Source organism: Camellia sinensis, chromosome 5 (assembly GCF_055761805.1).
Source record: "Camellia sinensis isolate YWXY chromosome 5, ASM5576180v1, whole genome shotgun sequence".
Lineage (NCBI taxonomy): Eukaryota > Viridiplantae > Streptophyta > Magnoliopsida > Ericales > Theaceae > Camellia > Camellia sinensis.
Window position 1 is genome coordinate 101,471,313 of NC_138965.1, and position 72,089 is coordinate 101,543,401.

Sequence of the window (72,089 nt, forward strand, 5' to 3'; positions counted from 1 at the left end):
CATGTATATATATCAAGTGAACCCATTTCAGACCCTAAACTTTTTTAAAATGAAAATATCCAAATTCAAAAGTGTTGGCACCCAATATCTAATATCCAGATTATTGGGTTTAAGGGTTGGCACCCAGCTTACTTAAATCTTATTTCAAAATATAGAGTGTATAAACTGAGTTTATATATCAGAATCAAAAGGGTTAGAAGTTGAAGAACTTGGAAACCTTATTGGCAGGTGATTTCAAAAAACCTTAATGATTACAGATACAAAATTAAAGAAAAATCCAGCAAGAACTGTATTGGGATGGTTACGGAATTCAACTGATTACAGATACAAAATATTCAGATTCAAAACTCATTTCAAAATCAACCCAACCAAACACCCCCATATCAAAAATATCCAGATTCAACTTTACAAACCCACAAAAAATTCAGATTTAAGCAAAAGAATATTATGAATTGCAACTTTACAACCAAACCCACAAAAAATGTCATAAATTCAAGTTGGAAGTTCTAGTTTACCTTGCAAGGGGAGAGAGACGAAAGAGGACGGTGAGAGGAGAGGAGGTGGTCGGTGGCGTCGTCGAGCGAGGATGGCATATAGAGGAGAGGTGGTCGGTGGTCGTCGGCGTCGTGATGGTCGGTGGTCGAGATGGGCTCCGATGCAGGTAGAGAGAGAGAGAGAGTTCAAAAATTGAAATGAGAGAGAGAAAGGAGATGAGTACCTGTGATGGAGAGGAGAGAGAGAGAGATTTTCTGACCATCACATCTTGATGCCGTTGATGCTCAAAGAGGGAAATAAAGCCTCTTCCTCATCAACCATTGATGGAGAGAGAGGGAAATAAAGACATCTCAACCGAGATGAGACAATTTAAGACATTTTCAAAAAATCTCTTGCCTTATAAAATATATATATATATATATATCTTGTTGAAGGAGTGCTTGTTGTCCTCTTCTTGCCATAACTGTCGGTCCTCCTCGTGCCGTAACGCTGTGAAAATTTGGCATCCAAAGGTCTGCTCCTGCAGTTGCAAATCCTGGTACGTACACCTGTGATTTCGTATATTTGTAATGTGATTGCTACTATTGAAAACTGTGTGACTATTTTGTATATCTGTCGGTCTTCTTCCTGGTACGCACACCATGTGTTTTTTAATATGTCTCGATAATTGAGGAATTCGGCTGCTGAATGTTCTGAATAAAAAAGAAGACCCATCCAATTTTCTAGGTTGAAAATTCCAATCCAATCAAGAGAAATGTTTGATATATGACTTGGAAATATAAAAGAAGTAAAGAAAGGGTGAAGAAGATGCCATTAAAAACCCAAAACGTGTAAGGTTTCTTTGGGTAAATGGATTAATTTTTTTGGGGATTCTAAAACCAGCTTCCGGAAGTAAATTAGATTTCATCTAAGACCAAATCGTGTAGAAGATGAATTAATCTGATCTAGAAGATGTAGATCCTAAAACCAAAACGTGTAGTAGATCCTCTTCGAAGATGAACTTGACCCTCTTGATAGCAATAATATTAATATATCAATCAGGAACAACAAGATTAATTTGATTTATTCTCAAATACAAAATAAGTTTTCTAATTTCTGTTGATTTTAGAGTTGATTTTGTGCTAAAATTCTGTGTTGTCAAATGTGTATTCCCAAATATTATTGGGAATTCAGAATCAATTTGTGCTAATTCTGTATGTGGATTTTTCATGGAAATTATGTTCATATATAGCTCCTTTTATTTTTGTCAAAGAGGATGTGATTTGGATGTAAAAATGGCAATAGGTTAACTTCTTTCTTTTGACGTTGGGCCCTTTGTCCTTGTTGATTCTGTGTCTTGACATGAGCTGTGTGTGTTCAGATTGACAAAATCATGAGACTTTGGATTTCCTTATGCTGTGTTTGGTTAGGTGATTTGAGGAGAGATTTGGAAAAGAAAATGGAAAAGATAGGTGAAATGTGAATAAAACATGGCTATATTTCACCTAGTTTCACACACCTTTTCCATTTCCCTTTCCAAATCCCTCCCCGAATCCCTCAACCAAACACAGCGTTACTGTCTTAGAAAACCATTATTAGGTACATGTTATTCTCAGATTAACTTATGTAGTTCTTCAGGTTACTCGGCCTCCATTATTGGGCTCATTATCAGATCTGAGTAGAAGATCTGTTGTACAAGAAAGAATATTTACTTCACATGTTAAATTATTTGTTATATATCTTCAATTCCTTTTAATTGTTAGTTGGTAACACTTGGGGATTGAATTGGAACAAGACATCTGTTGTTTGTTGTAGTATGAGATTCCATCAGAGAAAACCTAAAGAATGGACTCGCATTTACCCTGCAAGTCACTGGTATGCATGCTCTATATCCAGGTTTCTTTCTTTTTTTTTCTTCTAAATATTTCTATATCAAGTGTTGGTTTGTTAAAGATTTATTATTGAAGCAATAAAAGAGTTGGTCTTTCTTGGATTTTTACTTTGAGTGAAGTGATATGAAGTGTTGAATGTACAAGCATAGCAATTGCTTTGTTCAATTGTTTCACTTCCTGGGTGAAATGCAACAGTCTAGGGTTTTTTTTGTCCCCTTCAATTTTTTCTTTTTAAGTGTTGCTCTGTTAAAGATTTAATGTTAAAGTGATTATTCTTCATATCAAATTTTTGAAAACCATTGAAAAGAATTATTGGTTTTTATTGGATTTTTGCTTTTAGTGAAGTGATATGAAGTATTGAATATGAGCAATGGAGGTTGGGGAAGTGGTGCAGAGTACAAGCATAAACACACAGAAGATATCAAGAATCAACAATTTTCCCCAAGATTTCTGTAGCGCAAGTATGCAAGAGTGTAGGATTTCAGAGCTTCCAGCAGTCAGCCTTCAATACTCTTTCAGATGTGGCGGTTCAGTATATTCGTGAATTAGGAAAGAATGCAATTTTCTATACGAATTTGGCTGGCGGGACAGAGAGTAACGTGTTTGATATAGTCCAGGAGTTGGAAGATTTGGGATCATCGCATGTGTTTTTGGGTGCTTCGGATATTAATGGTAGTCTCTCTGGTTCAGGTGTAGTTCAGGAGATTGCTCAGTACATTTGTGAAGCTAAGGAAATTCTATTTGTGTATTTAATTCTTGGTTTTCTGGTCATTAAGGACCGAAAGCCAACACAGAGTTTTGCACAAGTTGGTAAATCACGGCCCAGTGAACATATTCCTGTTTGGTTGCCTGCATTTCCTGATCCCCAAACTTATTCACACTCGCCTTCTTGGAATGAGAGAGAAGTAGATACTTAAATGGATAAAATTGAGACTGGCAAAGAGGAAAGGATGGTGGGATGGTCCTTTTTTAAATTTTCAGCAGCAGTTTGCTTGCAATGGGTCTGAAGTACAGATGGTAGTTGACCCTGGAGATGCTGTTAAGGCTAAGCAAGCAACTGACAATAACCCATTTCTTGTGGCCCCTCTGACATTTTGAGAGAAGGAAGTGTAAAAAGAGCAAGGATCCTCGGCCGCCGTTTTCGGAAGCCGTTCCATCAGCCCCCCAAAACGACGTCGTTTTGGGGGTTTTTTGATTTTTTTTCTTTTTTTCTTCCTCGTCGAGCTCGACAGAACCAGAGGGGAGGGGAGGGGAGGGGAAGGAGAGAGAAGGGGAGGGGAGGGGAAGAAGAGCCGCTGGTGGGCCAGACTGGAGGGGGCCATAACCAGTGGGGGAGGAGGAGGAGGAGGAGGAGGAGGAGGCGGAGGCGGAGGCGGAGGAGACGGCGGTGCTGCGACGGCCGGCGGCGAGGCGACGAGCTGCGACGGCGACGATCGGACGTCCCCCTCCCTCCTCCCTCTTCTCCCCCTCCCCTCCCCTCTGGTTTTGGATCATCGAAGAGAGAGAGAGAGAGAGAAAACAAGTACGAAGAAGAAGAAAGAAAAAATAAAATAAAAAAAAACCCCCCAAAACGACGTCGTTTTGGGGGGCTGCCGGGTAGGGCGGCCGATGATCCAAATTCGTGTAAAAAAAGTGCGGTTGTGGAAAATCATGTTTCAATGTTGGCAATGTTCACTCCAGCTATCAAAGCAATGGAAAGCACAAGAAGTAATTCCAAATAGGGTACATAAAAGGTTCTTTTGAACACAAGGCCCGCTGTGCAGTTTAAGTTTGGGATTGGCAAGAAGTCCTCAGGTACGTCAGTGAGCCTCTGGAATGAGGGTATTGACAAAATCACTTTTCGGTTCAAGGATAATAATGAAAAGGATGACAAGAAAAGCAGGGCCTGAGCAAATTTTGAAAGAATCTATGGAAAACCCATAAGAATTGGTTCAGTTGTAAATTAGGTTGGTTTGTTTAGAATTTGTATACTTGTTTAGGAAACTGGTAGGAGTAGCTGGTTCCAGGGTAGTCAAAGTCAAGGGGCATAGAGTTCTCTGTATATGCATATTACTGACTGCTAGAGTTTAAAAAGTTTGGAGGTATGTCTTTGATAGTGGCTGTAATAGAACCAGATAATTCATGGTTGTTTCAGGCGTGTGTTCTTTCCTTCTTTTGATTTATTTATTTATTTTTGTATCTTGAACTTGAGGCATTGTTGAATGGAGGATATTGTTGCACCATGTCAAGGATGTGAAGGTTACAAATGTAGCATAGCAGCAATCCCCCTTTTTAAGTCGCTTTTCAAATTCACAAACCAAATATAATTTTTAAAATATTTATATGGATATTGCAACGCGACGCGTGGGGCCTATTAGTATATATATATTTGTTTTAAAAATGGTGAGTGTACTCATAAGAGAAAAAATGTGAAAAAGTAGTAAAAAGGGGAAAATTTGTGCTTTTAAATTTATATATACTAACATATCACCCGGGTTATGTATGCGTTGTATTTTACCACTTTGTCTTTTTTTTTTTTAAATGTCTTATTTTTTTATTTTTATTTTTTATATTATATTAAATTTTAGTATTTTGATAATAATCATGTGTTGGACTTTTCGAGAAATTCATATGTGTTGGACTTTTGAATGAATTTTTTTTATGCTTGTTCTTAATGCATTAAAGTGTTATTATGAGAGTAAGGCTTGAGAGTCGGAAGAAGTTAATAAATGCTAAGATTTTTTTTTTTTTAAATGTTGATCAGGAGATTTTGACCAAATCAATAAATGCTGGCATGTGGAAAGATATGTGGATTAAAAAAAAGTTAATAAATGCTGATGATTTTGACCAAATCAATAAATGTTGAGTTTTTTTTTTTTTTAAATAAGAAATTTAGAAAATTCAGATTGGGATATTGAAACTCCCACAGGCCTTGGGGTTAAAAACCTCCTCTTACATATAGTATAGATATATAGATATATAGATTCTTTCTTCCTTTTTTTTTTTCCCTTATGATTGATGATACTAATTCCAATTAAGTTTTTGAGAACTTATTTTTTATATCTTAAAAAAATAAAAAATGCTTCGGGGCTCGAATGCTTTGGCTTGAATGGCTTGAAAACGTGAGCTCATGCACAGAATAACTCTATCTCGCTCTCTCGCATCTTTTTTCTCAGTGTTAGAGCATCCACAATTGACGTGTTAGTGGCGGTGTTAGTGTCAGTGGCCAAATTTTAGCTACCTACAGTAATGTTTTGATGTCACAATGGAAGTGTTAAGTAGTGCGTTAGTAAATTTTGTTAGTGTCAGTTGTTAAGTTCTTTGTTAACTGTGACTAGCGTTTTAGTTAGCAAAGGGAGCGTTTGTTTGTGTTACCGGTTGACCGGCCGGACGTCCGGCCGGTTGACCGATCAACGGTAATTTTTTTTATTATTTATTTTTACATGTTGGATTTTTTTTTTGGACTTGAAATTTAATTTTGGAGTTGAAATTTTTTATTAAACTAAATTATTTATTATTTTATTTATTATATACACATATATATATTTAACACACATCTTAACACATCAATCGCATCACCGTTCATTCTTTAAAATTAACAAACTTTTAACACATCTTAACAAACATTTTTTAAGCCTCACTTTTATTATTTTTTTGTCAAATAACACACACCTTACTACACTTTTTTAAACAATTCCATTGTGGATGCCCATTGGTTCGCTCGTGCCCAAGGTTCTGAAAAGCGGTTGCGGTTGCCGTAACGGTGGCGGTGACGCGGTTGCGGTTGCGGGGTGTAAAGGTCGTAGCGTAACGGTTGCGGTAACCGGAACCGTGAATTTTTTTATTTTTCGCACAATTTGAAAAAAACTTACCGATACGCACATTTTTTTTCCATGATCATATTTATTGGGTTTTAAAATAAATATTGATCAATTTTTATAAATTTTTAAGTTTGATCCAATATATTTCATATTTTTAAATCACTATAAACTGAGTTTTTTACATTTTATTTTAATAATTAATGACTTTATATTATACAAAAAATCAATCACTAACTATTATATATAAGATAAACAATGACAAATGTAAGAGAATAAATGAAAGCCTATATATATATATTAATCAAGCTAAATAGATAATGACCACACATATTATTATTATTATTATTATTATTATTATTATTATTATTATTATTATTATTATTATTATTATTATTATTATTATTATCATTTTCAAACAATATATAGATAGACACACACAAACAAAATGGTTGAGTGATAACAGCTGAATAGAATAGCATAGGTCTTACAATTTCAACAAATCAATAACATGTTCTTCATCTTCCCTATTCTCTCTCTCTATCTCTTGTTTCTCCATCTTCCCTCTTCTCTCTCTATCTCTCTTCCCCCATTTTCAAATTTTTTTTTTTTGTGTCTTTTCGAAAGAAGCAATTTAAAACCGTTACGTAACGGTGCGTAACATGCCGTTACGGCACCATTACGACTGCTATAGCAGCCGCTACGGCTGATACACCTGTGAATCTCAATCACACTGCAAAAGCGGCCGTAACGGGTGGCGGTAACTACCACAACTGTTACGTAACGGCGTTACGTAACGGTTGCGGCCGCTTTTTAAAACCTTGAGTGTGATTGAGATTTACAGGTGTATCAGCCGTAGCGGCTGCTATAGCAGTCGTAATGGTGCCGTAACGGCATGTTACGCACCGTTACGTAACGGTTTTAAATTGCTTCTTTCAAAAAAACACAAAAAAAAAAGGTTGAAAATGGGGGAAGAGAGATAGAGAGAGAAGAGGGAAGATGGAGAAACAAGAGATAGAGAGAGAGAATAGGGAAGATGAAGAACATGTTATTGATTTGTTGAAATTGTAAGACCTATGCTATTCTATTCAGCTGTTATCACTCAATCATTTTGTTTGTGTGTGTCTATCTATATATTGTTTGAAAATAATAATAATAATAATAATAATAATAATAATAATAATAATAATATGTGTGGTCATTATCTATTTGGCTTGATTAATATATATATATATATATAGGCTTTTATTTATTCTCTTACATTTGTCATTGTTTATCTTATATATAATAGTTAGTGATTGATTTTTTGTATAATATAAAGTCATTAATTATTAAAATAAAATGTAAAAAACTCAGTTTATAGTGATTTAAAAATATGAAATATATTGGATCAAACTTAAAAATTTATAAAAATTGATCAATATTTATTTTAAAACCCAATAAATATGATCATGGAAAAAAAATGTACGTATCGGTAAGTTTTTTTCAAATTGTGTGAAAAATAAAAAAATTCACGGTTCCGGTTACCGCAACCGTTACGCTACGACTTTTACACCCCGCAACCGCAACCGCGTCACCGCCACCGTTACAGCAACCGCAACCGCTTTTCATAACCTTGCCAACTCCATCTGTTAAACATCTCCATCTGAGTTTGATATGTTGCCTTCTCTTGATGCTGAAGTATAGCAAAGTAACAGCAATGAGTAATGACAAGAAGCCAAAGCTCAATCTTGCAAAAAAAAATTGAATTAATCCATAATCTTTCTTGTTTTTTTGTTTGACTATTGTTTCCCTGAAAATGGAACACTGTTTTTGGTTTCATTAGGTTGATCTCTTTCTATTTTTTTGTTTCATTAGTTTGATCTCCAGAACACGTGACTTTCACGTGAATCAAATTTTGGAGGGAAACCACTTTTGAGCCATTCGGGCCAACGCCCATTCGGGCTCTGTAGCAGATCTGTAAAAAAATGCACACTAAAAATCATATTTTAAAAATCATTTTTTAATCTATACTATATATTAAGTAAAAGGGGGTTTTAATCCCAAGCCTTATGGGAACTCCAATCTCCTAATCTAAATTTTTTAATTTTTTTTAAAAAAACCTTAGTATTTATTAACTTCTCCCAACCCCTAAGTCTTACTTTCATAATAACATTTTAATGCATTAAGAACAAGTATAAAAAAAATTATTTGAAATCCAACACATATGAAGTCCTTGAAAAGCCCAATATATATGATTATTATCCCTCATAATAACACTTTAATGTATTATGAATAAGCATAAAAAAAATTTCTTGAAAAGTCAAACACATATAATTATTATCAAAATATTAAACTTTAATATAATATAATTAAAAAAAAGGCATTTAATTTATTGAAAAGTTTAACACATATGATTATTATCAAAATATTAAATTTTAATATAATATAAAAAAAGAAAAAAAAGAAGGCATTTAAAAAAAAAAAAAGACATTTAAAAATTGTAATTCAAATATATAGATAATTATAAATACAATCCGTACATAGCATTGGCGATATACGAGTATTATATAAGGAAAAGGTGGTTTTTAAGCAACAAGCCTTATGGGAGCTTCAATATCCCAATCTTAATTTTCTAATTTTTTGATTTAAAAATAATAATAATCTCAGCATTTATTGATTTCTCTTAATCCACAAGCCTTTTTGACTTCTCTCACAGTTATTGTAACACCTTTTTCAACTTCTCCTATACACTATAGTTAGTGATATGATTATTAAATTATTTTTATAAAAAATCTAAAAATAATAATTTGTATATTAAAAAAATATCTAAAATAAATATAAATATCTATATTTATCTATTTATACTATATATTAAGCAAAATGGGGTTTTTAACCCCAAGCCTTGTGAGAGCTCTAATCTTCCAATCTAATTTTTTTGATCTTTTGATTTAAAAAAAAAAAACTTAGCATTTATTAACTTCTCCTAACTCCCAAGTCCTACCCTCATAATAACACTTTAATGTATTAAAAACAAACATAAAAAAAATTCTTTGAAATCCAACATATGAATTGCTTGAAAAGTCTCAACACATATGATTATTATCGCTCATTATAACACTTTAATGCATTAAGAACAAGCATAAAAAAAAATTCTTGAAAAGTCCAACACATATGATTATTATTAAAATATTAAACTTTAATATAATATAATTAAAAAAAGATATTTAATTCCTTGAAAAGTCTAACACACATTATTATTATCAAAATATTAAACTTTAATATAATATAAAAAAGAAAAAAAGAAGGCATTTAAAAAAAAAACATTTAAAAATCGCAATTCACATATATAGATAATTGTAAATACAATCCGTGCATAGCACGGGTGATATGTTAGTACTATATATTAAGCAAAATGGGGTTTTTAAACCCCAAGGCCTGTGAGAGCTTCAATATCCCAATCTGAATCTGAATTTTTTAAAGTTTTTATTTAAAAAAAAAACTCAGCATTTATTAATTTGGTCAAAATTCCTTGATCAGCATTTATTAACTTTTTTCAATCCACATGTCTTTCCACATGCCTATATTTATTGATTTGGTCAAAAACTCCTGATCAGTATTTAAAATCACCTCATACAAATAATTATAGATACAATCCGTGTAAAATTACTGCAGTACCCTTTTCAACTTCTCCCATACACTATGGTTAGTGATAAGATTGTTAAATTATTTTTATAAAAAGTCTTTAAAAACATAATTTATATATTAAAAAAAATCTAAAACAAATGCAAACATCTAAAATTATCCCGTGCAAAGCACGGGTGATAGGCTAGTCTATACTATATATTAAGCAAAAGGGGGTTTTTAATCCTAAGTCTTGTGGGAGCTCCAATCTCCCAATCTAAATTTCTTGATTTTTTGATTAAAAAAAAACACCTTAGCATTTATTAACTTTTCCCAACCCCCAAGTCTTACCCTTATAATAACACTTTAATACATTAAGAACTAGTATAAAAAAAATTCTTTAAAATCCAACACATATGATTATTATCCCTCATAATAACACTTTAATGCATTAAAAACAAGTATAAAAAAAATTTCTTGAAAAGTTCAACACATGATTATTATCAAAATATTAAATTTTAATATAATATAATAAAAAAAAACATTTAATTCATTGAAAAGTCAACACATATGATTATTATCAACATATTAACCTTTAATATAATATAAAAAAGGAAAAAAAAAAGACATTTAAAAAAAAATAAAAAAAAGGCATTTAAAAATCGTAATTCACATATATAGATAATTGTAAATATATTAAAAAAAATGAGGTTTCTAAACCTCAAGCCTTGTGGGAGTTCCAATATTTCAATCTTAATTTTCTAAATTTTTGATTTTAAAAAAAAAGCTCAGCATTTATTGATTTGGTCAAAATCCCCAGATAAGCATTTATTAACTTTTTCCAATCTCCATGCCTGCATTTATTGATTTGGTCAAAGGGAAATGATTTGGACCCTAAAAAAGCCCCCCCTAATCCCCCTAATTCCCAAAACAACGTTGTTTTGGGGAATTTTTTTTTTTTTTTTTGCCTTGGTCTCAATTTTCGTGGGATTAGGGCTCCCCAAATTAGGGGATGTAGCACGGCCCTTTGGTCAAAATTTCTGATTAGCATTTAAAATCTACTCATACAAATAATTATAGATACAGCTCGTGCAAAGTTATTGCAGTAGCCTTTTTAATTTCTCATGTACACTCTGGTTAGTAATAAGATTGTTAAATTATTTTTATAAAAAATCTTAAAAAACATAATTTATATATTAAAAAAAATTAAAATAAATATAAATATCTATAATTATTCCGTGCATAGCACGGGTGATAAGCTAGTAAAAAATTATATAAAAATGATGAGTATTTAATTATTATTTATTTATTTTTACCAATTTAAATTAAAAAATCAAAATAAATTCTGAAAATTGAAAAAAAAAAAACAAACAAAAAAACCAGAGAAAATGTCATGTCTTTCCTTCTTGTCTCACATTTGATTGTATAACTTGAATTTGGAGGGAAAAAGAGAGAGCGAGAGAGAGAGAGAGAAGATGCCAGTGGCACGACCTGAATCATCTGGTGCAAGGGTCATCGCTCACCTCGACATGGACTGTTTCTACGTTCAAGGTTTCCTCTCTCTGTGTGTGTGTGTGTTTTAATTAATTGTTAGGGTTTTTAGGGCACTTTTATTCTGGACAATGAAGTGTTCTGTTTCAATGAATTCAACGGCGAAACCCAACATTTTCCCTTTGATTTTCTACATTTATTGGGTTACAAACATACTGCTTCAATTTTGTTTTCTGTTTATTTATTGAAATTATTAAGTACCTGATCACTGTTATTCATAATCAAACTCTTTTTCATATTATAACCCAATTAAGCAATTTTACAAGCATGTAACATGCAAAACCATAAGAACCCAATTCTGCAATTTTATAAAGATGTGATACATGACCATTGTCTTTAATTCTTGACCCTATTATGCTCTATTGGTTCACTGGAAAGTGAGATGGAAATTGGAATATAATAGAATGATCGTTATTTGTAATGTAATTTTTAATTTTGTTTAAGTCAACCAAACATGAAAATGGATATTTTGATGGAATGATCATTCCATTTCAGAAAACCAAACATTTTGTGGAACTAAAGCATGTATGCTTCGGAGCAGGCTGTGCAGTTCATGATGCTATTTTTTGTTCATTTCTCCAATTATTATTTAACTGATCACCGTTATTCATTATCAAACCTTGCATTATAATCCAATTAAGCAATTTCACAAGCATGTAACATTTGAAACCATAAGAACCCAATTTTGCATCATGATTTTAATTGTAAATAATACACGTGGGTTAAAAATGCATATCAAATAGAAATTGACTTCGGTTTTGTTACATCATATATGGAATAAAGTTTAGTTTAGATGAAGAGACAATCTTTTTGTCATTAACTGAAATCAAATATGATTTTGCAAACCCTTGCCAATTATCGTGTGTTTTCCCTATTTTTGTTTGCATGTCACACTGCAGTTGAGTGCAAGAACATCATTCTGGCATAGCTCCCATATTTCATTGTTTTCAGTTTTCCTTAAACAATGATGGGCGAAGGCTCACCAAAAGAGAGAATAACATAATTTTCGTTGTGGACTTTCTTACGTTGTGATATGGGATCCTTGATTTGGTCAGGCTAATTGGTATTTGTTTTGCCTATGTAGTGGAGCAACGTAAACAGCCCCATTTAAGGGGTCAGCCCACTGCTGTGGTACAGTACAACTCCTGGAAAGGTGGGGGTTTGATTGCTGTCAGCTATGAGGCCCGTAAATATGGGGTGAAGCGGTAAGTATTCGTTACTTATATTTTCTGAGTACTTCATGTATGATTGGATCTTCTTTAACTGGTGAAATCTATTATGTGGGTTTTTTAAGTTCAATGCGAGGTGATGAAGCGAAGCAAGTTTGCCCACAAATCCAACTTGTCCAAGTCCCAGTTGCTCGTGGTAAAGCTGACTTGAGCATATACCGAAATGCGGGTTCAGAGGTTTAAAGAATTCATAGGCGATCTTGACAGTTTTAAGATTGTTATATGTAGAAATTCACTTTGAAAAGGAACTCATGGTTGAGTAAGGTTCAACTTGCAGGTGGTTTCTATTCTTGCAAGGAAGGGTAGATGTGAGCGTGCTTCAATTGATGAAGTGTATCTTGACCTCACTGATGCTGCCGAAGCAATGTTAGCAGAAACTCCTCCAGAGAGCTTGGAAAAAATTGATGAAGAAGCTCTAAAATCTCATATCTTGAGTCTTAATGAGGTAATTAATGGTGCTTCCTTGACAAACAGCACTGCTCAGAACATGAATGTTCAGAGTTTGAGAAGATTTGAAACTGTTGATGTTAAAGATATTAATCATTATATCATGTTTAAGTAATGTATTTTAGGGCAGGTCAGCAGAAATGCAAGATAGGATGTTTGATAAAGAAATTCTTCTAAATTGTCTGCAATTTGCTCCCTTTGGCCCACCAAATCGCAAAGATATTAATATCATTTGAATATTCTACTATTTTTGAGGTTTTTGTTTGTTTTAATGCATAAAAACTCAATAGTTCTGGAATGACTTAGAAAACACAAAAGTGAAATTTAAATAATTTGACAAATTTTGGTTTTTCACTTCTTCATTTTTTTTATTTTTTATAGTCAAGGAGCACACATACAACAAAATTTTTTTGGTAGGCTTTCTTTGGGACATTTAAGTTGGAGTATGACATGGAATTGTCAATTGATGTCGAATGAGTACTATATTTGCGGGTTGGAAGTTCAAGAAGGTTCAATCTTTTAAGTTTTAAGCATATGATAGGCTTTATCTGGCAGTTAAAGTTCTTTTGGCGTTCTAGGTTGGTGATTTTCATGACATTTAGTACGTTACAAATCCGAGAATTTTATTTTATATATATTTTTTGTAATATTAATTAGATAATCAAAGAAACAATGCATTGGTTTATAAAGTATATGCAATGTTATTAGATTTCAGTATTGGCTATTGCTATACATACGTTAGAATTGTTCTTTGTTGAGGAATGTATACCAAATGGTCGATGACACATTGAACCTTTCATTTGAAAAATTGAGATAACAGATAATCAATATTTTCAGATAATTAATTTATAGCATGTAATCACATTGGATTAGATGCTATTGTATCAAAATATTTTTAGATAATTAATGTAAATCTCTCTACCAAGAAACTAATTGGTGAGGGAATAATTGAAGTTCTTTTAATTCCATGCCTGTTCATTTTGCATTTCCAACAGCTGCTATTCTAATATTGGTGTTGGATCTAGGATGGAAGTGATCACAAAGACAATGTGAGGGAGTGGCTCCACAGGAGTGATGCCGATCACAATGATAAGTTGTTAGCTTGTGGGGCCCTTATTGTTGCAGACCTTAGGATGCAAGTTTTGAAGGAAACTGAGTTCACATGTTCTGCCGGAATTGCTCATAACAAGGTGGGATCCAGTGTGCAATTTCGTTGTTTGTCTTTTATATTGCATCATCTTATGGAAGGGCAACTATCTTCATTTGCAGATGCTGGCCAAACTAGTAAGTGGTATGAATAAACCTGCACAACAAACTGTTGTGCCCTTCACATCTGTTAAAGGATTGCTTGAACCTTTACCTATAAAGAAAATGTAAGATTTTGCTTCAGATAGTCATATTACTTGTTATTTCAATTCTTAAACTTCAATTTTCTGTTGAAATGCTATGTATTGTTGTCATATTACTTATTTCTTTTTATTTGTTAAAGAAATAATTACATTTTCTCTTTGTTTTAGCAGTATTTTTAACATTTCTTTTTACAGTGGATGAAGTGGCGAGCTAGTACGTTCTCCTAAAAAGCAATGCAGCACTGAATATGCTTTGACACAAAATTTACTTGCAGGAAGCAGCTTGGGGGAAAGCTTGGGAGTTCCTTACAAATTGACCTTGGTGTGAATACCGTTGGGGAGCTATTGCAGTTCTCAGAAGAGAAGCTACAAGAACGTTATGGCGTAAATACCGGGTCCTTATCTATCTCTAAGCACTATGTTAGAATGTTTGTGGTTCCCAGATTGTTAGCAAAATTCATTTGAACAAATCTAACTGGATTTTTTTAAAAAAAATCACTATTATCTTGCCCTTTAAATAATTTTAAATTAGTCCAATTCCACATTAACTGACATGATTTCTTTCGTAGTTTGATTCTCCTTTTTAACTTCTTTCAAATCTTGGCCAAATTTTGGCCAGTTCACGTCACCTCTCTTCCCAAAATTTTCATTGGATTTATCAAATTTTCCTGAGTTTCATTTTTCTAAGTGCGATTATTCCTAGACTTAAAAATGATATCGGTAACTATACATTTTTTCTTTTAATTTTTGGCCCAATGATCATGACAGGATTTGACCACACAATTTTATGCGACCTTTCTTTAAAGTGGTCAAAACTCTTATAGGATTATTGTTTAGCATATAAGGTTTATTTGAACTCTAAAGGAGGATGCTTTTGAGCTAGATGCTTATTTGGATGTTACTTCTGATTCCATCTTTTTCTTGCAATTCAGAACTTGGTTATGGAACATTGCCAGGGGAATTAGCGGGGAAGAGGTAGAGGGTCGCCTTCTTCCCAAAAGTCATGGTTCTGGGAAGACATTTCCTGGCCCTCGCGCTTTGAAAAAGATTGCTTCAGTATGTATTTGTTGCCTATTAGTCTTTCTACAGAATCATGCTGCTTCTGTTCTTCTTATTCATTTTAATATTTATTATATTTATCTAAATGTATTAGTGAATCTACATAATCAATTGTGTAGTTGAAGTTTCTTCATTAATTCCTTTTCCTTTCTCTGCATTAATTCGCATAGCACTGCAGTTTCTTGATGATATTGTGGTTCTCTTATGTTGACTTGATGTGGTCAGTGTAGACTGGGATTGTTGCTAGATGTGGCTTTTTAACCATTTTGTTTATCAAAGTTAAAATGATGCCAACAAGGAGAGGACTGAGAAAAAAGAAATTTAAACAGAGAGAAATTTGGAAGGAAAAAAAGGGGGCTTAGTTTCAAGGTGAGATCCACTAGGGACATAGATATCTTTGCAGATCTCTGATTTTTGTTTGTTTGTGATAACTTCTCTTTTCATGGTCCTATAACAGTTACAATTTCAGCCACCTAACTCTACTCAATGAAGCCCAAGTTGTTCCAAACCTTTTCCCCTACCCTTTAACCTTTGATTTAACCCCAAAAACCAATAAAATTATTGCTCTCTAGAGACTTTCATCACCTATTTGCTGAAAATCCTGTGACCTGCACCATTGAAAAGCAAACCAATTATGATTATCACCCATTTCTAGCTAGAAAACCTAGACGTTGTCTTCTACTCTCTAAAACCTCAACTTTCTTGCCCTAAAGCCTCCACAACATTAATTGTAGGAGCATTATTACAAGTTTTCTTAAGGTATCCTACATCAGTATCACCTTCAAAGTCTGGCCACTTCCTAGCCCTTCCCTTCTCCATCCATCACTCTTAGCACATTTACTATGCCTTTTAGATCCCTAACCTACTAGCTATTCATGATATGAGGCCACTAAGTAATCAATTTTAGGTTGTTCTTTTCTTAGGTTGCAAGTGCCACCAAACATTCAAAAAGCTAGTTTTTATTTGGTAAGTAAAATACTCTATCAGAACTCTACATTAGCCTATTAAGATGTATCATGTTTATTTTTCGTAGTTTTTTATACGGGCTGCACCCCCTTGATGCCTTTTTTTATATAATTATCTTTATTATCTTTATTTGTAAAAAATGTTTATTTTTCATAGTTTTATTATTCAAAATAACTGTGGCATCTGCATGTCCAAAATTATGCCTTGGCGATCACCTTTTATTGGGATTTGATTTGTTTATATCGAAGTGCCAGTAATGCCATGTCTTCATTCATAAAAAATTCTTTGGAGATATCTTATGATGATGGTTTGGTCATTCTTTGTCTGTTACTCTGTTTCAGGTTGAACACTGGCTTAATGAACTTTGTGAAGAACTGAGCGAACGTCTTCATTCTGACCTGGAGCAGAATAAGCGAATTGCACATACACTCACTTTGCATGCTAGAGCTTTCAAGGTAGTTACTTTTTCTTCTGATTCTCTCTTTCACATCTTAGATAAGCTTTCCGTCTCTGGGCAATCCAAATGTTTGCAAATATTTTGAATACCTCAACTCTAACACCTAGTTCTGTTGATTATGCCATCCTGCAGTCCAGTGACTCTGAGTCGCAGAAAAATTTTCCTTCCAAGTCATGTCCATTGAGGTATGGCTCTGCCAAGATCAAAGAAGATGCCCTGAACCTATTTCAAGCAGGGTTACGTGAATACCTTGGCTCACACAGAATCAAGGCTCAGGGAAGTCACTACAATGGATGGGGAATAACTTCTCTTTCTGTTACGGCCAGCAAAATAGTTGCTATACCATCTGTAAGTTCAAATTTTTTTGTTGTCTCATATTTTATTATCATGCAATGTCCATTTTTGAACAACATATTTATACTTGTCTGGATATGTAATTTTTAGTAGTAGGAGTTTGCCTTGCCATTAACATGTTATGATGTCATTAAGCCCAAACCTAACAACTCTGCAAGGATCATACTAATTAACCTGGGTTAAAGAAGCTTCAGAGACCTTGATAAAACTATTGACACCTTCTTACTGTTGCATCACATTTGCTCTGTACTTTTGTGGATGTCCAATGAGCGTTGCTGAAGTGAGTTTTTACTGACAGGAATTGAAGTTGGGTTGGTGACAAGAGGAGCTAAGTTTGGTATGACATAGGCTATGCAACTTTGAACATTTTAACTTAAGAATTGGACCAAGCAGACTTAAATTGGTTAGTTTGGTTTCATTCCTTATGGGACATAGTTTAGTCGGCTCAATAATTTAAAAATTGGGGATGATCAGTTTGGTTTTGATTGATGGATGGGGTAAATATTTTGTCCTTATATACTAATGCTTTCTCACCTTTTAGATTTCACCATTTAGTTCTTGGGTTTTTAATATATTTCCTGGTTTGATATTGGCCTTTATTGTATATTTCTAATAATGATAGCCTATGTTGCGGCATTAAACTCTCTGAAATAACCTTGCAATCTTTACATATTAAGCAACATGCTCTTCTTACAAGAAAATAATCTATTTGACTCTTATTTGACCTACTTTTAAAAGTTATTAAGTGTTCTTCTCCAGCCTCATTTCGGTCTCCAAAAACTATATCCACCATGTATTCTCTCATACCCTTAGTCATCTTTTTCTACATTACCGTTGAAATCTCCAACTATAATTATCTTCTCTCCAACAGATATTTCTTGCATTAGTTCATCCAATTGATTCCAAAATTGTCCTTTAAGACATTCCTCCAAACATATTTGGTCAATACTCTCAAAACCGTTGTGCTGGCTGATACCGCGATCTAAGACCATTCTTCTAACGAAAACTTTAATGAGATGAGCATATTGCAGTACATTTAGTGCCTACAAATTATCTTGTTTCCCACTCATTTAAATATTGAAACATAATTTCTTCTTCTTTTATATACTGGCTCTTGAATACTTTTGACAGGGGACATGTTCAATCATGAAATACTTTCATGGCCAAGATCAGTCCAACTGTTCGTCCAAGCAAGTGGATGACAGATTTGTCGCAGAGGCTGCACCATTGTCACCCTCCGGTACTGTTCTCATATTGTATGCTGCTTTTGTTTCTTTTTACTTTAGTTTTACCGTTAGTTTTGCAATTTTGGTGAAGTATGGCATTCTTTCAGGAACTGAAAGATATTCAGAGTTGCATACAACTGAACCACCCATAGAATTCCATGAGGAAGAAACAAGAATTAGGTATGCCATGCCAAGTCTGGATCAACAGGAAAACAAGGGAGAAGTATCTACGAGAGAGGTTTGCATTTGTGTTGGCTTAAATTTAGTTTATCGATTAATTGTTTTAATGGGTACCAATATATTGTTGCAAGAAAGCTAAGGCAGTTACGATGCTTTTACATCTGTCAGTCTAAGGTTTTAACAACCAACCGCTCTAGAAGCTTAACCTGTTAGAAAGCAGTGTAGCTTGTTATTTATATCATCACACCCCTTCAGTAAGCTGTGGAAGTAATAACTGGTTTCACTTGATCACATGACATTATAGCTGCATGACCTTCAACGGTAGCTCTGATGCATCATATCTGATTGTATTATTTGAAAATGGTTTTGTCTTTGTAGGATACATGTGAAACCATGCAATTCACTGATGACCAGGTGATATCTTGTTCTTTGTCCAAGCAGGCACATGATGCTTTCGTCCAAGAAACTTCAGCATTGTCATCCTCAGGTAGTGATCTTGCTTCTTGGCTTTGGACCCAGTCATTCTTTTCTTTCTACCTTCTTTGTTGTTACTTTCTTTTTTGTTTTCGTTTTATCTTCCTTTTGCATTTTTAGCTCCTGGATTTGCATTAGCATATCATATAGTCAGTTTTATCTGCGTTAGTCTTTTAGTTCTGTTTCTTATTGAGATTATGATCATAGTTAGTTTAGTTTTGGACTATGGGCTAAATTAGTTATTTGGCTTGACTTTTAAAATAGACTTATTGGACTTGTGCTTCTGGATAGTCACGTTATGTGCACATCACAGCAGAGCTTTGTGCATTTGAACACAAAGGTCTTCCGTTCGAACGAGAATGAGTTGATGCTATGTAACTGGATACTAAAGTGATCACTGTTCGAATACAAGGCGGTTCGTTTAAATGCAGTGCCTTTTGTTTGGACATATATGCCACTTGTGTGGCAATATTGTATGTGTTTCCTTGCATATGTGGAACGGAGTTTTGGTAACTTCTAAGTACCTGTTCCCTTAGTTTTTCATTTTTTTTTCCTTTCTATATATACATGCCTTGACTTATTTGTTAGGGTAACAAAGAGTTGAGTATTCATTGAGCATTGGGAGAACTTGAGAGAGCTTTTCATATAGTCCATATTCCTTCTTCAAGTTTTTTAGTGATTTTTGAGTGTGCAAAGGTCTTGGAGATCTTTGTGTTGAATCTAAAACTTGTGAGTGCGTGTTGGAATTGGTTCCTTGGGTAGCTCTGCATTTATATGGATTTATGGCGCGTACATTGATCGACGTATGTAGCTGATTGCCTTCGTTTAGATTGACGTGACTAGTGAAGATTTGAAGGTACAAGTGAAATTGGAACTACCCTTGGTGTTTAGTAAGTAGGATCTATGTGTCTGATTTTGGTGAATCTTGTACTGGATATTGATTACTAGTAGTTGTTTGCGTCTCTGGTTTTTTCCTGAGTTCGGGTTTTCTCGTAAATCCTATCTCTTCAAATTGTTTAAATAACTTAGATTAATTTGAATTAAATATGTTGGATTAAAAGATTCCTGTCAGCTCTGTTTAAACTGAAAAAATAAATGCAGCTGTTTGGCATGTTCATTTTTTAAAACCCACCTCATAGGGACTGAAAGCTGTTTGGCACTGAATCCAGTTGAGCCACACAGAGAATTCCGTAGGGAGGAAATTGGGATCAAGAATTTAATGCATGGTATGAGACCACAGGATCACAAAAGAAAGATGGTGAAAGACAAGGTTTGAATAAAATCTTTCCTTTTTGTTTCATAGTTTTATTGTTGTTTTCTTCTATTAAGATCTGTATTTATCTGTTCACAAATGGAAAAAAAAAAAAAAGGGAGAAAAAAGCCTCAGCAACAATTTGTGACTTGTTACCTATGATTCATTTTCTAAACTGCCTGTTGTGCCAGGGATCATCTACAATCTTGAGATTTTTTCGGAGTTGCAACAACTCTTCCTCTTCCCCCAAGCAAGAGCATGTTAGAACTATTGATGAAACTAAAGCATCTTCATCCTCGAGTAATTCTCAGATCTACCTTTAAATCCAAATTCATGCCAAGTCTCTCTCTCATGTTTGATTTTGGTGCAGGCTTTCAGTCAGTAATTGGCAGTTCTGAGCTGATTGAAGCTGAGCTATGCAAGGAGAACCTGCTTAAACAGACGGGAACACATAGTGGCATGTCAATTTTAGGTCGAGATGATATGAGAAGGGACGTGTGGGATTACAAGATTGATGAGATTGACCCTACCGTGGTTAAAGAGTTACCACCTGAAATCCAAGAAGAGTTGCAAGTGTGGCTCCGACCTCAGAAGCGGGTAGCTAATATTGGCAAACGTGGGTCTAGTATTGCTCATTATTTCTTGCCCACAAAAAATACATAAGCAAGTCGAAAGTAATCAGAACCATTATTTTCTCTATTTTATGTATTTATTTTTTTATGAGCCGCTTCCCTGTAATTCATATGAAAATGGAGTCTCGAAAACCCAAAATCCTTTCGATCTATCAAGATTTACATCATAGGTTTACATGTTTGCACATGTAGTGTTTTTAGTTGGTAAATCCTTTCTTGTATCTAATCTTTATACCTGTGTGTAAATCGTCCCTTTTTTCTTTCCCTTGTGCAATGCATTTCAATGCTTGTAAACATTTTTAGATCGCTCTCTCAAATATGTTAGAACTTGGAGTTTAAGATGTAATTTTTTTTATTTTTTATTTTATATATATTTGTATTTTTTACTTTTGTCCTCTCTCTACTCAATTGGGCTACTATAAAACCAGATTATTGGAATTTAATGCTAAAAATGTTTTTGTAAAGCTAAATAGACCAGGGGGTGAGGTGGGAGCAGGGTCCTCGACCCATACTATTACTCATTTATTGTCATTGCTACTGATATAAATGTAGAATGAAAAAATTATATAATGTTATCACTATAACAATAATGGGAGCACTTCAATTTAATAGTAGGCATAATGATTAAATAGGTGTAGAATTATGATAATTTAATAATAAAAAATAATGGGTAAATTACCCGTCTTTATTTACTTTAGATTTTGTAGTTTCAATTTGAACAATTTTAATTTACACTTTCATTTTTGTTGTAATGTAACCACAACGAATAGTTTAGAGCAATCTTAGTTTTTTTCATATTATTTGTTCCCCGAAAAAACGAAACAAAAAGCCTAATGCTTTTATGAGAAATTTGTTGATTTTTTTTTTTTTGTCTCCACGTTTTGTTGATTTTCCATAAACAAGAACTATAATATAGTTTTGGGCAAACGTCTTTACCTATTGTGGTTGCAGTTGACTCCATAAGCATATAACACTTTGGAATTTATGCAGTAAAGAGCACACCAATAGGTATTTCATCTTAGTTTACGGCACGTGTAAAGTGCATGCCAGGACTTTAAAGGAATTATGCGTTCATTTTTTCAAATGTCGGGATAAACTCCATGCATGAAGCAAAGTGAATTTTGCTTCTTAAAAGATCACAAAAATGTCGGTGGTTTATATAATGAAGCTACTTATCTATATAAGGATATTTTAGTTATTTTGCTTAAGCCATTAACAGACTTAACAATGGACCTTAGTTTACAAATTACACGGGTTATGTGCTTATTTTTAAATGACAATACTTATATGTACATGGGTCAAACACAAGGGTGTAACTAAAGTTGTGTGACTAAAAAATGCTAATACCCTAGCGAATTATGTATTGGTACGCGTGTTTTGAAACATTGCACATTTTCGTTCTAGAATGGTAAATTTAGTGATTCGAAACGATCCTAATTTTTTTTTTCTAATATATTTCCTTAGGAGGAAAAAAATCAAATATAATTTACTAAAATATAAAGTGAGTTAAGTTTTGACAAGACAAAAATGTCAAAAATGGAAGAAAAAAAATTTAAAAATACATTTTATTGGATGGCTAATAGGTAAAAGAAAATTCCTCTAGAAGTATCTTAAATTTTTAAGTGTAATATATATAAGTCTACTCCTATTGTACCACATTTTAGAGCATGTGACGTACCACGTTTCCATTCCCGTTTCATGTACCAAAATGATCCACCTTCTAGGTAATATAGAAATAAAGTGAAATTTGTCCTATAGTTTTTTTTTTTTGGTTTAAAACCCTTTTGAGATCTTCTCTTAAATTTGTTGAAAATTGACTATGATTAGCACAACCATGTAGTCGAGAGTTTTTTTTTTTGTGGATAGTGTTGGGTAAAGATCATTGCTGGAGGATAGTGTTGTAATTTTTTTTTTTCATAATAAATAAATAAATTTGTTAAGATTACATGATACAAAATTATTATTTCTAAAAAAATTGTTTCTAGTTTCTGTTTGTGTCCACAAAATAAATAAATAGATAAAGAAATGTCTTTAAAAGAACCAAACTTTCAAATACTAGATCAGGATATAAATGATTTTCATTCCTATCAGAACATATCTTATAGTATTTAGTTGTCCTGTTGAAGAGTCCAAACTTGGCTAATGATATTTATTAGCCATTAGCTTCAATTGAGGTCTAAAAGTTTGCTTTATGAGTTTAACCATTATAATTTTGTCGGATTTTTAATTTTTTTTTTCCCTGGTGGTATTTTCAGTTATGCTGTGTTTGGTTGGGGATTTGAGGATGGATTTGGAAAGGAAAATGAAAAATATAGGTAAAATGTGAATGAAATATACCTACATTTCACTTAATTTCATACACCTTTTTCTTTTCTCATTCTAAATCTCTTCTCAAATCCTCCAACCAAACAGAGCGTTAGTATAAAAGCTGCTTAACTCTTTTGTTTCTTTCTTCTTCTTTTTTTCTTCCTCTTTTTCATTCTGCTAAGGTCATTTTTTTTCCTTAGTAAAATCATTCAGTATCATTGCTACTTTAAGGAATAACTAGAAGTCTGGTTCTTGTATTTTCAATTGGATTCTTTGTGTATGATATCAAAATGGAGATGATAAAGAATGGAACACAAAATTGTGTTTTCCAGTTCTATTTTTATCCTTTAATGATCGCTTTTATTTCTTTTAATTTTCCATCTGTTAAAACATATGCCCTTGCCAACTAACTTTTTTCAACTTTCATCCTCGCTAGCCTAAGTTTTGCAACAAATCAAATTTGATGTTAGAATTAACACTATGTTTGGAAACTTAGGAGAGAAAAAAAAAAAAAAAGAGATTACTCAAGTTATAAGAGAAAAAAAGAAAAGAAAAGAAATAATTGTGATTTCTCTCCTTTTTGTTTGAATTAGTAAGAAATAAAAGAAAAGAAATGATTATGATTTATCTCCTTCTTGTCTGTCTGATTAGATTTCATAAGAGAAAAGAAAAGAAATTATTTTATGTTATATTACCAAAATAACCTTTTTATATTTTCAATCATTTTATTTCTTTTATTTTTACATGGATAAAATTGATATTATAAAAATATTGATTTTTTTTCTCTCCCAATCTCTCTACTTTTGGGAAGATTGAAAATGAGGGTTATAAGAGACATGAGTTTATCTCCATTTTTCTTCATTTCTCTTAATTTCTCTCCACTTAAGTTATCCAAACAAATAAAAGAAATTCATATTTTTTTTTTCTTTTCTTTTCTCTCCAAATCACTCAATCCAAACATAGTCTTCTCTGTTTCGTGGAGTCAAGCCTTTTGTTTCTAATATTTCGATTTGTAGAATTTGGACAATCCCCTTATATGTTTTTGAGTATTAACTCTTATTTTTTGGAAACTAGCTATTGCAGTTGATTTTTTATTAATATATATATATATATATATAAATAAAAAAAGAGGAAATTATGATAGTAATTTTTTAACTAAAAAAACCAACCAAAAAAAATGCTTATATGTTTTTTTAAAGTGAAACAGGCAAAATAAAATAAAAATAAAAATGAAAACAAAATAAAGACCAAAAAAACGGGGGGAGAGAGAGAGAGAGAGAGAGAGAGAAGTCGAAGCAGACGGAGTAGAGGCGAGGCACGTCGGCTGCGACTGCCATCACCACCGTCCTCGGCAAGGCACTCCGGAGCATACTCAGTAACTAACCCTAAACCCCTCTCTCTCTCTCTCTCTCTCTCTCTCTCTACATGTTGAATCGCTAATTTTTATGTAACTTGAAAGAATTACCATCTAAAATCAAACCCTAACTGTCCAAATCCCTGTAATTAAGGTCTTCAATTTGCTATTGATCTGTAAATTTTGTGAATTTGGGGGGCTCAATCTGAAAACAAGAACAATACAAGCCTGGTAGTACTGTTAATTTAAAAAATATAATAAAAAAAATTTGGGCACAACAAAAATATTTAGAAGAACAAACCTTTGAAGCATGCAAGCTGATTTGATTCCACCGGCCATTTCTGGTTTCTAAAAATTGAACAAGGAAATAGTACTGTGATTCAATCGTGCATAGTCAATTAATTGCCACCTTCAAAGTAATCAATCGGTAAATGAAGAGTATAAATTGTAGGATTCGTATAGTAATAAATGTGTAGTTGGTGTCTAATGAAGAAAACAGAGAGGGTTGAGGAGGCTGTACCAGAGCTCTTCCGCTACATCAGCGGAATCCGCTAACATATGCCTGGTGCGGTAGCTCCGATAAACCTTCTGCACCCACATGGTTTACTAGGTCATCCTCGGTACTTACTCAAAATTCTACTCACATTTGAGTAAAAATTTGAATAGAAGTTTTATTTGATATGAACCACTTCAATAGACAAACTTAGATTTAAGCATGAAATTTTGAGTAAAAGGTTTACTATTGACGAAGAGGTAAATTTGAGAGCCACAAAATAGTCTTGAAAATTTAGAGTAAACGTTGGGGTCTTCCTTGATTTGGGTAAAAAATTAAGTAGAACTCAATTTAGTGTAAGTTTGGGTCAAGGAATGGAGGGTGTTTTGAGTGTTTTTTACCCAAATTTAAATTTTATATAGCTTTGAGTCAAGGATTGGAGATGCCCCAAGGAGGTATTAGAGAGGATTAGATATTAATATTTAATGCATAAACCTGCAATGCATGCATTTAACTAACAAAAACACAAGGAGGCAGTCCTCCAATACAAGGAAAAAAGACTTGACAAACTTAAAGTTCTATATATCCTATTGTGAACTTTGAATTCTGATTGCATCATTTCGTCAAATCTGAACTTAGATCTCGGTATATGTTTTTGGATTCACATTCCAATATTTATTGGATCGTCAAATTTTTTTTTTGGTGAATGATTTTGCATTAAAACAATAGCAACAGCTACAAACAAATCAAGAACATACACCCGAAATCAAAAATATAGAAGCCAAGCGAGAAAACAAACTTCCACCCTATAGCCAAAAACAAAAAGAGAAAAACTAGCCAACAACAATAGTATGCATATGATCACTTAGTGACTGAAAATCCTAGAAGAAATGCCCCAATCATCACACATTCTTCCAGCACTAGGACAAAATTCCACATTTCGTAATGAGCTGAGCTTAGCTCTTATATCACCCACTGGCCCATCCAAAACCACATGAACAGGTAGATCTATCTTCTTGAATATTCTACTATTCCCTTCCTTCCAAACGTGATACATAGTACCAGCAAGGGTCAGCCTGCAATCATAAGCTGTAATAGCCTTAACTCCACAATTTCCAGCAGCCCAACTAAATTCTTCAGCAAAAGTCAGCAATCTTCTACCAGAAAAAATTCTCCTCAAAAGAACAGTCCAAATATATGCTGAAAAATCACATCAAAAAAATAAATGATTGTGATTTTCTTCAAACCCATTGCACAAAACATACTTGTTTTTAGAAACAAAACCCCACTTCAACAACCTATCCATTGTGGCTAATCTTCTCTGAACAACAGCCCATTGCACAAAGCTCCACTTAGGAACATTTTGAGGAAACCACACCTATTTTTGCCAAGGGATGATAGGGAATACAGTTTGAATTGCTTGCCAAGCTGAAGCCACAGTATATTCACCATTACTAGAGAAAACACAGTCAGGCCTATTAGGATTCAGTAGGAAGCTAGCAGGGGTATTAGCTTCAATCTCAGTAGTAACCACTTGCTACCTCTAGGCCATGCTGGATTGCCATTGAAATCCAACCTTTTTGTATATAGGTGGTATCCTCTTAATGTCTTCCTTTTGAATAAAGTTTGTTTACTTATATATATAAAAGAGTGCCAGAAGATGAAGGCAGAAGATGCTTGCACCTTTCAGAAACCTTGTTGGGCTTCTTGTATTAGTTGCTTTTGAAATCATTTCCATTCATTTGAGCTTTTTGTAACAGTGGAGGCCATACTTTTAAATTCCATTTTCAATGCTTGATGTGATTTATGATAGTTAGCTAACTAAACTCCATTGACTGCCTCTCTCTCTCTCTCTCTCTCTCTCTCTCTCTCTCATGTATGCTTCATAATAGCCAATTAATAGTTTTTATTTTTGGGTAAATAAATAGTGACTTCCCCAAGGAGCGGTGTAATAACTAGATACTCAGCATGACATACCAGATTTTTGTTTATTTGTAGGTTGGAGTTAATAATGTCGTTGGTGATAAAGAAGTTTTTCATTGCCTCAATGTTTATGTGGGTAGTTCCAATTGCAATTTTATATGGTTTTAACCATAATTTATTTCCTGGTAAGCTTACATTGACTGTAAACCTGTTTAATCTTATCATCTTCAAAGATGCTTGATCATTTCCTAATATTTTCCTGTTTTAAATTCTGAAAGAACGCTTTAAGAATTGATGGTGTGTCATGGAGGTTTTTCCTGAACTTGAATATTGATTTTTTGTTCAACTACATAGCTCTTGTGTTCAAAATTTGTGAATATAATGGTCAAAACTTGGTTGTTTAGTACCGCAGCATGTCCTTACTGCATGAACTTGTGTCTGTTTATGTCTTCCCTGATTCTTATAGTGCCTTGAATTTTAACCATGTAAAGTTTATAACTTGTCCTTACTCTGGTCATCACTCCAACTATCTTATTAATTCTTCTCTCTTATCTTGCTTTGTTGTTGTTGCCTTTAACTTCTCATGACTATGGCGTTGTTTGATAAAGTTGAAAATTGAAATTGAAGACTGAAAATTAAGTATTGAAAACAAAATGCTGAATTTATTAAGTTAAAAAGTTATTTGATAAAAATTTAAGTGCTAAACTAAAAATAAATTGTTTGATATGTATAAGATTAAATTTGAAATTTATTATTTTTAAATTATATATTTTAATTTTTATCTTGTGAGGGTAGTGATAGTGATAGTGGTAGTGGTAGTGGTAGTGATGGTATGATGATGATGGTAGCGATGGTGGTGGCGGTAGCATGGCGGCGGCGGCGGCAGTGGTAGTGCTAGCGGTAGTGGTAGTGATCATCGTGGCGGTGATGGTGATGGTGGCAGCGGTGGCGGCATGAAGGTGGTGGTAGTGAGTTTATAATAGTGTATATTGATACTTATATTTAGTATTTATAAATTCAATCAGAATTAAGTAAGTTTCATATGACTTAAAATTTTCTTAAGTTTTAGTTTACATTTTAAGGTACACTTAAAATTTTAAGTAATGTCAATTGTGGTTATCAAATAGACTTAATTGATTATCACTTAATACATTCAGTTTTAAGTGCTGAATCATATTATCAAACACTCCCTAATTCTGTGTTGTCATTTTATTTTAACACTACGGACACAACTAGAAAGGTTATCATTTTATTTTAAATAATCTAGTATCATTTTCTAATCAATCAAATTGTTAGTTTTCTAGCGTACATGACTTTAGTAGGTTTCATTGCATTGTTGTGCTAATGATCACCCAAGTCATTGTGCAAGTTTTCTTAAATCAAAGGAAGTATTTGGCTTGTCATATCAATTTTAGCATCATCCTTGTGATTTATTTAGTTTGCTGAAGATGTGAAAGAGAAAATACACATAACTTTCTAAACACTTTCTTTGGCTTCACTATAGTAACTGAATGAAGAAACGTGCAAAAGATGGTCAATCCTCTCTCATTTACGACATTAGGACCAATACTTGTAATAATACAACGTGCTATTTTAATTTGAATCTTATAGTTTTAATGTTCCATGGAATCTGAATAGAATATGATGATATTCTATGTTAAATTTTGTGGTTCAAGCTGTGGAGTCAGTATTTCATGTTGCTGTTGCAATTTAAGCATTATTCATCTAGAACAGGTTCAACACAGCTGTCCTCCCATTCCATAACGCTATTGAGCGGATTTCTTGCTGTCATATCGGTGAATGTTGTCATTGCATTCTACATATGTATGGCGATGAAGGAACCTTCAGATAAACATGAGCCAGATCCTGCATTCCTCGCTAATGCCAAGGCTAGTCTTAAGGCAGAATAGACCAAACGAAGATGAGGATTCATCACAAACCCGCAAAAAAGAAGAGTAGGACTTTCACCAACCAGGAAAAAAATGCAGAATTGAGGTTTGGGCAATCATTTATTTTATTATTCTTGAGATTCACATGTTAATGTCACATTCTGCATTCGGCTACCAAAAGGAAGTGAAGTGAATTGAGGGATGCACAAACCTTCTGAGCGATTACCATCAAGTCACACGTCTTTTTGTGCTTATAAAACAGGGTTGTGTTTTGAATTTAGTATTATACTTGAGATCACACATTTATGTGGTGTCAATTGGTACAGATGTTAGTGTTAGATGATTAAAATTTGTTTTTTTTGAATTTATTTGATATGTTTTCCAACATTTCTGTGCAATCTCTTTCTGCGTGTTCATCAAATTGATAGTATACTTTGATGGGTAGAGAAATTTCTCAATACAACGGCAATCAAATTTGTATCTAAGAACCTTTGATTCCTTCGGTCCAATCTGCTCACTAATAATGAAGCGATGCTAGCATGAACATCAGTATTATATGATTTATATTGGAGATGTTTTTAGCTAGCACTAGTGTATTGTATAAAGATGTAGGTACATGTCCCACATGACCTGCCACGCCAGCAACCACTAAGGGGTTGGGTCCCACAAATCATACCTGCACCATTCAACTTAAGACTGGCACCCTAATGCTACATAGACTGCCTTGGTTGGGAGCAGGGCCTAGGCAGCCCTGGGGTTGGTGCCTCAATCATGGATGCCCCAGCAACTCATGAACCTGTGCCAGGGATTTGTGGCTAAAGTTGAGGGATCATCAAAGTTGCTGCAGTTTTCCCCCTTGGGTTACCCCACTTTGACCAGTCTTGGACATGAGAAAGAAGCCTAGATTATACAAGTTAATGTGGTAGGACCACACTAATTAAGCCTAGATTATGTTGGCTATTAAGTGTATTTTAATTTTTATTACATCTAGGATGACTTTTTTTTTGACCTCTAGGATGGTTTTATTATTATTTTTTTAGTGCTTGGGCATAACTTATCCTAAATGAAAAATTACGTACTATAGCATTCAAATGGTATCTGACATGTCAAGTTCATTATCAAAAATGGGTCCAAAATATCTGATATGTTTCAACCTCTCAACACCAGGATTGTGGTTTATCTGCAGCTTCCTTCCTTGTTTCTTGTCTCCCTCCGACTGTCAGAGGCGAGATGGCGTTGAAGTTGGGAGAAAAGACAAAGCGTAGTGAATCTGGTATGATCCTTGACCCATATAAGATTGATCCAGCAAATATACATTGAATAGAATAGTATTGAAGTCATAAGGAGCGAATTAATAGAAAAACACTATCCTATGCATTGGTTGTCTTCGTACTACTAATATTATACCTTGAAACTCATGAGTGGAAGTCCAAAAGAGTATTGATGCAATGAGTTTGTTTTTGTTTCCAATTCAAGCGATGAGATGATTGCAGTTATTTCATTGTTGCGTTGCAAGTCAAGTTACACGTGAAGTTGTAATCAGTTTGAGAAAGGAAGCTGCAGAATGCATGCGGAAGATCGCGAGGCACAGGGTAATGGTTTCAAGTGCCAGGCAAGCCGCCTCTGGTCTACTGACGGCTGGTGCTGTTTGTGGAGTTAGATTTCTTTCAAATAAAATGCACAAGGCTTGGAAATCCTGGATATGATCTTTCTAGTATTTAACTTTTACAAACTTCTTTTGTAGAACTAGAGCGGTTTTCCTTTGCGACGCGAGTGTTTCTTGAAAGAAAATCTAGGAGGGGATGAAACATTGATCTCTCGAGGCTGTAGAAGAAGTTTTGTGACTTTGATATAGGAATGAATCTCGCTTTTATCTTTTTCTTTTTATTTATTTCTTTCTTTTGTAGATTTTAAGATTCCGAGCATAAATTAATTTTTATTTTTACCTTTTTGCCTTTCCTCTTAGTATGTGTCATTTCAAATCATTGAGCAATTGGATGTAATGTTGGATTAATAATCAGTGCATCTCTGAAGATACCTCCATGGTTTTCCTATTACATTGTTCTCTATAAAGGGAGAAGATATTATTGCCAACAGTGATATTGAGGTTTAAAAGAAGAAACACACAGATATTTATGTTAAGAAAACTTTCAAGAAAATGTTCTATCTTTTATTCTTCGGTAAGTGAATCTATTATGAACAAAAATGTATACAGATGTACAAACTTGCAGGAAACTTCCCCTACCGGATGGGAGTTCACTCCCACTTGGTTTGATGAGCAAGTGGCTCTGGGTTTGAGTTAGGGGTGATGAGGTTCTCATCCATCTTGGCTCTCAGTTTTTGCTCATTGGGACCTATGATGGTGGGGAGCAACCAACAACAGCAATGCATGACCAAAGAATTCCCTAATAAATGGAGAGCCCAACAAATCTCGGGCACTACACAGAGGGAATTGCAGGTGCTCTTTCAAGATGAGCTAGCGCCATAGTCTGACCCAAGTCCTAGCAGACAGAAGCCGATAGCAGACGTGAATGGAAACCGCTCTCAATTTTTGCTCATTGGGACCTTTGATGGTGGGATTGGGATCAGGCTAACCTACTATAGCAATGCATGATCAAAGAAATCACTACCAATTTGGGAGCTAGACAAAAAGGATCAAGAAGAGCCTAGACAGGCCCAACAAATTTATGGTACTGCACATGGGGGAACTACAAATGCTCTTTCAGATGAGCTAGCGCCATAGCCTGACCCAGGTCCTAGCAGGTAGAAGCTGATGGCAAAGACCCAGGTCTTAGCAGGCAGAAGAAGATATCAGAGGAGAATGAAAACCGCATCACCTCCATGGAACTACTTTTGCTCACCAACCCTATGACAATGAGCTCTCACCCACTAGGCTACTAAATAGCAAGAAGCTTGAGCTTCTTGAACATAAACTTGTACCATATGCATCTTGGATGTCTTAGAAGCCTCCTCAGGACTCTTGGTTTTCAAGCAATGGCAACTATATATGACAACACAAATTAGCAATCAACCGACTAGTTCTTTTATTTACTGCAACATAGATGCATATTTTCTTGTTAACACAACATGCATCGCATTGATTTGTAGTTCAGATGACTTCGCCCATACACTCATATGAGAGGTTGGGTGTAAAAAGTTTTGAAGGTTCATATTTGTACCACCTGCTACTTGTTATTGTATTTAGGTCCTCTGACCAAAAAGAAAAAAGAAAACAGAAAAGAAAAGAAGTAGAAGTTTAAGCAACTGCATCAGCACAGGAACGAACCACTTTTGTGGACATAGGCAGGGTCTCCCACTTTGATGATCTTTCCTTCAGTGGAGTCTATGCACACTAAATTTTGTCCAAAGTAGACCTGCCAAACAAAAAAAATGATTTGGAATCGAAATTTCAATAAATCTTTCAAGTGAATGAAATAAAAACATATGGAAGTTTTTATATTTGGGTCTCACCCTGCCATGCGGTTTCTTGGTTGGATGCAAAACTTTATCTGACCGAAATTTCACAACAGTTTTGGTTGGCTTAGAGCTTCCGATTGCAATTTCTTGATTAATTGTGTGCACCTAAAAATTTTTTTATGAGCAAGTTCTCACTTATTATACAACCACAATGAAGCTTATAAATCTTAGCATTAAATACATTTTTGGTCCTCAAAGTATGCATTGAGTCATTTTGATCCTTGACATTTCAAAATGTGTCAATTTGATCATCAACTTGTCTAATTTGGGTTTAAATAGTCCCCACACAACAAAGGGCTGCACACACATCAAATGGAACGAATGGATAACTATTTTAACTGAACATTTTAAGATGTATATATATATGGTGATACACTAATGCTAAAGAAAATATGTCAGTTATATCTTGCAGAAGGCGTCAGGATAGCACTAATGCTAAAGAAAATATGTCAGTTATATCTTGTAGAGGGCGTCAGGATAGCTTTTTTACCTTGCAGTGGGAGCATAGCCTGATAAGTCTTCAGCAAATGGTTCACAACCATCAACAACTGTGACATTCACGTGAAATTTTTTAAAATTATGACCATAAAAAGTAGTCCACAACCCATATTTGCATATGAAGACGACCAAGAGAGAAAAGGGAAAACAAACAGAATGCTCTTGAATTCCTTTTCTTGTATCCCTTTTTGTTGCTAAGTTGTATCAGCCTTTTACAATGCATTCAATTGACAGGAAAGGAAAGGAAAATAAAAATAAATTTCCTTCTGTATGTGTTTAATTGTTACAAGAAAATGTAAGTTCCATCATAACTCACCAAATCCTTTAAGAAGTACAAGATTATGCATCGTGGGAAAGTTTTAAATTGTTCTTGTACATAAACTTTCTAGTAAACTAAACAATTAATGGGATAATAAATCATTTCTACTTTCTTTTCCTTCCCTTTTCTTCAATCCATTTTTCTGTACAGTATTCTTGACAACTGAATGGAATTGGCTGCATTTCATGAGAAGCCTACTTAATGCATTCAAGCAAAACAAAATGTTTTCAATAAAGTATTGAGATATGGTCCAAACATATACTTGGGTCTGAAACGGTTGATTGATACAGGTTCCTTGAGAAGCGTATTCAGAGCATTCAATGATCCCTGTAAAAAAATAAAACGACAGGATTCTCAAAAAAAAAAAAAAAACATTATCAGAATGAATGGAAACTGTTCAGAAACATAACTTTGTATCCGTGAGCAGACTCAGGGTTGATAGGCTTGGTCTCCGTTACTGCATAATGAATAAACCAAGTTAATTTTATTATTTCTCTGTTTCGGGCATCTTGTTACTAGAACATTCTATCAGAAAAGATAGAAGTCACCTACTAGAGTTCCATTATAGCAATTCAAAAACTGTGGAAATCCAACTCAAGGAGATATGAGCCTGATATAATATTGCTATGATCATTTTTACATTTGAAGATTGGTAGAACTACTCGATAAAGGCTGAGAATTTCTCAGGGTGAGGAAGAGAATTTAGGTTCTAATATGCTAAACTTCAAGTTGGGAAAGAGTCAGAAATAGTTCATGCTGGAGATTTTACGAAAATTTCTCCACTAAATGAATTTACAATTATAAAAATATATTTATGTAACTATTTCATAATCATTAAATTTGCATAAATGATTTATTAAAAGAATCCTACAAAAGCAATTATTTGAATCATCAAGATGAGTCCACAAAAGCTAACATCACTTTTCAATTAGAATGTCAAATTGGAAGCAATCATAACTCAATTTTAAAATTGACATCTTTTAGCTAATTTTAACCAATTTCTTGTCTAATAAGTAATTTGAGAATTTCAAAAATCTTTTTCCAAACAATTTCCCGTTGTTTAGAACTTTTATGTCAACACAATTTGATCTCATAATGAGTTTTACTTCACATATAATAGTTTGGTTGAGAGTTAACAATCGTCACACACGTGATAATCTATAACTACTCTACGTGACAATATTGAGATCTACATAATTTTTCTGGTCATTTTTATTCTCTCACACAGGCAATGAAAAATGATTCCAATTTCACTTTCTAATCAACTTTGTACTTCAAGATTATTTTAGAAAGGAAGGCATACGTATCTCTCTTTCTCTCTTGCACACAGTTCACAAAGGTGGAGAACAATAAGCCCCAAATGGACAAACAATGGAATATGAATTATTATGAACATTTTATATCTACATCTACCATATATGAGGTCCCAAAAGATAAGATGGAATCAGAATTGTCATGATTTTTTTTTTATCATCATCCATAACTAGTCCTGAACTCTTGTCAATTTATTGGCTTTAATTTCTATATATTTCACCATCTATCTACGGAACTCCAATTATTAACATAGTTTTCTTTTTGTTATCGACTTAATGTCTTACCTATTTTTCTCTCACTAAATTGAGCAATCATTAAAGCATCTACAATGAATTTTTTAAATATTTATTAATGTCAATTAATATTACAGTTAGCAAATCCCTCCTTTTTCCTTTTTTTTTTTCCCTTCTTTTTCTTTCTCTCTAATAGGTGTGTGAACATTATTGATAGTTGTGCTAGAAATTAAAATTGTTGTTAATTATGAAAATGGAATCGGCGAACTTGGGAAGAGAGAAAGAAGAGATACAGAGAAAGGGAGAGAAAAACAACTTTATCTCATGGGAGAAAGGTTAGAAGATAGAAAGGGGGGCAGAGGTGAATAGAAAGGCAGAAAAAATGAGTGCGGACCACCGTACTTTTTATTTTCTTTAATTCTTTCTCCACGTATATAATACATGTTAACTCCACCAGCCGAGTTGGTTCTGTTGTAAGACTTTCAAATTTCTTATTTGATGTTTAGATTTAAGTTTTCATAATTTTTTATTGGTATTAAATATATTTTTTAGCGCTGAGAACGTGCAATGCCATAGTTTTAGCCCTGGTGGGATTCCCTTCATATGTGTCGTCGGAAGGGGCAAGCGGGGGGTCTTAGCTTCGGTCCCAACGTAAGTACAGTAGAATTTCTTACAGATGCATTGTGGGTGTTAAGGGACAATACTCTCTGATGGATATATAAAGTATCCCATCTATATATTCATTTTGTTTATCCAAATATATATATATATATATATATGTAAACTCTAATGCTGTGTTTGGTTAGGAGATTTGGGAAAGGATTTCAAAAGGAAAAGAAAAAAGGTGTGTGAAACTAGGTGAAATATAGACATGTTTTATTCACATTTTACCTTTCTTTTCCATTGCCCTTTCCAAATCTCTCCCTAAATCCTCCAACTAAACACAGTATAAAGGATTGGCTTAGTGGATGCAGCTTGAGGCTTGGGGTTGTACTCTTTTCAGATCTCAAGTTCATATCAACTCTTTGAAACTATGCTTGCGGATTCTGCCTGAGACATGCTTGACTCATGTGGATGGAGCACTTTACGTAGATTTCAAAATTAATCGAAATACGTGTAAACTGATTCAGACATCTGATCATAATATATATATATTATGTATACACTACATAACACATAATTTGGTTACATTATTAAAATACTCATTTATTTCTCTAAATTTAATAAACATTTTACACACATAGTTGAGTTCAGTTTTTCGCCATCCCATTAAAATACATGATTAATATTTTTAATCATATAAATAATAAATTACTTGTAAAAAATAAATAAATATTATTTAAATTAAAATTTTTAAAAAATTTAATATAATTATATTAAGGGGTTGTTTGGGATAAACTAAATAAGTGTACTTTTTAACTTTTTATGAAATATGAATTAGGTATGGGTTGGATTTGAAATGATATAATAGAGAAATAATGTAACTTAAATAAATATTGTGACTAGAATAATAACTTTTTAATTTTTTAACTTTTTTTTATTATGCCAAACTAAGCCTAAAATTTGTGGGCGCTTATCATAAAATATGAGTGGAAGCACTGTAACATCCTTTTATCTTTTTTTATGATACGGGTGACATCCTTTCTCTGAAAAATCACAAACTGTATCTTCATTTCAAAAAGAGGCTTCAAAGCCTAAATCTAACTGAAATAACTACCAATGTCTTCATTGACACAGCTTCTCTCTCCTCTCTCTCTCACTGTTTCTTCCCTCCAAACCCAACAACCCACTTTCCAAAAACAGAGTCCCCAACCCACCACCACAATCACAGTTACTACTTTCACTCCCATCTCCACCAAAACCCCTCCAAAACCCAGGTCTGAATCGCGCTCCACAGCTTCATGGATCGAAGCTCTTCGATCCCAAACCCGATCAAATCACTTCCGCGAAGCCATTTCTACGTACATCGAAATGACAATGGCGGGCGAAAAACCCAACAATTTCGCTTTCCCGGCTGTTCTGAAAGCAGTCACTGGCATTCAAGACTTGAATTGTGGTGAACAGATTCATGCTGCTTCTGTGAAACTTGGGTACAGCGAATCTTCGGTGACTGTGGCTAATACCCTTATCAATATGTATGGAAAATGCGGAGATATTAGGGATGTGTTCAAGGTGTTTGATAGAATTCCTCAAAGAGATCAAGTTTCTTGGAACTCGATGATATCGGCTTTGTGTCAGTTTGAGGAGTGGGAGCTCGCGTTAGAAACTTTTCGAATGATGCAATCGGATAGAGTGGAGCCGAGCTCGTTTACGTTGGTGAGCGTGGCGTTAGCATGTTCCAATTTGAGTAAGCGTGATGGGTTGCGTCTTGGCAAGCAAGTTCATGGGTATGGTTTGAGGGTTGATGATCAAAAAACGTTTACGAACAATGCTTTGATGGCCATGTATGCCAAACTAGGAAGAGTTGATGACTCGAAAGCTATGTTTGAGTTGTATGGAGATCGAGACATGGTTTCTTGGAACACCATGATAAGTTCGTTCTCACAGAGTGACCGGTTTAATGAAGCATTGACATTTTTGCGCCTTATGGTTCTTGAAGGAATTAAGCCTGATGGGGTCACAATTGCAAGTGTTCTTCCTGCGTGCTCCCATTTGGAGTTGTTATATTTGGGGAAGGAAATTCATGCATATGCCTTGAGAAACGATGAATTGATTGGGAATTCTTTCGTGGGTAGTGCTTTAGTTGACATGTATTGCAATTGCAAAAAAGTTGAAAGTGGACGTAGCGTTTTTGCTGGTATCTTAGAGAGGCGACTTGGGCTCTGGAATGCTATGATTGCGGGTTATGCACAAAACGGTTTGAATGACGAGGCCTTAATTCTCTTCATGGAAATGGTAGAGGTCTCGGGGCTTTTTCCTAACACCACCACAATGGCAAGCGCGTTGCCAGCTTGTGTGGATTGTGAAGCTTTCTCCGACAAAGAAGGTATGCATGGATATGTAGTGAAGTTGGGTTTTGGGACTGATAGGTATGTTCAAAATGCTCTTATGGACATGTATTGTAGGATGGGGAAGATAGAAGTATCGAAATATATATTCAACAGCATGGAGATTAGAGATATAGTTTCTTGGAATACAATGATCACAGCTTATGTACTTTGCGGATGCCACGAGACTGCACTTGTGATGCTAAATGAGATGCAAAGATTCAAAGAAAAGAATGATGAATGTGGGGATGAAAGAAACATTCCTTACAAGCCAAATGCAATAACGCTCATGACAATCCTTCCTGGTTGTGCCGCCTTGGCAGCACTAGCAAAGGGAAAAGAGATCCACGCTTATGCTATTAGAAATGCATTGGCATCAGATGTTGCGGTGGGAAGCGCATTAGTCGACATGTATGCAAAATGTGGTTGTTTGAACTTATCCAGGAGAATATTTGATTGCATGCCCGTTAGAAACATCATCACATGGAATGTTATCATCATGGCTTACGGTATGCACGGGAAGGGAGAGGAAGCCTTTGAACTTTTCAAGAGTATGGTGGGGAAAGAACATAGGGGTGAGGAAGTTGAGCCTAATGAAGTAACATTTATTGCAATTTTTGCCTCATGCAGTCACTCTGGGATGCTAAATGAAGGCGTAAACTTGTTCTATAGAATGAAAGACGACTATGGAATAGAACCCACATCTGATCACTATGCTTGTGTTGTTGACTTGCTTGGTCGAGCCGGTCAACTAGAGGAAGCGTATGAACTGGTCAACGCCATACCTTGTGAATTTGACAAGATAGGAGCTTGGAGTAGCTTGCTTGGTGCTTGCCGGATCCACCAAAATGTTGAATTTGGAGAAATAGCAGCCAAGAATCTCCTTCGCTTGGAGCCAAATGTCGCTAGCCACTATGTTCTACTATCTAATATCTATTCATCTGCAAGCCTTTGGGATAAAGCAACGGAAGTACGGAAAAACATGAAGGAAATGGGGGTAAGAAAAGAACCCGGTTGTAGTTGGATTGAGTTTGACGATGAAGTTCATAAATTCACAGCCGGGGATTCTTTGCACCCTCAAAGTGAGAAGCTCCATGGCTTCCTCGAGACATTGGCAGAGAGAATGAGAAAAGAGGGTTATGTTCCAGATACTTCTTGTGTTCTTCACAATGTCGATGAAGAGGAAAAAGAGAATCTACTGTGTGGACACAGTGAGAAACTAGCTATAGCCTTTGGTATACTCAATACCCCTCCTGGTACTACCATTAGAGTTGCCAAGAACCTCAGAGTTTGTAATGATTGTCATGTTGCGACCAAGTTTATCTCAAAGATTGTGGGGAGGGAGATTATTGTAAGGGATTTGAGGAGGTTCCATCATTTCAGGGATGGAAATTGTTCTTGTGGGGATTATTGGTGAAAATTATCCAAATTCCAGCGGCATATATGAGAAGTTTTGTTGATATTCAAATACCATTTGTAACATCTCAATGATTGTAACTTGTAATACTAAAGTTATATCTTCATGGATCAGTAAATAGATTTCAAGCTTCAAGTTACTAAGTATAAAGGAAATTTAGAAGGGAAAAAAAAATTTGTGGTTTACATATGATCAACATCGCTTGCGATTTTTATTTTCCTTTTGCAAAATCTAGACTGGCAAGCATCTCAAACTTTGATTTCAGATTAGTCAACCTCGCCAACTTGTGGTGCTTTCAATATTTGGTATCTTGGTGTTCATGATCTTTTTATTGTTTCTCAGGACCTTGAATTAATTTCATATTTATGAGGAAAATCTTGGTTTCATTTTTTCTCTTTGTCTGCTTATTTCGTTTAAATTTGCAATATTGCATTGAAGGAAAAAAGTATTTCTCAAGACTCCACCCTGCCCTTTCTTTGACTGCTTAAATCTTCTGCTGGTTTTGTTGTGAAATGAACAGATTTCTATAAATTCCATTTTCTTGTTTTTGTGACTTTCTACATTGTGGTCTCACATGTATTGGCATTAATTAATTTCATGTTATTGGCTTCTGATTGATTGGTCTATTTGATATTGACTTCTGATTTACCTTTGCATGAAGCCAAAAAGGTCATGAATTTTTTCTTTAAATTAGATTTGATGTTTTATGAGCAATTTTGGCTGTTGGGCGTGCTTTATTTAGTTGTCATCAGCTTGTAAATGGTAAATTTGGTGGGAAAGATTTGTCATGGATTAGTGGTGATTTTAGTTGATAAATGGTGTAATGTTGAGAGCTTCTAATCCCTGAAGTTTGACATTTCTGTGGTTTAGCTCTAGAATTTATGTTACTCTCTCATCTCAGTTACTTTCACACAAATAATAAATTAGATTTGTCATCAAACTCAATTTTTACATGGCTCATCTCAATTGAAATGTAAATCATTCATCAAACTATCCTTGATTTTGAAATGTTACGGAATTTTTCAGGGTTTGTCATAACATAGTAAGGCTGTTTGGATTATGTCTTGATTTTGGTGGGTTCAATTGCAAGGTCTCTTTCTCTCTCTCCTTAGAACTGGCTTAAGGCATCTTCGACCCACACGGGGCATAGTTCCACGACAAAGCCTCCATTCTGAGCCACAGGACCTGAGTCTCGCAATGCACACTGAATGCTTTAGCATACCTATGCCCTACCACTTGACCTAGGTTCGTGAACTACATGGGATTACTATTTCCAATGAGAGGGGGGTAATGTGCACATGGCCTATACCACAATGGGGTAAAGTGAAAGTTGCCCTTTGTAAAATTACAAGGAGTGCTAAGAATTTGAAATGGGAGACCTAATTGGTTTTGGAAATAAAAATGGGCTCAGAACTTGATATTAGTTAAGGGTTCAATCCTAATATTTTTGTTACCTTCAATCCATCAAATTACGCCTTCTCTTTTTCCCTTATTGGATGGAATGGGTTGATTTTTTTTGAAACCGTAAAATGTTAAGTCAATTTGACTGCTCACACCACCATGCAATAGATTTGGGGAGCATAATTTTTTGGGTTTGTGTTGCTTATGTAATTATTATAAGATGAATACAAATGCAGTTGTGCCATTATAGGCTTCTACTTTTATCCCAGAAAATGCAATGTATTTTTATGACTAGAATGATTGAAATATTTAAATGCAGATCAGTTAGCGCGCTTGTGATCCTCCTCAAGAACTTAAATTAAGTGATATCGAAGTGGTATTTGTGTACTTGTACGCCTAGAAACTGCAGTGAAATCATCTTTAGAGATGGCTTTATTATCAAAGTTACTTTGTATCACATTGGATGTTACCAGTACACTCATTGCTTACAAAGGTGAGCTTGGGGACTACTATTGCATGGCAGCCAAATCTGTTGGATTGCCTTGTCCTGATTACAAACGTGTTCATGATGGCTATAAACTTGCATACTCAGACATGGCAAAGAAGTATCCATGTTTTGGTCATGCAGCCAAAATGCCCAATATTGTGTGCCGGAAGACTTGTGTGAGAGACTCCTTTGTCAGGGTGAGATATATCACTTCATCATGCATTATTTGGCAGTGGCTTCTTGCATTCTCACCTTTTCCCCAATTATTTGGATATTATGTCACATTATAGGCAGCATTCAAACTGATTTCAGTTCTGCTATAAACATACAAACTGATCGCAGAACTGAACACTAGATACACATGAATAGACAAAATTTTACAGGGTTTGTTAGTGGGTTCATGAATCCCTTAAAATTTCTTATTATTATGGATATTATTTGTTGACAGGCAGGGTATGATCATGATGAGGAGATATTTGAGAAGATATTCAGGCGCATATACTCAACCTTTGGTTCAGCTGCACCATATACAGTCTTTCCAGATTCTCAACCATTCCTAAGATGGGTTCATGAGAACAGTCTCGAAGTGGGGTTAGTTAGTAACGCCGAGTATCGGTACAACGTTGGGTTTGAATGAGGTAAATATTTAGGTATACAATGGAAAATTTGATTAGTAATTTTGCAGCTAAATATATGAGAAGGGTGATGTTTAAGTGACATTTTCTTACAGTTTGTTTACTTTTTATTTGGTACTTCAGAGTTTGGATTATTTTGGTCATTTTTCTTATTGTAAACTTTGTTGCATATTTATGTAAATTTTAATAGATATATATGGAACTAGACCTTTTTGTGAGCAATGTCATATGCAATAAATAAATAAATATATAAAATGGATACATAATCTTTTGATCACAGGTTTTTTTTTTATTATTTTATAATATGTATGATAATTCCCATATTGGGAGTTTGCTTTAGGCTCTGAAAAACTCAGAGTCGGCCCTATGTCAAACACCAGTACGTGACCTCTAGAGGGGTGTCGATGCTTCATTAGTAACCATAAATTCATAAATTCATGGTTTATGTATTCAGGGATCGGAGTGGGATTTTGGCGTGTTCTCTGGCCTTGAAGGTGTAGAAAAGCCGGACCCAAGGTTATACGAGATTGCATTGGAGAGGGCTGGAAATATTGCGCTAGAAGAGGCATTACACATCAGAGACAGCATGCGCAAGGACTATTTGCCTGCAAAGAGCTCGGGGATGCACGCGCTGTTGTTGGACAGATTTAAGACTCCTGATGCCAATAATTGGAGGAAGTCAGGCGTGCCTGTTCTAAGGTTTGAGCTTTATAACAAAATAAATCACCAACAAGGGGTTGGTTTAGTGGATAAGACCTTCGAATTCTTCACTCAAGGCTTGGGTTCAAGTCTCCATAGCCCATTTTTGGGATCAAACATACTCTTTAGCGCCTGGAGCACGTGGGGTCCTAAAATGCATAGTTATGGTTGAAATTGATGTTTTTGAAGGAGCAATAAATTATCAAATAAAAGTTGATTAGGTCCTATTATAGTCTTTGGTTATGACTAAAATGGTCTTTCTGTTATGCCCTAGTCCTAAAGTGGTGTTAGTTACAAGGCTATGATCAATGGCTCAAATTTATTTTTCTAAATCCAACAGCTGAAAGTGATAGTGTATATGATATACAACTTTTTTTTTAGGGTGTGTATAGTAATTTTGTTGCGGTTTCTTTGAGTATTGTTTGCTGTTGGATTGTTGCTGGTTTTGTTGTTACTTATGATTAATGGTTTTATTTGATGTGAGTTAAATTAGTCATATTCTCTAAGTCTTACCGATGCCAAGACAAATAGGTGAGTAATTTGAATTATTAATAAGTTTTAAGTCAATCTTGTTATCTATATAATTTTTTTTTGTTTGTTACTTTTTAATTTCTTTTAAGAAACCATTTGAATTGACAAGGTGTTGAAGATGCAAAAGGGGTTAAGAATGATCTGTTTCTAGAAGTTTTAAGGGATGAGGCAGTGGCAAGACTTAATGAGCTTGGAAAGGTACAAAACCGAACGTCAATATCTTATATACTAATCTTCAACCTTCGTTGCTTTTGTTCTTAAATTTATTTAGTAGTCTTATCATAGTTTCAAAATCCATGCTTTGGCATTATGTGTGTTTGTTCCAAATAATGCTACAAGGAAAAAAAGAATCAAGCATCGAATCTGTTCACTTATGAACAAACATTGAAAATACATATTAAATTTTGTGTAATTTGACAAGTTGCTGATGCTGATGGGAATCTCTGGATTCTTATCATCCATGTTATAGCACTAATTTTTAATTTTTATTTTTTTTCTGCATATGTTAATATTGTTATCTAATCTGACAGGTGAGCGATGCTGATGGCTATCTTGAGAGGACGTACTTGAGCCCAGCTTCGATCATAGCAGGAAATATTATCCGTAGCTGGATGGAGGAACCTGGTTTGCGAATGTGAGCTTCCTAACTGTTGTCTCTATCAGACTGTGTTTGGAATATTTATGAAGGGAAGGGAAAAGTTGAAAAAAGATTAGTTTATATTTCATACACTTTTCCCATCATTTTTCCTTTCCTTTCACAAATCCATCCCCAAATCCTTGATTCAAACACAATCTTGTGGTGTTCACTAGAAACTTAATTAATAATACTATTGTTGATATCCAGGTGGGTGGACCAAATGGGCAATGTGCACGGTCGAGTTGATGGGATGAACTCAAGTGCAAAATCTTTGTTAATTGGTTCTCATTTGGTGCAGAAATTTATTTCTCTTAACTTTATTACGTTATTTTTCAGTACAATCTATTTATTACGAGTATCATACATCACAACTTGTTCCTGACCGTGCTCTGATTTTGCCAGGATACTGTGATTGATGCTGGAATATTTGATGGTGCACTTGGTATAATTTCGGCATTATCTGCACTGAAGGTTTTGAATATCAACGGGCAATTGAAAAAACTGAAACGGCCAGTTGAGGTAGTCAAATACCTGTACTAGCTTCATCGTGGTATCACTCGTAGATACACTGCTTGAACATAGCTTCTAACGATGGCAGTACTGTTGTTATGCCATTTTTTAATTTCTAAAATTTTTAAGAATGAATATAGCCATCTTACATATCAATGTTTCCCCAAGGTTATTTATAGAATTGCAGGCGGCTTGTAATTAGCAATGATGTAAAAATAATAAGAATAATAATATAAGGATTACAATCATCGTAACTATTTAAAATTTACTCACCTATGTATGCCACCCTTACTCAAAATTGATTTTTTTTTTTTTTTCTTTTTTTACCCCCTTTTTTTTGTTTGTGTTGGTTTACAGAGTAGACGTTCTTTGATAAACGTAAAATTTGAAAGTGGAATTATATGGGGTTGTTGTGACATTTAGCTAGGACCTATAACATCATGTTTACACAGCTCTTGAACCTTGCAGGTGATTGCTTTTAGTGATGAGGAGGGAGTGAGATTTCAGTCTACTTTCTTAGGAAGTGCTGCTATTGCTGGTGTTTTTTGTTGAGTTGGCTACAGATTCTGGCCATGTGAAGGAAAGTAGCAGCCAGCTACATGGTGGGGAAGCCATGAGGCCATGTGAGTTGGCCATGAGGCCATGAAGCCTCAATCTGGAAAGCCACCGAAATGGGCTGGCAGCTAGCTCAATTTCTCTTGCATTGTAATCTCTATATATAGAGAAGCTAAGGAGAGTTGAGATGTACAGCTGAGGGGTGTGAGCTTAGAGAGCAAAGAGAGAGAGAATTACAGAGAGAGTTGTAATTCTTACTATTTTGTTCAATATAGTGAATCCGCTGCCCGTGGACGTAGGCGACTTGCCGAACCACGTTAAATCTTGTGTGTTATTGCTTGTTTGAGTTCCCTGGTGTGCCCCCGATCCTTAACAATTGGTATCAGAGCTCGGGTTGCGAAAAATCGAATTTTTCCCGAAAGTGCCCAGATTTCGAAGTGCTCAAAATCCACTTTTGACCATACCAGGAGGAAGAACTCCCCGAGAGGAGTCCAGAACAGCAAAAACAGAGCCCAGAGGAGCTGCAACGCGCCCTCACGCGCCTATAGAAGTTGGCGAGTGAATCCCAATCGCATCACGCGCCCACACGCGCCGTTCAGCCACCCGGCGCGTGGTCCCAGTCTCACCCACGCGCTCCACGCGCGGACGAAGGAAGAAGACGCGTGAGTTCACGCGCGACACGCGCCGCACGCGCGCACCAAGCCGCCAGAGCCGGAGCCGCGTTGACCGAGCCGGAGCCTCGTTGACCGAGCCGGAGCCGCTGACTAAGCCGCTGACTGAGCCGCTGACGTCAGCCTGACGTCAGCAGAACCGGAGGAGTAATCCGGTGCTTCGCAGGCGCACAAAATTCTGCCGATCTGAACCGTTAAAAGTGTTTTTGCCAGATCGGAGCCATTCGGAGTCCGTTTTTGACGATCCAATAGTGCTTCCCAACTATTTGGAGTATTCTGGACACATCTGTACGGTTAGTTTTTTTGAATTGAAGTTTCTAAAAAATGGCAGAATCTAGATCAACCGAGTCCGTAAGTAATCCAGCCAGTACAAGCACTTCTAGGCATTGGACCCCGGTGTCCCATGCCAAGTTCGAGGTAGAGAAGTTCGATGGAAGCAGCAACTTCGGCATGTGGAGATGCGAAGTTAAGGATATGCTTGTCCAAATGAACCTGCACTTCACTCTGGGAGACAAACCAGATGACCTGGACGAGATAGAATGGGAGAGGGTGAATCTCCTGGCCTGCAGTTCCATCCGACTTTGCCTTGCAAAAGAGGAGAAGTATGCCTTTACAGAATATGATATTGCGAAGAAGCTTTGGAAGGCGCTGGAAGATAAGTTCATGACAAAGAGCATTGAGAACCGGCTCTACTTGAGGAAGAAGTTGTTTCGTTTCGACTACATTAAAGGTATTTCGATGAACGAACACCTAAATAACTTCAACAAAATTATTACCGATTTGAAGAATTTGGATGATCAAGTTGGTGATGAAGACAAAGCACTGTTATTGTTAAATTCCTTGCCTGACTCGTATGATCATCTCACTACTACTTTACTGTACGGTAAAGAGAAGATCAAGTATATTGATGTTGCAAACGCCTTGGTGAACAATGAGTTCAGAAGGAAAGATAAGTCTGCAAACAGGGACTCAACATCCGAGGCATTAACAGTCAGAGGCAGAACAAATAACAGAAGAAATACAGGGCGAGAAAAGTCTCGCTCAAAATCCAGGGGGAAACCTTCAGACAAAAGACGTCTTGCAAAAGACGAGTGTGCAGCTTGTCGCCAGAAGGGGCATTGGGCAAAAGATTGTCCAAATAAAGACAAGACAAAAGAGAAGGTGAATATTGCACGAGATGAAGATAAAGATGAAGGAGGAGCCTTCACAGTTTCATCATATGGCCAGTCGGATGAATGGATAATAGATTCCGGATGTTCATTCCATATGTGTCCTAACAAGCAGTGGTTCTCGAGCTTACGAGAGTTCGATGGAGGAGTTGTGCTAATGGGCAACGACCAAGCTTGCCAGACAAAGGGGATTGGAACAATTAAACTGAAGATCCATGATGGAACAATCAGAATTCTTGAAGATGTACGGTATGTACCAGATCTAACCAAGAATCTCATCTCAGTGGGAGTTTTAGACTCCAAAGGTTACAGAGTAACCATGGAAGGTGGAGTCCTTAAAGTTGTTCGAGGAGCATTGGTTGCAATGAAGGGTACTCGACAGGGCAATTTATATTTCCTAGATGGCTCTACAGTCACAGGGAGAGTGGCTGTCTCCACCAGCTCAGAAGATGATGCATCAGACACTTCCAAACTTTGGCACATGCGCCTAGGGCATGTCGGTGAGAAGGCTTTACAAGGGTTGGTAAAGCAAGGCCTGTTGAAAGGCGCCAAGACGAGGAAGCTTGAGTTCTGCGAGCATTGTGTATTGGGCAAGCAAACAAGAATCAAGTTTGGTATTGCAATTCACCGTACCAAAGGGATTCTAGACTACGTCCACACCGACATATGGGGTCCTTCCAAGAATGCTTCTTTGGGAGGTAAACACTATTTTGTGTCGTTCATTAATGATTTCTCTAGAAGAGTTTGGATTTATACAATGAAACACAAAGATGAAGTCTTAGACATCTTTCTTACATGGAAGAAGATGATTGAGACCCAGACAGGTAGACGGATCAAGAAGCTCAGATCTGACAATGGTGGAGAATATACATCAGATCCCTTCTTTGAGGTTTGCCAGAATGCAGGGATAGTGAGACATTTCACAGTTCCTGGAACACCGCAGCAGAATGGAGTTGCAGAACGCATGAACCGCACTTTGGTGGAGAAAGTCCGGTGTATGCTGTCACAGTCTGGATTGAGCAAGGCATTTTGGGGCGAGGCATTGAACTATGCTCGTCATCTTGTCAACAGACTACCTACTGCAGCATTAGATGGGAAGACTCCCATGGAGGTATGGTCAGGAGTCCCAGTTACTGATTATGATCAGTTACGTATCTTTGGATGTCCAGCATATTTTCATGTTACAGAATCTAAGTTGGATCCAAGAGCCAAGAAAGCCATCTTCTTGGGCTTCGGTGACGGTGTCAAGGGATACAGACTGTGGTGCCCTGAATCAAAGAAAGTTCTCATCAGAAGAGACGTTACCTTTGATGAGTCTGCAATGCTGAAGCAACCAGATCCTCAACAGAATGCGGAAGCATTGAAGAAGTCAGTGCAGGTGGAGTTTGAGACTCCAGCAAAGACTAGTCAGCCAATCAACCATCCTGAAGAAGTCTCAGAGGATAGCTCTGAAGAGAGTTCAGATGAAAATGAAGATCCAGAGGCTCCGCAACAATCAGAACCCATTGCAATCAGGAAAGGAAAAATGGTTACTAAGCAACCCAGTTGGATGACCGATATGGTAGCCTATGTACTTCCAATCATTGAAGACAATATTCCTTGCACTTTCAAAGAAGCCGTGCATAATGCAGAAAGTGTCAAATGGAAGGAGGCTATGGATGAAGAGATTGAGTCACTTCACAAGAACCAGACTTGGGAGTTGGTACAACTTCCAAAAGGCAAGAAAGCAATTGGGTGTAAGTGGGTTTACACCAAGAAGGAAGGCATTCCAGGAAGAGACAACATCAGATTCAAAGCTAGATTGGTAGCTAAAGGCTATGCTCAGAAGGAAGGAATAGACTACAATGAGGTATTCTCACCTGTTGTGAAGCACGCGTCTATTCGCATCTTGTTAGCTTTGGTTGCACAGTTTGATCTCGAGCTCGCCCAACTCGACGTCAAAACTGCCTTCTTACATGGAGATCTTGAAGAGGAGATATACATGTCCCAGCCAGATGGTTTCAAAATTGCTGGAAAAGAGAATTGGGCCTGTAAGCTGAACAAATCGTTGTACGGATTGAAGCAATCCCCGAGACAGTGGTACAAGCGATTTGATCGGTTCATGATGAAGACAGAATACACAAGAAGTCAATTTGATCATTGTGTATATTTCCGTAAGCTTCTCGACGGTTCCTTCATCTATTTGCTCTTATATGTAGATGATATGCTGATTGCATCTACGAGCAAGGTGGAGATTGACAAACTCAAGGCACAGTTAGCAAGGGAGTTTGAAATGAAGGATTTGGGAGAAGCAAAGAAAGTTCTTGGCATGGAGATCAAGAGAGACAGGAAGAAGGGCATGGTTTGTCTGACACAAACCCAGTATCTGAAAAAGGTGTTAGACAGATTTGGCATCAATGGGAAAACCAAAGCTGTAAGTACACCATTGGCCCCTCATTTCAAGCTTAGTGCTTCGTTGTCTCCACGCACAGAAGAAGAACGGAAGCATATGGCACAGGTTCCATATGCAAATGCAGTTGGTGCATTAATGTATGCTATGGTTTGTACACGGCCTGACATCTCGCATGCTGTGAGTATGGTAAGCAGGTATATGCATGATCCAGGAAAAGATCACTGGCAGACAGTGAAATGGATCCTAAGGTACATACATGGCACGGTCAATCTGGGATTGAAGTTCGAGAGAGATAACCGACTCGGGCAGAATTTGGAAGGATATGTGGACTCAGATTATGCTGGTGACTTAGACAAACGCCGGTCAACAACAGGGTATTTATTTACGCTTGCTAAAGGGCCGGTAAGTTGGAGGTCAACGCTTCAGTCAACGGTGGCTTTGTCTACTACAGAGGCAGAGTACATGGCAGTGACGGAAGCCTTTAAGGAAGCTATTTGGCTACATGGGTTGATTGAAGACTTGGGAATTGTTCAGAAGCACGTTAAGGTGTTTTGTGACAGTCAGAGTGCCATTTGTTTGGCAAAGAACCAGGTCCATCATGCCCGCACCAAGCACATTGATGTCCGTTTCCATTTCATCCGAGAAATTGTGAATGAAGGGGATATTCTGCTTCAAAAGATTGGTACTGCAGATAATCCGGCCGATATGCTCACAAAGGTAGTTTCTGGGATCAAGTTCCAACATTGTTTGGACTTGGTCAACATCTCTCGGAACTGAGCACCTTCGGGTGCATGGCAGTGTTGATCGATCACTATGTTGGATAAGAGAATCCTCGCCAAGGTGGAGATTTGTTGAGTTGGCTACAGATTCTGGCCATGTGAAGGAAAGTAGCAGCCAGCTACATGGTGGGGAAGCCATGAGGCCATGTGAGTTGGCCATGAGGCCATGAGGCCATGAAGCCTCAATCTGGAAAGCCACCGAAATGGGCTGGCAGCCAGCTCAATTTCTCTTGCACTGTAATCTCTATATATAGAGAAGCTAAGGAGAGTTGAGATGTACAGCTGAGGGGTGTGAGCTTAGAGAGCAAAGAGAGAGAGAATTACAGAGAGAGTTGTAATTCTTACCATTTTGTTCAATATAGTGAATCCGCTGCCCGTGGACGTAGGCGACTTGCCGAACCACGTTAAATCTTGTGTGTTATTGCTTGTTTGAGTTCCCTGGTGTGCCCCCGATCCTCAACATTTTTACCAGTTTCAGCGTTGCAGATACAGGATAAAAGGTTTCTCTATGATGTACTCAAATGTTATACTAATTAGTTGTAATGCTGCTTGTTCTAAGTAAATTGACAAGTAGACTTTGTTCAGTGGTCTGACAGTGCAAAATGTTCTAAAAGAGAACTCTATAGAAAGTATGATCCGGAGTCTGTTTGGGGTTATATCAAGGTATTCAGCCCATGTTGAATATCCTGTGGTTATTCAGTTACACAACTTTCTCTGTTTGGTTTCAATTTGGGAATGTTTGTTGAAAAAATTTCAAAAAAATTAAACACTAGTTTGGTGGGGGAAAAAATGCAAAATATCTTAAACACTCATCATTTTCACATGTTTTTCTCTTTTGGGGGTGAAAATATCTTTTTGGTATTTATTGTTGTCAAACCTGTATGTATATTTTTTTTAAAAAATTCAGAAAACGAAACCAAATCGTAAATTTTTTTCTGTGAATTCTTATATTGTTATTCTGTTAATTTCTTGTTTCAGCATCATATTGAACAAGGACCTGTGCCAGGGTCAGTTGGCCTTCCTCTTGGTGTGGTGAAAGGCATTGCTGGGCAGACCCGGATAAAGGTATTTGATACAATTACAGCATATAGATTAAAATATTCTTTTATTAAGTTTTTCTATTTGAAGAATTGAGTCCACCTGATTTTCTACTGTCATTCCCGTTTGTTGTACTTTTATTCAATACAGGAATGTTTGTTGTACTTTTATTCAATACAGGAATGAACTGGGATATAATATTCATGTTGTGTGTGCTTCAGTGCAAAACTAAGACATGGCGGATGTTTTTTGATCTGCCTAACTAAGGTGTCAATTTTTGGCCTTAATAATCTATTTTAAAATTCTGTGACCATGTCGCAATTAAAAACCTTTTCATGAAGAGGGCAAGTCTCTGGCCGGTCTTTTATTTCCATTCTTTGGGTAAGAGAGTGACTTGCCCTCAGATAACTTTGCCTTATAGGTACCAAAAAAATACAATTAAAGATAACCAGTTAAATATATTGAATGGAAGGCTTGCCCTTGAATGCTCACATCACAGGTTGAACTCAAAAGTATTATAGGCCTTTATAAGCTCGGGGGATTTTTTTTTTTAAGTTTAGCCTTCCGTGCAATTTGTCTATGTATCCACATAGCTTGTTCATTGATCATAATCCAACATTTCTATTTGTTTTGCATCTTAGGGCCTCTAATTTATGAAATTCTTTAGAAGCACTGTTGCTTTTGATACCCCTTTTGAGAGCCAATATGCATTTTTGGTTCCTCCCTTTAAAAACACTGTTCTTTCATTAGTATCCTCTGAAATATTGTGTCTCATTGCCTTACTTATCTGTACTCTTTCCTTGCTCTATGAAATATCATAGATTTTTTTTGGCATATGATTAAAAAGACTTTGGCTCTTAGTATAGACTATGTTATACGGACTCTTCAAAATAAATCAAATACCCGTGTCGGACACCCGACACTCGGACAAGGATATGGGATATGTGTCGGATACTTTTCAACGGACACTTCTTATGTATGTAACACTATTATTATATGTACATATTGTTGTATAATTACTAGAAATGTCTTTTTGACACTGTAAGTTACATATAGTATCATTTTATCTTACATACTTGATTAAGAGTGTGACATTTTTTTACCGAGTTCGCGTACTCTTAAATTTATGGTTTGATGGGACCGACCTCTAGATACATACCTGTATCTGACACCCCTACCCGAGTCCATGTAACATAGAGTATAGCAGAATTGCTGCAAGAATATGTGTGCATTCTGATAAAGTGTTGCTTAGAGTTTAGGATTTAGGATTTAGGATATTATTTTCATTATTGTTTTGACAAGCATATATGTAAATTTCCTGTTATGTGAAAGACCATTCTCCATGTATAGTATTTTAGTTTTGGACGGGTATCTATTTTAATTCTTTTGGTCAATAGTATTTTGTAGCTCCCATGATACCTGTTTATGTATATTATATTATACTTATCTATTTGTACCTCTATCCCATCTCTATCCCTGTCTTGTATCTCTATCTCTATCTCCTTGTATCTCTATCTTCTTTTATACTTATCTAAGTTTCTTTTCAGCCTATATATACAGGCTTCTCCTATTGTATTCATTCATTCAATTCATATAATACAGATACACAGTTTTCCTTTTCTATCAACCATTCTAACATGGTATCAGAGCTATTTATCGCCCTTTTTTTTTTCTTTGTGCTTAGTCCCATACACAGTGGCACTACAACATTCATTCCATCACCCATACACTTTGTTATCTCTGTTCTAGCATTGTTTCATCGTTATTTTCACCAATTTTTTTTTCCCTTACTACCAAATTGATTGGAATCTCCTCACGGTTCAAACGACACCGACCACGTCACCAGAAACCCCTTCACGCACCCTCACGTGTTGTTTTTGTGCTCGGCGTGTCTCCGCATTCTGCCACCACTCTCACACGCGCTCTCACACGTCCTTTAGTTGCTTGCTTAGCACTTGACGTCAGCCCTACGCTCGTGTACGCCGTTCTTGTTGCTGTGCGTACGCCGTCTTGCTACCGTGCACACGCGTGGGCCGTTCATGCTACCGTGCACCTGCATGCACCGTTTCTGCTACTGTGCAACGCGCATGCCTCTGTTACTACCATGCACTGCGCGCCTCTTCTGCTAACGTGTGCCGCACACGCTGACATCATCCACTGGTTGTTGACATTGTCTTTTGGCCTATTTGTCATCTACAAGTCCATTTTTTGGCTATTTTTGGGCCAATTAGCTACTTTCTAGCTATTTTCAACGTTCTAGATTCATTGGGACACTCTGTTTCACCTAGTTCTATTCTGACACTACTGGGCCCTCTTTGTGACTCACTCAGTTCTACTTTGACACTACTAGGCCCTCTTTATGACTCATACTTTGATCACTTCATGGATCATTCAGATAGTTCTCCTCTCTACAGTGGCTCTTCTAGATCTGCTGTTAGTCGACATGACTCTTCGATTCAGTTTGCTTCTGCTGCTGTTGCACCTGCCTCCTCTTCCACTTACACTGCTCATGATATTGAAGCTATTATGCAAAAGGTTCTTTCCACTTCTGATACACCTTCTACTGCTATCTCAGTCACCCCAGGTACCTCTTCATGGTATTTTGATTCGACTTGTTGCAACCATATGACCTCTGACCCTACACTGTTTTCTTCTACTACATGTCCTAATTTACCTAGTATTCATACTGCTGATGGTTCTCAAATGCATGTTAGTCATGTAGGTCATATTTTTTCCTCTAATGTCTCTCTCCCTCACACTTATCTGATCCCTAATCTTACACTATCTTATCTCTATTGGTCAACTTTGTGATCTTCGTCTCGTTGTTCTATTTTCTCCAACTGGTTGTGTTGTGCAGGATCCAAAGACGGGACAAACCCTTGGGATAGGTCGTAGACATGGACGTCTATACGAGCTCATCCACCTTCGCATTCTCTCATCTAGTACTTCCAATGTTGAAACTGCTGCTTCTGCTGCTATTAGTTCCCCTCTTGCTTTATGGCATTCTCGGTTAGGTCATGTGTCCTTTGGTCATTTACGCTCTCTAATTTCAAGCGGTCAGTTAGGTGATGTTCCAAATGATAAAGTAGATTGTCTATCTTGTTCACTTGCAAAACAGCCTGCCTTGCCATTTCCTACTGGTACCTTTATGTCTCATGCACCTTTTGATCTCATACACTCTGATGTTTGGTGGTCTTCACCTAATACCACTATAGGGGGATCTAAATACTTTGTTATATTTGTTAATGATTTCACTCGTTTTACCTAGTTATTTCTTATGAAATCTAGCTCTGAGTTATACCAAATATACTATGATTTTTCTCACATGGTCAAAACTCAATTCTCCTCCACAATCAAAATTTCATGCTGGTAATGCTCAGGAATACAAAGAAACTCATTTTTTGAAATTCCTTCGTCAAAATGGTACGCTTTCTCATTATTCTTGTCCTGGTACCTCCCAACAAAATGGTCGTGCTGAATGCAAATATTGCCATATCCTAGACACTGTTCGTGTTCTTTTAATCTCTTCTTCTTGTCTTGAACATTTTCGGGGAGAAACTGCGCTCACAACAGTCTATACTATCAACCGTGTTCCTTCCCCTAACATTAACAATCAAACCCCATATGAGCGTCTATATAGCACACCTCCTGCCTATACTGGTCTTCGTGTGTTTGGATGTGCTTGTTTTGTTCTTCTTCAACCACATGAGCGTACCAAATTAGAACCTCGTGTCCGTTTGTGTTGCTTCTTGGGGTATGGGATTGAACATAGAGGTTATCGTTGTTGGGATCATGTTTCTCGTCGTCTTCGTGTCTCTCGTCATGTAGTATTTTGGGAACACAAAATGTTTTCCTCTACATCTAAGTTTCATTTGTCCACTCCTCTCACTACACCATTCTTTACAGATCCCCTTCTTCTGTTTGATGAGCTTGATATAGACATTATGACTACGGCCCATCCTGAGGATTCTGCTCCGCCTCCTGGTCCTGCTACTATACTCCCTGATCCTGAGCCAGCTTCTACATCTGCTCCTGCTCCACCTCCTAGTCCTGTTATCATTCTCTCTCACAGTGAGCCTCATACATCCCTTGATTCCATTACATCATCTTCTACACCAGAGGTACCTCTTCGTCATTCTACTTGGGTAACACAACATTCTGTACTTCTTCGTGATTTCATTGTTGGTTTCATTGCTTTTTCTTCTCATGAACCTACTTCCTATCCAGAGGCTTGGTCTAACCCTCTTTGGCAGCAAGCTATATATGAGTGATAAACTGTAGTCTTTAGATAAAACTCATACCTGGGGTGTAGTTGACCTTCCACCTGGCAAGAATGTTGTTAGTTGCAAATGGGTTTACAAGATCAAAACCCACTCGGATGGTTCCATTGAGCGTTACAAAGCTCTTCTTGTTGCTCGGGGGTTTACTCAAGAATATGGGATTGATTATGAGGAAACATTTGCTCCTGTTGCTTATCTTACTTCAGTTCACAACTTACTTGTCATTGCTGCTGCTCGTCATTGGAGTCTTTGTCAGATGGATGTCAAGAACGCCTTTCTCAATGGCAATCTCACTGAGGAAGTTTATATGCAGCCTCCTCCTAGTTTCTCAGTTCCGTCCACAAGGTCTGTAAACTTCGCTTTGCATTGTATGGTTTGAAACAAGCTCCTCGTGTCTAGTTTGCCAAGTTCAGCTCTAATATTAGTGATTTTGGGTTCTCTTCCAGTGCCTATGATTCTACTCTGTTTATACACAAGACAGAGCGTGGTGTTATTCTTCTTCTTTTTCTCTATGTTGATGATATAATCATCACCAGGGATGACACATTGGATATCTCTAGTCTCAAATAGTTCCTTAGTCGCTAGTTTGAGATGAAAGATTTAGGTTTGCTAAGTCACTTCCCCAGCTTGAAAATTTCTCATGATCCTTCTGGTTACTTTCTCACCCAGGCCAAGTATACCTCTGATCTCTTGGCTCGTGTTGGTCTTACCGATTGCAAGACTGCTTCTACACCAGTTGATCCGTAGACTCGTCTCACACCTCTTGACGGTCACCTGTTGTCTGATGCTACCTTATATCGTCAGTTAGTTGGCAGCCTTGTTTATCTTATAGTTACTCGTCCAGACATTGCCTATGCTTCACATTGTCAGTCAATTCATGGCTGCTCCTTGTTCTTCGCACTATGATGCTTTGGTTCGCATTTTGCGCTATCTCAAAGGAACTATGTTTCATGGTCTTCAGTACTCAGCACACTCATCTCTACAGTTACACGCATTTTCTGATGCCGATTGGGTAGGGGATCCTATTGATCACCCTTCTACTATAGGATTTTGCTTCTTCTTGGGTGACTCTCTCATTGTCTGGCGTAGCAAGAAGCAAACTCTTGTTGCTCGTTCTAGTACTGAGGCTGAGTATCATGCTCTTACTGACACTACTCAGGAGCTTGTGTGGCTTCGCTGGCTTCTTTCTAATATGGGGGTTTCTCATTCTACTGCGATTAACCTCTATTGTGATAATTAGAGTGCTATTTAGATTGCCCATAATGATGTCTTCCATGAACGCACAAAGCATATTGAGATTAGTTGTCACTTCATACGACAGCATGTTACTAGTGGCACTGTTCGTTTTATCTTTGTTATCTCTGCTGATCAGACCGTAGACATCTTCACCAAGGCTCATCCTCCTAGTTGTTTGAGTGATTTAGTTTCCAAACTCAAGTTGGTTGATGTTTACCCATCTTGAGTTTGAGGGGGGCTGTTAATGTATATTATATTATACTTATCTATTTGTATCTCTATCCCTATCTTGTATCTCTATCTCTATCTCCATCTCCTTGTATCTCTATCTTTTTTAATACTTATTTAGGTTTTTTCTCAGCCTATATATACATGCTTCTCCTATTGTATTCATTCATTCAATTCATATAATACAGATACACATTTTTCCTTTTCTATCAACCATTCTAACAATACCTGTCCCTTTTAAACCATGCTAGCACATTTTAAGCCAAACCTTGGTTCTTTTACAAGTTTTGTATGCCCTTACTTTGTAGGTAAGATGAGAGGCTCACAAGGACATGCCGGAAGAGTCCCTATGTCTATGAGGCAAGATCCTATGGCTGCCGCCGCTGAATTAATAGTACTTTTGGAGAGTATTTGTAAACGTCCTAAGGATTTTCTATCTTATGATGATCAATGCAAAGGGTTTTCGGTGGAATCACTTGTCTGTACTGTTGGAGAGATATCATACTGGCCAAGTGCAAGTAATGTCATTCCCGGTGAGGCAAGTACTCAACTCTTTTGGGATAACTAAATATGACAACCATCCATTTGGTGTCGCCTATGAAGCATGGACACCTCTCCGGAGGTCATGTGCTAGTGTATCTCACGAACATGCGTCACACACGTGTCAGACACGGTGGAGGAATTGGACATGTTTGAGACAAACTGAGAACACATTGCGACATACAGTGCCCCATTTTAAAAATTTCATTGGAATAATATAATCAAGGTTGATGAATTTGATGAGAAAAATATTAAAAAATATGACATAACATATATAAAATTATATATTTTGCACTTCGCGTTGCGTGTCCTATAAATTTTTTTTTTAAATTCACATGTTTGCTTGTCAGTGTTTGTGTCCGTACTTCCTAGGGGTGTTGTTCCGTTCTATTAAAAGATTGGTGTACTCATCTATAAAGTGAAAACAAACCATCTCCATGCAGGTAACCTTCACTGTAGACATGTGAACAATTGATGACATGGGACGGGAAGCTGTTATATGCGAATTATCTAACCGGATGCATCAAATATGTGATCGCCATTCTGTTTCCTGTAATATTGAACGTAAGGTGTGAGATTGCTATCTGATCTTGGCATTACTTTTCTGCCAAATGCAATGTATGACTGACTTGAATATGGTTCATTTTAGCACGATGCCAATGCAGTGGCTTGTGATACTGGATTGAGTTCGCAGCTGAAATCTGCAGCATGCCAGCATACTCTGCAATGGAGAGAGAGAGAGAGAGAGAGAGAGAGAGAATTTGAAAATCCGAATTTATTGTTCTACGGAGTTTGATGTGCCGTTACAAAAATATTGCCGGAAGGGGATTGATTAAAAACAAAAAATAAAAAAAATTCATTCCCTTCATTTTTAAAAACAATTACAAGAAAAACATATTTTTATTTGGTTTCGAGTTTTCAAAAATAATTTTTAATTCATATTTTTGTAATTTTAGTAATTTTTTAAAAATATTTTAATTAATTTTTTTATTTTTTAAATTTACTTAATCTTGATATACTTAAAAATTTATAAAAAAAATTTATTGAATACAACAAAGTACAAAAATATCTTAAATTTTTATATATTTTTTTCAATTTTTTTTTTTTTTTGTATTTGATGAATTTTTTAAAGTTTTTTTCACAAATATTATACTTTTTAAGTGTGTTCAAATTATGTGTGTCTAACAAAATAAAATTTATCTAAAATATTAAAAAACATGAAAGACAAAAATATTAATTTTCAGAAAAACAAAGCAAACTAAACATTATATTGACATTTCTTTTATAAGGTCAAAATAATTAAAATTAATTCAAATGATGAGTACACACTTAAAAAGATATAAATTTTAATAGAAAATATATGACAATATCAAATTTTTATTCATAGGACTAATGAAAAATGACATATTGTTATATGTATTAAAACCTCCAGAGAACCATTTAGAGAAAAAAAAAAAAAAAAACTCAAGATAGGCTTATGTAAGTGTAAACTAATTTTATTTTCTCTCAAATGTAGGAGAGGTGACTGTAATTTACCCATGCAAATATATATACGTATATATAACGATTTGCGTTGGGCTCCTTAAAAGTTTTCCAAATAAGTTTAGGGTCAAATCAAATAAAAATAATGAATAAAAACAATAATTTTAGGGATAACTTCACTAGAATGTCATTGATTTGAATATTGTCACATGTGTGTGGATGTTATTTCTTGTGCATTTATTCGAATTTCTCTTTTTATATTATGAGATTTTTTTACTAATTATATATTATATTCTAGTTTTATTATTATGATTGCAATTTATTTGTGAACATATTGGGGAGTTTCTACTATAAAAAATGTGAACATATTGTTCTGTGGAGTTTCTATTTGCATCCCAAAAATTTGGTTGGGCACCCAATTTAATGACATTTTTTTTATTTTTATTAAATTCCCATTTAAAATGATCAAAATATACCTGACATTGGAAAATTATAAATAAAAGTGTTTTAAACACCCCATTCATCATCAATCCCAATTAGAGCTATAAACAAGCTGAGTTTTAGTATATTTGAGTTTATTAAGATTTTAACAAGTTCGAGCTCAATAAAAATTTAACAAACTAAACTCGAGTCAAGTTGGTTTAGGCTTGACTCGAACTTGAGCCTGTTTACGAGTCTTAATAAGCTAAAGAATTATAAATTCATACTTGCACATGAGACTAAAGTTATTATTGAGACTTTGATTATATAATTATATATACAATCTACTATTATTTTAAAAGTCTGAAGAGTACATATATTTTTTTACTTTTTTCATATCCCCAAAAGACCCTCTCAAACTTATTAAATCAATCGACCAACCGTTGCTTGGTGTAGCTTGACTTTTTCGCACCCCCCTTTCAGAGAGCTCGATTGGTCCTACAGTTCGGACTCCTGTCACAGTTCTGAATCTAATCTCACAAAGTGCAATGTAAGACTGATAAATCACCAAAGAGTCCAAATCAAGCAAATCGTTCTAAAAAATCGATTTTAATAAAAAAACGCCAAATATAGACTGCTTTGCCAAATTACAGAGTCGCCACCTAAATATTTTGTTTTGAGAAATTTAGGAAACCCTGACTCGTGCCTAAGGCCACGTGTCCGTCATCACCAAAGTTGCCTCGGCTTGGGAACTTGGGTACGAGAGGGGAAGGTCCTGAAATGAGCACCTCCGCTTGCCCGATCAAAGATCGGCCTCTACTAAACATGATATGTTGTTTTTGAAAACACATGTGTTCTTGTTTGATTATTAGCTAACTTACTATGTGATGCGCACAACACACAAGTATAGACTAAATCGCTCGATTTGGAACAAAACATCTCATGTTTGTTTTTCGAAAATGGTTTGAAGATACTACTCGCAAGTAGGCTAAAACACGGATTTGCCACCAAACAAGGTGAGCTCGAAACAACATGATTTGTCACCCTCAAGTGGGCTTAAAACTCACATTTTGATGAATTATTCCAATTCAAGTAATGAAGCCTTCATCCACGGGCATTCATGCAGTTAATCACTTAAGCAAATAGTCTCATGGCAAGCATGCTATCATGGCAACACTTACATACATGCAAGGATGCTAAAGCGTAAACACTTATAGTGTACTCCGAGCCAAAATAGAAAACTAGTTAGAAATCAATGCATGATCCTAGTTATGTTAAGATGCCTAATGTAACACATGCAAAATGCGACTAAGTAGGCTCGACTATCTAAGATGGCATATGAATGCAACACTTGATAACAGGCTTTGAAAAACATATTCAAGTAAGTGTATTGAAATACAATGCAGTTTGTATGATGCGTCGAGCCCGGTGTATGCAAGACAAATGAATGATGCACGCATGCATAGCATAAGGTATGCTAAATAAAACGTGCCCTAATCTAACCACTGAAAGCGGGAAAATAAAAGAGAGAAAGACGTGGGGTTGGAAGACATTCACACACACACACACACTTATTACAATATTTGCCCTCTCGACGGAGGGTCCGAATGAAAGAGAGCTAACTAGCTACGCTAATTAAGCTAACTATTACAAACCGACTAATTAACTAACTATTCTAGCTAATTAATTACAACACAGTCGAATAACTAGCTAATCTAAGTTAATTAGTTACAAACCGAATTAATTAATTAGCGAATCTAAGCTAATTAGAATATTACAAAATGAATTAAGTTAAATTAATTACAGCACATGTAATTAACAACAACTAGCTAATAAAGTGATAAAACAGCCTTGCAGATGAAGGAAGTATGCATGCTCGGTCGCGTCCTCTTGGAAATCCACTACCTTGCCTTTAAATGCCTCTGTTTGCACTCTTTTGGACTTCTGAAAATTATGCCAACTTCCAGAATGCTTCTGTTTGATCTTAAGAACACTTTGGAGGATCATCGGCTAGAGTTGGTGGCCATCGGCCACTTCTGATGGCCAGTCGGCAGCCTTGGTGGCCGGTCAGCCACTGTTTCCTACAATTTCTCCTTTTGCTGCAACAGAGCACAAACAGAGGCATGGTAGTGTATTTGCAAGGGAATGTGTGTACAACCACACTCCTTATCATGTCTCAAGCTCAAAAGAGTGTAGTGCTCGGCTCTCAAGCCACCAATCACACATCTCAATGCATGATAGCCAAAGAGTAAAGCTTGCACAATGTTGATGAATGTGCACATAAGACTCAAAGTGTCGTCACCCTATCATGCATGATCAAGAGTGACGATGACCAAGAAACGCAACACGTTTCATCACTTTGAGTATGAAACGTGCCACATTCCTTGTGTTTGGATTAACGTCCGATCTAAACACAATGCAATGCATACAACATGTTTATCTACCAATGCTAAAGTGGCATGCACAAGGCTCTATCATGTAAGCAATACATACAAGTCATGTTAAGAGACCAAGAGCACTAAAGCAAGCAAAAAGCATAACACCGTAAGCATGCAATACCAAGCACAAATGATCAAACCAACCCCGGACAGAGGTTAAACATGCCAAAATGGTGGCCTAATCATGTTGAATCTTAAGCTCAAAAGCAAGAGAAGCATGTTCATTTGATGGCTCACAAGCGAGGCACAAAACTCAACTCTCAAAAAGCACTTAAAGAGTGATTGAAATGGAAGCATGACAAAGATATAAGCTCTGAAATTACATACCAAATGATGCCATGTCACACAAATATCACAAATAAGGCATGCTAGGGATCTCAAAACTCAAGACTAGCAAAGCCAATTATACTATAGCCCTACAAGGCAAGCCATACATGACCAAGACCACTCGGAACAGAGTTTAAGCATACTAAATCAAGGCCAAAAGCATGCTGAAATAGAGGAAAAATAAGCTAGAACAATAGGCCAAAACACTAAGCATGCAAGGCTAATGAGTGGGATTGCACTACAAGTACAAAAACCAAGCAAGATGTAACCCTACCAACTAAAATCAGAGTCAAAGCATGTGAAAATAACACCCAAAACAAGCTGGAGTGAAGCCAAAAACATGCTAGAATTACAGGCTAAGACATGAAGCATGTTAGGCTAGCAAGTAGGATTACACTACAAGTGTATGGAGCAAGCAACCAATGATCAAACAAGCCAAAAATAGAGTTATGGCAGGTCTAAAAGGTCACAAAAAAAGGCTTGAACAAAGCCACAAAGAAATAGAAACACATGCTCATTTTATAGGCCAACAACACATGCTAACAAGACAAGAGGAGGGGGGACTACCCTCACCTATTTGGGACCTTAAAACCCACTTTCCATCATTGAAATTCCTCTGGAATTCAGTGGTTAAAAGGCCAAGAGAAGGTTGTTTGAAGGGCTTTAAAAGATGGCACAAAGTTTAGCCAAGCAAAGAGACAAGAAGGGTGGACCACCCTCAAACTCAAAAGGGGTTTAAACCACCATTTTTAAGACTGAAAAACAGAGTTTTCTTCAGTTCAAAACCAAGCCAAAAACAGTTTGCAAAGGTGGCAAAACAAGTGTGCAAGACAAGCTTAAAAGGGACAAGTGCTTACCCTTGAAGCACAACAGCAAAACAGGTGCAAATCTGAGCCAAAACCAGCTTTGAGAGCTCAAATAGGACCTCCAAGAACCTCAGCAACAAGGTAGAGGTGTTTGGTTTAGGGTCTCTTTGCAAGAGTGTAGAAAATTCTCACTTCTAAGCACAATATAGGAAGAGAGAGAGGCTTCTAGAGAGAGAGGCTGGAATTTTGCTCACAAAATTATAGAGAGAGAGAGAGAGAGAGAGAGAGAGAGAGAGAGAGAGAGGTTCCCAAACTTGTTAAGCTTTCAAAATGTTCTCACCCCTCAAACCATAGAAAATGGCCTCTATATATAGCAAAAAGAGAACCTTGGGCCGGAAATATCTGATTTAGAGACAGTTGGAGCATTTGGAAGACAGCTGGAGCAAAAGATCTGCAAATTCTGAACTTTCTGGGAATTTTTGGCCGACCAGCCATCTTTTTGGCCGACCTGCTACTAATGATGGCCGACTGTACACATTTGTGGTCGACAGGACATTACCAGTGGCCGACAGCAAATTCTGCTCTATAGGTCCAACTTCAAATAGGCATAACGCCTTCATATGGACTCCTTTGCAGATCATTCTTGTGCCTAAATTGAAACCCCAGAAGTAAGCTTTCCAATGGTGGAAGCCTCACATCAAAATTCCAACTGTGAAAAAAGTTATGCCTTTTTTAGTGAAGAATGCTCAGTTTTGATCCTAATGAATTGATGCCCAACTTCCAACAACCATATCTCCCCCATCCGGACTCGGCTTTAGGAGCTTCTTGAGTGAAAAATGAATCCCCAGAAGTCTTCTTTCCAATGGTGGTGGCCTCATAGCTTAAATCCAAGTATACAAAAGGATAGGCCTGATTTAGCGAGGGTTGGTTGACTCTCTCTTAACGGTTCATGCACATCTTCTTCCCCAACTTGGTATCTTCCCTCTCCTCCTCTTTTGTTCAACTCCAAACCTCTAAACAATACATCTTGAAAGAATTTTCGAAGATTTCACCTCTCTTTCATTCATTTCCACTTTGTCCTTGCTCGGTTTACCAAAAAGCGCAACATTTAACAAAATGCGAGCGTCGGAACATCGTAGGAATTTTGTTTCAAAAATGTTTTGAAAGAGAGGGTTTTAAGGTCTAAAATCTTTTTGTTCAAAATCGTTTTAGTCCAAAAAAGGGGTGTAAGGTTGGGATTTGACTCTCTCATTGCCGAAGAAATCGAACCTTTGCACTGCACACCTTTTATCACCAAGTAAACCATCAGTGACGCCCAAGTTTTAAGGGCGGTCAAAAATGGGGTGTCTACACTTGGCCGCATCCACATCAAAAGCGTTTGGAACACAACTTCTAAAATTCAAATACTTTTAAACATTAAACAGGTCTGAAAAAGCACATATGTTTTTTTTTTTTTTTTTACTTTTTTTGTATCCCAAAAATACCATCCCAAACTTATTAAATCTATCAACCAACCATTGCTTAGCCACATCCACATAAAAAATGTCAATATCAAAAACGTTTGGAATACAACTTTCAGAATTCAAACACCTTTAAACATCAAACACCTTCAAACATCAAATAGGTTTATCGTTCTCTGTTGGTTGCTGCGGTTGCCTATGTAGATAATATATGTTTTGGAGCAAATATGTTACATAGGTCAGTGGTTTTAAATAAAAATATAACAACCCAAAATCTTTTTGATTTATTTTTGTTCTTCGTTCGTTCTCTGTTGGTTGCTCACAATCCTATGAGATTTTTGAGATTGTATTACTCTAGTTTCGTCAAGTCTCACAAATCTCAGAAAATTCCAGTCGAAAGATGTGCTATTACCATACCTGTTGGTACCATGATTAAAGAGATTTATTTGTAAAAATCTCTAAGATAAAATGAATGGTTGCTTCAGTGTATTGAAAGTGATTACAAAATTGCTCACCACTTTGCCTCTCTAGGTTTGTTCCTCTTCGTTTTGCTCAATGCTCTTACGAGGTATATTTGATCCTCTTTCTCACTCTGCTTGGAAGTTTTGGCTATGTCTTTTTGTAGAAAATTCTAATTTCATTATCTTTACATGTTTCCCTCTTTGTATCTTTGATCCTCTAATGTTCTTTTATTGGATTTCTTTAGTTCTCTTTGTATGGAGGAATGATGCATATTTGTTAAGTTTTACTTGGTTTCGTGCATTTGATCTAAGATCTCTTTGGCCTGCAGATTCTTTTTCTTTTTTATTTTTATTCTTTATGTCGGTTAAGTGTTCGATAAAATGTTTGAAACAGAGTAGTTGTATCTCTTTCTCTATTCGTTTGTATAAGGCTGGTGTACGAGCACAAAATAATTCTTCTCGTATAATATCTTCTTGATTAAGCTTTCGCTCCAAACGTTGTCATCCAATCACCTGAAAACACAAACGTAAGCTTGCCGGCGGGTGTGTGCCGGAAAACCCTTTGATGCCTAAGTTAGCAAGTAGACAATAGACAAAAAACTCTGTGTATTCGAGAGTAGGAATTGCAATACCTGGGAATAGGTTCTGTCATGAGCTTTTATAGATTCCACGTGGCACAATCCTAGTAGGACTCTAACTCTCTTTAGTAAAGTCTTCCTAGGAATCATACCCCCAAAGGATAGTGCTTATCCCTGGGACACCTCCCTCACTGCAAGCCAAGTAAGATGGCCAAACACCCTGCTCGGCTAACCATGACTAACCGAGCTACCTGGTTCTGCTATTCGTTTGATCAAACCGTGGAAATAGCCAAATGATGATTGTAGACACCCCATTTTTGACCGTCCTCAAGACTTGGACGTCACCGTTTGAACACTCGGTGATCATCCATGTTCGTGTTCGTCTTGAGTTCTCGGAGGTCTCGGCTACGCTTCTTGCCTCAAGACCTCTCGACTTGCCTGTTTTGTGTTTGGTTTTGCACCAAACACTTGTGTTTTGCTTCTGAGGGGCAGGGAATGGCTTGTTAGCCATCTCCACACCTCACCGGCCATGGATTGAGGCCATCGGCTGTATTTTGTTGCCATCGGACAAATGTTTGGCCGATTGGCACTCTGTTTGGTCGGTCGACCATTTATTTGGTCAATTTGTCATTTTTGGCTGGCCGATCACTGTGCATCTGCTTTTGGTAGATATTTTGTGCCAGCTGTGATAGCTGGTACCCACTTTGCCCTCCCTCCATACACGTGTATGGAGGGATTTCACTCTTGCTTAGCTTGTTTTGTAAGCTTTGCAAGAGTGATCCTCTATAAAGGGAGGTCTCCTCCTCCCTCCTTGAGGGTTCCAAAAAATTCCAGAGAGCTCTGAGATTAGGGTTAGGTCTTGTGTATCTATCTCTATATCTCCTTCTATTTCACTCGTGTGTGTATAAGGTGTATTTATTCTTAGTTTTGCACTAGGACACCTAGTATCACACCATACCTTGGTTGCTGAGGTTCCAAAGGGTTGTTGCTAAGGTTTTTGAGTGGATTTAAGCTTGGAAAGGCTGCTGGAGCTCCATTCTTGAAGAGGTTTACAAGGGTGAGATTTTTCCCTCTTTATTCCCATTTTTGCATAGGCTTTTAGCCATCCTTGCATCCTTTTTTAAGCTTAACTTATAACATATAAAAGTTCTGATTTTAAGTGCTTAAAATAGTTGTTTAAGGTTGTTTTGGTGTTTGGGGTTGTTTGACCCCTCGTAGGCCTTGTTTGGCCTCATTTTTGTGCATTTTTGGTGAGCTCCGGGACCACCTTGTCTTGGCCTCCTCACCACTGAAATCCAGAGGAATTTCAGTGGTGGGGATGGTGCTTTAAGGTCCTAAGAAGGAGAGGGCCGTCCCCTCTCCTTGTTGCCTTCAATATTGGCCATTTTAGCCTCATGTGTGAGCATCTTGTTTAAGTTCATGTTAGCCATGTCTTAAGTAGTATTTGTGCTTATTTTGTCATGATATAGCACTGTTTTTAATTGGTTTAGACACACCATCCATGCTTAGCATACTTGTCTTGTAATGCCATGAAATTGCCTTAACATGCTTTGTGCTTTGAGCCTTGTTTCTAGCATGATTTTGGCCTAGCTTTGTGAAGCTTTTATGCATGTTTTGGTGTGCTTGAGGTCTATTTTTGGTTGCTCGGGTCATCCATGCTTTACTTTGTATAGCTACCATACAATCTCCCTTGTAGGCCTTGAGTGTTGACCCCTCTAGCATGCTTTACTTGCTTTGTTTCAGTGGTTTGGAACCACTTATCATGTCATTTCAGTCCTTGTGGCATGCTTGTGTGTTTGCATTTGATGCTCCTTTAATACTTTAAAAGGTTGATGCCTTATGCCTCATGCTTGGGTCATTTTGCATGTCTTTAGGTCTAGGCCATTTAGATGCCATCTAGGTGGGTTTTGGGGCTCTGGTCGCTTAATTCATGCCATGTTTGGTTGCATTAAGTGTGGTGTAATGCCTCTCTAGTGGCCTTGCATGCCTCATGCATTTGCCCCTTTTGTTTTTAGCTTGTTGGCTTTGGTCATCGCATGTGTTAAGCTTACTTGGCCATGCTTTAGGACTGTCTTGGGTCACATTTGCCATATGCCCTCTGTTTTGCACGGTTTTGGTTCAAGCCCTCTTGCTATTTTTGGGCTTTAAGCTCTATTGCATGCCATGCTTGGTTTGTTTATGTGATTTGGCATCACTCATAGCACCATTTCAGAGCTTGCAACATTGTCACATTTACATGCTTTTCATCCTCTTTTTTAAGTGTGCTTAAAAGTTGTTCTTTGATGCATAAGTGTTGGACCTTGCGTGCATGAATGTTTGTGTGTACATTCGCCTTGCATGTTGTCACACACTTGACCCCTTTGTATGTTGTTGCATGCTTAGGTGGTAGTGCATTTGGCATGCATTTCTTTTGCTTTGGTTGCTTAACATGTCACATGTCTTGCATGTTTGTTTGTTGGCATTACATTTTGTATGCTTGTTAGCTTGCATACTTGTTACATATTTGCATACTTGCCTCCATGTTCATGTTGCATACTAGCCTATATGCTGAGGTTGCATTTGGCATGCATGCCTTGCCTCTTGAATCAATTATGATAGAGGTTGGGTCCATTTGTTTGTTTAGTTTGCATTACTTTTGACATCAAAATGCATACTTGGCTTCTTGGACCATCACGCATTGAAATGCGCGATTTGTGGTCCGAGGGTCGTGGACCATCCTCCTTTGAGTCATGAACATGATAAGGAGGGTGTTGGTGCACACATTTGCTTGAAATGTATTGCCATGCCATGTTTGTCCTCTGCTGCTGTCAAAATAGGATTCTGCAGGCATACATGGTCGGCCGACCATCTCTATTGCCGACCGACCAAACATTTGAGGCCGAGAGCCATATCAATGGTCGATGACCAATTACCTATAGCCGATGGTGTTCCCCCTTGGCCGGTGACATCCCACAACCTTCAGGGAGTGATGCTGAAGCATCCTTGGGATTTGTGCAAGTCTCAGAGATGCAGAACAGTGTAAACAGAGGCAGCTTATGCATGGCGACGGATTTCCGAGCGAACCTGAGCACGCATGCATTGGACCCTCTGCCCGAGGCTATTTTATTGCTTTCTTAGCTTAGTTAATTTGCTTAACTAGTTAAGTGGTTTGTAATATTTAATTAGCTAGAATAGTTGATTATTTATTCGGGTTTGTATTATTTATTCGGTCTCTCCGAGAGAGAGCATAATTGTGTAATAAGTGTGGGTGTGTGTGTGCATGTCTTCCAACCCCCACTTCTTTCTCCCTTTTCTTACTTGCTTTTGATGGTTAGTATTAGGCCATATTTAATTTAGCATCCTTATGCTATACATGCGTGCATCCATTCATTTGTATTGCATGCACCGGGCTCGGCGCATCATACTAACTGCATAGTATTTCAAATCTAACTTGAATACGTGTTACTTGTTGCATTCCACATGCCACTCTTAGATTAGCCGAGCCTATTCTAGATTGCATTTTGTATGCGATGCATTAGCCATTTAACATGGACTTGGATCATACATTTGATTGCTAACATGTTCATTGTTTTGGCTTGGAGTACACTGTAAGTGTTTTATGCTTTAGCATCTTGCATGAGTGTGAATGTTAACATGACAATATACTTACAATGTGGCTATATGCTTATGTGATATATCTACCTGAATGCCTGTGGGTGAAGGTTGGATTGTTTGAGTTGGAACAACTCGTTGAAATCCATGTTTTAGCCTACTTGCGAGTAGCAAATTTCAAACCGATTTCCAAACAAACGGATATGCGATGCTTTGTTCCAAATTAGGCGATCTAATCTATACTTTTGTGTCGTGCGCATCACATAGTAAGATTAGCTAATTAATCGGAATAAGAACGCATAATATTTTCAAAACTAGATATCATGGTTAGTAGAGGCCGATCTTTGATCGGGCGAGAGGGGGTGCTCATAGCTGACCTTCCCCAATTGTACCCAAGTTCCCGAGCTGAGGTAACTTTGGTGATGACGGACACGTGGCCTTAGGCAAACGAGTCAGGGTTTCCTAAATTCCCTCATAAAAATATTTAGGTGGCGACTCTGTATCTGGCAAAACAGTCCATGTTTCTAAAAAAAATCTGTTTTAAAAAACGATTTGCCGGATTTGGACTCTTTGGTGATTTATCAATCTCACATTATTGTGAGATCAGATTAAGAACCATGACAATTTGAGTCCGAACTGTAGTAAACCCACAAACGAGCAAAACGGGAGGAATTCATCCTCCCGGGGCGTTCGGGGGGACGTCTACAATGATCCGCCGAGCTAAGGATAGCTCGGCCTTCTTCACCGAAGCTGACCCAGTCTGTTTATACCAAGACATAGGTCTAATTCCTTTACCTAGCCTAGTATCCATTTGGCCCAGAACCAAGCTATCCGAGCTCTTACCTTGGCCCAACGTGCGGCCCAGACTCCAAAGGCAATTTTACCAGCTCGGCCCAATTTGTTTACACCAATTTGTTTACACAAATTACCCCATCAATTGCCCCTTAATCTATAAAGTATGATTGGGATTATTTTCCTCTAGCTGAGCTAAGAGTGCTCAAATCAGCCGAGCCAGAAGAGTTGCTCGGTCCCATAATTTGCTCGGTCCCAAGAAGTCTTGTCAATTGCCCAACATAACCGTCCATCAGTCTGACATGTCTGACATGACGTCACTCTTGGGACATATGGCATGCTCCTATTATGCCCGTACCCCTGCCATAGCCGTTGTGCAGTATCCCAAAAATATGAATCATCCCGCATTTTCACTTTCGATACATATATAGTTCAAATATAGTGAAGAGTCACTCTCGTTGTTCATCTTCTCAGCTTTGAACCCCAGAACCATAGCTCTATACCTTTTGATTCTCCCATCTTTGCCCCAGAGCAAAGTTGATTTTAGCTCCCGTGAACTCGCATTCGCACGATGAGATACCTCTACTGACTAGAATTTAACTTTACGCCTAAATCAGTAAGTTCTCTATGCCTTTCACTATCTTTCCATAAATATTCTAGCTGCTTAGCATTCTTCGTACTGTTAACCCACCATCTAGGTTCAAAAATAATATTTTAATATAGGAATCCACTAAAATGTGCTTGAAATGAGCTTGGGATTTCAATCAAATCCTATGGACAACCCTCAAAATTCCGTAAGATGAATACCGAATGACTGGGATCAAATCTAGCCATAACTGTGATTTTGATCCAAAATCATGTGTGATCGAGCTAAAAACCTGTCTGTATAAGAATGAGTGCACCTAACCGATCTAGGAGTACTACCTGAACTGGGCTAAAACCTTGCCCCTTAGTCTAAACCGGAGTGAAACCTTGTCCTTAGGCAGAACCGAGCTAAAACCTTGCCCTGGCAGTGGGCTGAATTGTGCCCAGCTCATGACCGAGCTAAGTCTCACATATGCGCACACTTTTGACCGAGCAAACTATCAATTAGTTTACACTATTGCCTTATGTCATGACCCAAACCCGCCCCTATGGGTTTAGCACCGTAACCGGCCAGTAATTCGAGATTACCGAAGGCCTGCTTAACAGTAATACAGTAATACAGAGTACAGGGGCTGGCGAAAGCCAAAACAGTAAATAGACAGTATCCAATGAGCTGTGATAATCTGTATGCAAAAAGGCTTTTCATTCATATATATACAGTCAGACGAAACAGTATGTACATATATACAATCATTCAGTCAGGGACCTAATCCCTATTAAACAGTACAGTACAGTAAACAAACAGTTACAGAGGCAGAAAAGGGGGGGGGGGGAACTAAAACACCCCTAAGCCATAACTTGACAGGCTCGGAACCTCGCATTGAGGCACATAGGTTGGCTTGACAAAATTGGAGTTTACTCCGACGCTCCTAGCCGCGGTCTGGTGCCTGTACACCTACATATATATAAGCAGTGAGCTAAAGCCTAGTGAATAACACAATGCGTAAAGGGGTTAAGAATGAATGTTCTTACAGTAATGAAAACAGTTCATTAAACCAGTATTTCAGTCGTTTAGTCGGTACAGTCATATGTGGTACATCCATTAGCATAACAGTATAGTGAACAGTGGGTTTTAAAAGACCGAGCAGTAAATGATGGCCATCAATCAGTAAACAGTAGTGGTTCCAACAAGGGAACCGACAGAGATCTCTGTAACAGTAAACAGTAAACAGTAGTTGCTAAGGATGCCACAGTACAGTTCAGAATATAGGACATACATTCATTCAATCAACAGTATCAGTTCAAAAAGCAGTACAGTTCAATTGTTCAAAAGATAATCATTTTGAACATACATTTACACAGTTGTTACTCACAGAGTTCTGGGCTACAGTAAAGCTAGAGCGCATCCCCCATCGCCAACCCTACACAGTTACAGATTGAACACACACTAAGCTACACAGTTGGGAAAGATAACAGCTTAATCCCTAATTTGCCTCGGTGTGGTTCTACATCTATATCCTCATTAAGATGTCTTAAACTAGGCCTAAGAATGCCTAGAATGAGATGAGAATGTAAAGATGTACTTTAAAAGCATTTTCAGACTTTTTAGAAAACAGGGGTCATGCTCGAGCGTAGGTTTACTCCGCTCGAGCGGACATGCAGACGAAGGTTTCCGCTCGAGCGTAGACTTACTCGCTCGAGCGTTCTGCAAAATAGTCAAAAGTGCTGGATAAGCGAAAATCACGCTCGATTGGGCGCTCGACACCCGCTCGAGCATGAGACACAATGCCCCGCTCGAGCGTTAATTGTTCCGCTCGAGCGGACTTCAAAACAGAACAAAATGCTGGGAGCACGATTTCCACGCTTGAGCGCCAGTCACCCCGCTCGAGCGTGAGTCCAAATTCTGGAAATTTCAGATTTGAACCTCAAGCTCAAAACCAAGTTTTAAACCATAAATTTCGATCTTCTTGGGCCAATTTTCCAGAAAACACATCAAAACTCATACTTTAACATGATTCAAAGCTCAATTTGTAAAATCAAAGCCCAAGGGTGTTTCAAATAAATCCAATTCAAACCAATTTTCATGAATATGAAGAACGTGCAAACATGCATGAAGTTAAACACTTCAAAGCTTCAAATGCTAGCTCAATTGAGCCAATTCTTTCTAAAAACATGATGAAATCATGGACTACTCTTAAAACATGGACA

The 72,089-nt window shown here is 36.7% G+C and overlaps 2 protein-coding genes and 3 long non-coding RNA genes across 7 annotated transcripts; 4 read left to right on the top strand and 1 right to left on the bottom strand.

Moving 5' to 3' along the window:
• Positions 1-11,121: 11,121 nt before the first annotated feature.
• Positions 11,122-21,328, top strand: LOC114291294 (DNA polymerase eta). 3 transcript variants are annotated; one of them, XM_082869408.1, is made up of 16 exons: positions 11,122-11,317; positions 12,402-12,522; positions 12,612-12,723; positions 12,824-12,991; positions 14,019-14,183; positions 14,263-14,366; positions 14,618-14,737; positions 15,275-15,398; positions 16,709-16,822; positions 16,957-17,172; positions 18,310-18,418; positions 18,512-18,642; positions 18,963-19,071; positions 20,198-20,328; positions 20,502-20,610; positions 20,681-21,328. In XM_082869408.1, the coding sequence occupies exons 1-16, from the start codon at positions 11,242-11,244 to the stop codon at positions 20,971-20,973; spliced, it is 2,202 nt and encodes a 733-aa protein (XP_082725534.1). In that variant the 5' UTR covers positions 11,122-11,241; the 3' UTR covers positions 20,974-21,328. The 3 variants fall into 3 exon arrangements, 2 of the variants coding, with proteins under 2 accessions (XP_082725534.1, XP_082725535.1); XR_014329899.1 differs by having other exon boundaries at positions 11,124-11,317; positions 20,160-20,328; XM_082869409.1 differs by having other exon boundaries at positions 11,124-11,317; positions 20,228-20,328.
• A 3,256-nt stretch (positions 21,329-24,584) lies between these two features.
• LOC145790761 (uncharacterized) lies at positions 24,585-27,124 on the top strand. The gene is made up of 2 exons (XR_014329901.1): positions 24,585-24,624; positions 27,095-27,124. It is a non-coding gene; the product is annotated as an uncharacterized LOC145790761 (long non-coding RNA).
• A 2,556-nt stretch (positions 27,125-29,680) lies between these two features.
• Positions 29,681-30,853, top strand: LOC145790760 (uncharacterized). Its single transcript, XR_014329900.1, has 2 exons — positions 29,681-30,181; positions 30,385-30,853. It is a non-coding gene; the product is annotated as an uncharacterized LOC145790760 (long non-coding RNA).
• Positions 30,854-31,930: 1,077 nt separating this feature from the next.
• LOC145790762 (uncharacterized) lies at positions 31,931-33,659 on the bottom strand. The gene is made up of 4 exons (XR_014329902.1): positions 33,465-33,659; positions 32,876-32,933; positions 32,380-32,490; positions 31,931-32,282 (listed from the first exon to the last, which is right to left on the bottom strand). It is a non-coding gene; the product is annotated as an uncharacterized LOC145790762 (long non-coding RNA).
• Positions 33,660-36,342: 2,683 nt separating this feature from the next.
• Positions 36,343-39,337, top strand: LOC114291293 (pentatricopeptide repeat-containing protein At3g57430, chloroplastic). Its single transcript, XM_082869403.1, has one exon. The coding sequence runs from the start codon at positions 36,469-36,471 to the stop codon at positions 39,151-39,153; it is 2,685 nt and encodes an 894-aa protein (XP_082725529.1). The 5' UTR covers positions 36,343-36,468; the 3' UTR covers positions 39,154-39,337.
• Positions 39,338-72,089: the final 32,752 nt, after the last annotated feature.

What these genes read in the sequence shown, in the direction of transcription:
- LOC114291294 (XM_082869408.1), top strand. Translation starts at nt 11,242, where the DNA reads ATGCCAGTGGCACGACCTGAATCATCTGGTGCAAGGGTCATCGCTCAC. An exon ending in CCGGAATTGCTCATAACAAG is followed by an intron (nt 14,184 to 14,262) that starts GTGGGATCCAGT and finishes CTTCATTTGCAG; the next exon opens with ATGCTGGCCAAACTAGTAAG. An exon ending in GAAAGATGGTGAAAGACAAG is followed by an intron (nt 20,329 to 20,501) that starts GTTTGAATAAAA and finishes CTGTTGTGCCAG; the next exon opens with GGATCATCTACAATCTTGAG.
- LOC114291293 (XM_082869403.1), top strand. Translation starts at nt 36,469, where the DNA reads ATGTCTTCATTGACACAGCTTCTCTCTCCTCTCTCTCTCACTGTTTCT.